Consider the following 70,047-nt stretch of genomic DNA (forward strand, 5'->3'; position numbering starts at 1 on the left):
TGCGTTTAAAGTTTAAAATTTTTCCTTTTAAGTCATTTATGCTGAGATATAATTTAGATATGGAGTAACTTACCCATTTTAGGTGGGAATTGGGTTGTTTTTTTATTTTTTTATTTTTATTTTTTAGCTTTACGATAGTGTTTACTTTCTCTGCTGTGCTCATGCACACTCATGTTCTCTTAACCGCCATGAAGGCTGGTACACCTAAAGTTTCAAGAGCTTTGGCAACTCTGTAATTCTGGAGCCCGTTGTAGCTTAATGACCTAAAACCAACACCTTTTAGATGAGGTTGATTTTTTTCTTTGAGAATCTTCTCTCAATTCTAGTCTCAATTCTAGTTTGGTTTGTAATAACCCAGACTTTGACGGGGGGGAAGGTGCATTTTCTTATGTATCTCCTGGGGAAAATAAATTAGTAAAATTGCTGTAAAAAAAACAGGTTCATAGAAAACAGGCACTATAGATGTCTAAAATGTACTTTAGAGTAACTTGTAGCTTATATATTTGCCAACTTACTTTTTCTGTTCTTTGTTCATTTCTCTCACTAGTACATGAACAATATGGGAAATCTTTACGATACACAAAATAAACTAGTCTAATGAACCCATCATATTTCTGATTGGTAGCTCATGGTCCACCTTATTTCATTTGTAGCATCGTCCATCTCCTGATTTCTAGACTATTTTGAAGTTACCTACTATGTAACATCTGAGCTGGATTTCATGTGCTTGAGGTACAGTTAGCTTCTTCAAGTTGAGAACAATTTCTTGTGGTTTATTAAAGTTCTGCTGTAGCACCCCCCAACATCTTCCAGAAGACCTAAATTCTTAGGCAAAGTCATGAAAAGATTTCCTTTATGTCTTTGCTCCTCTGTGTGTATTGTAAAGGGATCTCTAAAACTTGGGACTCGGGGTCATTACATATGTTATTTCATATTTTCAAGCTAACGATCTTAAGAAAATCTTATTTTGTAGTGTGTGTGTTAGGGGATGACATTGGTTTCTGGAGTCTATGCTTTCTCTCATATTTTGGTGCAAATAGCACATAGTCTTTGATGTCTATCGGGACAATTGTTCTTACTATTTATTTATTCATCTCAATGTCATTTTGATGACTTTTTAAGTCTATATTTGAGCTTTAGAATCAGTTTTTCAGTAATTGACAGAGCTGTGAGCTGTCCTTTCCTGAGTGTGATATACTTAGTGCTTATTCTTTTAATTTCTCCTCTGCTTCTTTTCCAGATCTTACACATTTTGCTAGGTTCTTTTTTTAAATTGTTGAATGGGTCTACTTTTCCTAGTACACTTTTTTGCTCATTGATGACCTACGTGTCAGACACTTTGGATATTTGGAACTACAGTTTTGTTTTTTGAGCCATTTTCCCAACTAAAGTGTGTGTTTTAGAATCCTTTGCACACAGGGTGGCTAGATGACACTGTTTGGGGTAACAAAATACCAGCAGAAGTTACTGTGTAGGGCTTCTGGAATGGCTGTTTTTAAAATGTAATTTATTTTTATTTTATGTACATTGGTGTTTTGCCTGCCTGTCTTTATGAGGGTGTCGGATCCCTGGAACAGGAGTTACAGACAGTTGTGAGCTTCCATGTGTGTGCTAGGAATTGAACTCAGATCCTTTGTAATAAAAGCCAGCGCTCTTAACCTTTGAGCCATCTCTCTAGCCCTGCAGGATGGCTTTTTCTACAAAAAGAGGGCAGACGCCACGTAGCAACACCTTCGCCTTTCTCACCCTCCCACTTCCGATGTAGAATACAGGTGACCAGCTGGAGAGAGTCTTGAGAGAAGGGTCAAGAGAATTCCAGAAAACTTTACCTTCAGGTTCCTGTTACAAACTTTCCCAGAAAGTCATTCATTTCTTCTCTTATGCTTTCACATCTTTTACACCCCCTGCTGAACCCCCTTATTTCTTCTTTGCTTGTTTGTTTGGTTTTATGACAAAAATATCTTGTAGACCAGACTGTCTTCAGACTTTTTTGTAGCCAAGGCTGGCCTTGAACTCCTAATCCTCCTGCCTCCACCTCCTAAAAGTGCCGGGATTATAGACAGATACCTGGCTTTGCTCCTTAATTGCTTCTAACTTTTTTATTATTATTATTTTCAGTGCATCCTGTACAAATAATCACAAATTTGTGTTTTCTTTCACTCTTAATTTATGTATTGTTTATCTTCCTCTTATTGCATTGTCTGTGACATTAAGGAAAAATTTGAGTATCATTAATGTATAGTATTGCAGTTTTATGGCATTATACTGTCTATACTTTAAACTTGTAACCTTTACTGTATGAGAGTCTCTTTATCTTGCTCTTGTCTTTATTTTTATAAAGTATTTTATTTTAAAAGTTTTATTTTTGATGGACGTAGTGATAGTTGTAAACTTTCATAGGAAGTAGTATGACATCTTGATACCTATATATTTTATGTATTGCATCTGAGGTCTTATACAGTATAATATTTGCTACATATTTTATGTTTAGTTGACTAACAGTTTTGAAAACAAAATGAATAAAATAATTCAATTTCTAGGTGTTTACTTAAGAAAACTCAATGCATTTAAAAAAAACATTTATTTTCTGTTAAATCAGGTTTGGTGTATGTGTCTGTATGTGCATGTAGTATGGTACCCAAAGAAGCCAGAAGAGGATGCTGGCTCCCCTGAGTTGTGCAATGTTGGTCCTGAAAGCCAAACTTAGATTCTCTTCGAGAGAACTACATGGCTTTAACCCCCAAGACATCTCTCTAGCCCTTGAATACAAATTATATGAAAGGGTGTGAGCGAAGTTCACAGAAACGCTATTTATCATGGCCAAAGTGGAAACGAGAAGATGTCCATCACCTAACAGGGGCCGAAGCAAGCTCTGGTATGTGTGGTCAATGGAATGCTCATTCTGTAGAAAGGGATGAAGTGCTGGTAGGTGCTGCGACGTAGACAAGCCTGGGGAGCTCAACCCTAAATGAATACAGCAGATCAAAAGGGCCCATAAATGATGGCTCTGTCTACATAAACTGTCACATATGAATGCAACCTTCTTTATGCTTTTTAAGAGACATTTTCATTTATATGCATCAGTGTGTCTGGTGAATGTGCAGTGAGTGCATGCCTATGGAGAGTAGGTGTTGATCCCCTGGAGCCAGAGCTGCAGGCGGCGGTGAGGCTGCCAGGGTGAGTTCTAGGAACTGAACCCAGGTCCCCTGGAAAAGCATGAAGTGGCCTTAGCGGCAGAGCCATCTCTTCAGCCCCTCTTTATTCTCTTGCCTCCAATTATTATTGTAAGAGTTTTCCATAAAATGCAGTTATATTTTGCTTTCGTTGCTCTACTGTATTATATGATAAATGTGGTTATTTATTCTTTCAACTGTAGATGAATTTTTGGGTATTACTGTTTTTTGTTAGAACTCTAATTTTATTTAATTTACTTGTATTTATTTTTATATGAAAAATTGTGATTGCCATTTGTGTAATATTTAGAATTAGTTGAGATCTACCGCTTAACTATCCTTGGTAAACTTTTACGTGCATTGAAAACGATCCATTGTAAGAATTCACTGAGTTTAGTAGACTTTCCCAATTGTATCCCTAGTTCTACCATGGACTTAGAGCCTGTCCTTTAGATGCTTGTAACAATAGTTTCAGATCTTCAACCCTTGATCAACTCTTCGTCTGTATAGTTTTGCCTTTTCTGGAAGTTTCATGTAAGTGGAATCCTGCGATGGAGTCATTTGTGTCTGGCTCTTCTGTCCACGGTCTTCCATGTATCCACAGAGCATCCCTCTTTGTTGGTGGGCAGTATGCCGTTGTATAGAAGAGCCACACCTTGCCCTCTGTGGGTTCTTCCCACCCTTGTGAATACAATGCAAGCTGCTGGGGTGGACGCACGTTCCCATTTCTCTTGGGTAGCTCTCTAGGAGCTGAATTTCTGAGTATTTAACTTTTTGGGAAACCGACTCACTCTTTCCCACAGTGGCCGTACCTTTGCCATTTCCACCAGCAATAGAGGACGGTTCTGATCTCACTGTCACGGGTACTTGTGCTGCGCCTCCTTTGATGGTGCCCAACCTAGTGGGTGTGAAGTGATCTCTCACTGTGGTTCAGATCTGCATTTCCACAATGCACAAGGAACGTCTTTGTCATCTGCCCATTTACCACTTACACATATGTAAGCCTTTGCAATCTTCAGCCTATTTTAAAACAACTTTGGTATTTTCTTCTTATTTTATTGGTTGCTAGTTCTTTGTATACATTTTATCTGTGAGTCATTAATCAGACAGATGGTTAACAGATATTCTCTTCCTGTCTGTGGAAATCTGTTAACTTCTAAATTAATTATTGAAGTTCAGTTTATCGATATTTTCTTTTATATACCGCATTTTTTGGAGTCAGATCTTCCTTTTTTTTTGTAATGTAAAGTCACAAAGGTCTTTCTTTTATTTTTTTCTTTTATCTATTTTATATTTATACTTCTTTCGTTTGTATCTGCATGCTCTTTGAAGTTAATTTCTCCTTATGGGCTGACAGCTAGATTTTTCTCACCGCTGGTATCCAGTGGTTGGTGCTGTTGGTTGACATGTCCATCCACCATCAACTTATGTGCCTTTGTGACTGCTGATGTGTTGGTGTGCATTTTCTTATTACAAGATGGGAATGATCTGCTTTTCTATTCTTTTAGAATTAATTTTGCTTAATTTTGTGTGTTTGTTAGTGTTTTGCCTGCATGTATGTCTGTGTACCATGTGTATGCCTGGTACCAAAGAAGATCAGAAAAGAGCATCCGATCCCGGATCTCTTGGAAATAGAGTTTCAGATGGTTCCCAACTACCACATGGGAGCTGGGAAATGAACAGGGTCCTCTGCTAGAAGAGGCAGTGCTCTGAAGCACAGAACCAACTCTCCAGCCCTAATGATCCACTTTTTATGTGAATACATGGATGTTTCAAAATCCCAGAAGCACAGAATCCACAGCAGATACTTGTTCTTTCCAGGTATCCAGTACTTAGAAGAATGGCTATGTACCAGACGTTGTGTCTTTTAAGAAGTGTTGTAGGTAAATAAACTACACACATAGTATTTCACCCCTGAATGTGAGTAATTCTGTGAGTGCTTTAGACTGATGCTTTAATTTTTTCATTAGTATCCACTGAGGAGGAAAAAAATGTAATTAACAACAAATAATTAAAATCTAATTAAGTTTAATTTCTGTCTACAAAAAAATGAAATACTAAGTATTAACATTTAATTATATTAATTTAAATTTAAATTATCTACATAGAGAGAAATTAAATGCTAACTAATAAAATGTTCTATGTAGTTGAGCTTTGGGAGTAGGGCAGAGCACCAATTATTATAATATCTGAGATTATTTTTATTCTTTCAAGAAGTGATTTCACATCCTTTCATGGGTCAGTAGCAATCCCAGTGAAACTATTTATGTTAGGTATATGTGAAGCACTTAATTTTGCTTATTAGTGTTATAACGCTTTATACTTACGCTTTGAAAAGATTTATTTTATTCATGGGTGTGCGAGAATGCCTGCACGAGCATGTAAAGGAACCCCTGGTGTTCGGCTCCCCCAGAGTTGCCATTCCAGGTGGGTGAAATCCAGCTGCCTGACATGAGTTCTGGGGATCTGAATTCTAGTCCTCTTTTACTTCTAGTCCTGCCTTTACTTTTATAACTGTTGCTTGTGTTACTGAAGTTATCTATTTCTTCACTTGTGGATAGTTGGTCTATTCTTTTCTAGCCATTATGAAGCTAAAATTCCTCCATATGTTGTTGACAGGGGCACTACATTGGTTTGTTTAGCTCAAAGATATTTGTAAACCCTGGGGAAATTTCTGCTTGTTATATCTTCATGGTAGATTGCAAATCAGGTATGGACTGTCCATGTTCTGCCTTGAATTCTATTTCCTCTGATGTCAATAATGGTTTCTTTGCCTTTACACTTTGGTAGCACATATACAAACTGTTTTCTCTCCTACCTGTATTTTCAACCTTCCTGAGTTACTTTATCTTGCATTTAACTTTTAGGAACCCAACTAGCTAGTATGGGTTCCTACCATGGCTGGATCATGGTCAAATGCCTAACTTTGTATAGCTGACATGTGCTAATAAAATTTTTTTTTAACTGCTAGATATGGTGGCACTTGCCTTTAATCTCAGCACCTGGGAGGCAGAGCCAGGTAGCTGTCTGTGAGTTCAAGGCCAGCTTGATCTATGTGGAGAGTTCCAAGTTATCCATGGCTATACAGTGAGACTCTGTCTCAAATACAAATACATAAGATAACCGAGTAGTGATTTGGAAACTCCATTATGAGTTCCACGCAGTAGGTAAGTTTTAGATACCAAACTGGCTTACACATCTTTGATGATTTGTCCAGTGGTTGGCTACAATATCAATGTAGCTGGCTAGGTGTCATTTTCTATTATTTTATTCAGGCCATCCAACCTCTCTAAACATGAGCCTACTTTTCTTTAAAGAAGGAATTATTTTGCCTTCTAGCCTCCTTTCAATATTAATTTATTAGGAATACATGTAATATTTTAAATAGTACTTGGCAGTGTTGAATATACTTCCTAAATAGTTGTTTAGACTCATGTAAAGGAGGGATTGTATCCTGTGGCTGAGGGATTCTCTCTGCCATGTTTTAAGTAAGCAACAAACCGTAAGATTTGTTTTAGGCACAATCGTACTAACAGCAGGGAAGGTGGATCAGAGGACTGGAATAGAGCTGTAGGGCCTGCTTAAGCCACTGTGCTATTTCAGGACAAGAACTGAGGACTCAAACTAGGACATCAAATTTTGGGTAAAAAGAGAGGGGTGTGATATTTAGGTTGTAGACTTTATTGACCTCAACTGCTGGAGAAACAAAAATAATTCTAAATGTTCAAAAACCACTTGAATTGGTTCTGCTTGAAGATAAGCAGAAATAAATGGGATTTCCTTGGGTTGAAAGAAATATTTCCCATGGAAAAAGAACAGACCTGAAAGTAATAAACAAAAAGCAGAAATTTTTCTGGATGGAAAATTGTAATAGTTAACTTTCCAAAAAGAAAGACTAAAGCTTCCAGGAATAAGATTTTGCTGTGTCAAGATAGATTTTTTTAAATATGGCGTTTAAACAGTGTGAAGTGTCTATGAAGGCAGGTTAATCTTTAGAACATGGGTTCTTGTAGCTGTGATAAGTTAGTGTGTGACGAAAGTGGCATTTTGTGTCACTAGTGGAAAGAAAGGACAATTTAGTGAGCAGGGTTAAGATTTACCACTTAGGAAAAAAATAGTTTCTTCCTTGCTATTTATGGAAATCAGTTATAAAGGGTTTGAACTCTTGACCTCAGGACAAAGATAAAAATGATAAGAGCAGATGAGAAAACATAGAATTTTTATGCCTTGAGAGGAGAGACACCTTTCCTTCAGGGCTAAGGATCAAGCAAGGTCTTTTCATGTGGCGGGCAAGCGTCACCACTGCGCTGCATACCCAGCTTAGGAGGTCCTTAGTGGGGCAAAGGTCCCTTCTGTTTATGAAATCGACACTCTCAGAAACTAAAAGTCTTCAGCGCACAACACAGTGGTCCATCAACAAACTGAAAGATAGGCAGCAGCCTGGGAAAATCTATGGGCACTGTTCAGTGAAAGCTGTGTGCATGAATATTCAGAAATGAATTCAGGAGAGAGGAACAAAGCAGAGGTATAGGATAGAAAAGATGGTTCTCTGAACAGGAGATGCTAATGACCGCTAAATTAAAAAATTCTCTACTTCAAGACATGCAAGATCGATGCTAGTGCACAAGAGTATTTTACCAATTAGGTTGACAAAAAAAAAAAAGTCAAAAATAGCAAATGTGGCGTGTGGAGGAGCAGAAGTTCTTATCCACTGGAAATAGGGTTGGGGCAAGCCTTCTGGGGCAATTGATTGCATCTTTGAAGTCAAAAGTTACAGTTTCACTTCTCATTCTCTCCCATGAAAGGGCATCATGATTCAGGCTGTGCCCTTAGCATTTCTTCTAAACATCAGACTTTGGGGGACGAATGTCTCTTCAGTGACTTTGTGTGTTTAATTAGATGAGCACCTGTCAAGTGACGGTGCTGATGATGCGGTCAGTGGTTGGAAACTGACACCATTTTAATCTGAGATTTGGACCGCCACAGCACATTTTCCACTGGTTCTCTGAGCTACGATATTGAAAACTAAAAGCTTTGTAAATGGCCATAAACCATGAAGGGGTTCTAATGGGTCTCTACAAGAAAACTAAATGCTGAAATGTTTCGTGACTGATTCATTATTGTTGTATTTCCAGCCCCTCTCCAGCACACAAATAACTTCTACATGGTCCTGGATGGCAGGCAGCTCTTTATTTTAAGTTGGAAACCCTTCCAAGGTCTGGCACAAATCCCTGTCCTTGCTATTCTTGCTGGTATCCACTTACAATTAAGCCCGGAGCAAGAATCGAGTTACTGTCTCTAATGATCCTGAAGCTTTGAGAGTAACTAACCAGACACCAGCTTGCAATTCCTCAGATTCCCTTTGCCCCAAGAGTCTTTCTGTTTTTCTCCATCCAGTGAGTGAAAAATAAAAAGCCAGTGGGTGGACTGCAACCACTTGAGACACCTGTGCTTGTCCTGAGGCGGAAGTGGGAAATTATCTTCAACCAAAGGGAACAACTCGCCTTTCAAATGCCTCGTTGGCATAGATGTGTTCCTTAGATTCCTCTGTGTTCTTGAATGTACCGTTAGTTTGTTTTGTTGGTGGTGAGTAGTGTTCCGTTGTGAGGGTATACGATATTCTGCCATCTCTCCAGCATCACTTTAGGTTTACTGCTTGATCGCTTTGTTTCAGTTGTGAAACAGTCTTACTGGGATAGTCTTGAGTTCAAAGCTTGTGGCTTAGCTGAGCTCAATCTCCCCAGTAGCTGGGGCTATATGCATGTGCCATCATGCTCAGCTTGGTTCATATATTCCCTTGTTGATGAATATTTTTATTGCCTTTCTGTGAATGCCTTTTATTTCTGTTGCTTAAATAGCAAGAAGTGGAATTTCTAGATAAAGAGCTAGAAGTATATTTATAAGAAATTAGCAAACTTTTTTCAAAAAAAAAAAAAAAGCTTTCTCTCCTCCTAGCAAGCAGTGTCTGAGGGCCAGTGGAAGCTCAGGAGCCTGCAGTGTCTGCCAATGTTCATCCTTGTAAATTAGTCATCCTTGCCACTTTGTGATGGACTCTCCTTGCGGTTTTACTTTGTTCCCTGGACCAATGATATTGAATGTCATTTAATGCAGTTATTAGAGCTTAAAATATCTTCTTCACAAACTGTCTCTTTTGTTCAGTTTTGTTGGGTTGTGTTCTTTGAATACAGAAGCGATGGGCTCAGTGTCGGCAAGTCATTTGCAGAGTATGTGTATGTAGCATATACTCTTTCCCAGCCTGCGGCCTGCAACAGTACTAGTCCCAACAGCTCCTTGATGACCCATTAAAAGAGCTTTAATTTTTTTTTTTAATGTGACCTGGGTCAAGTGCAGGACCCTGTAAATAGTAGGAAAGTGCTCTACCACGGAGGCCCAACCAAGCAGTAGCTTTAACCTGTCATGCTTTTATATTTCATATTTGTGTGTGTTGTGTTATTTTTTAGAGTTTTTACCTGTCATCACAGAGCTGTGCATCTGTGTTTCTTCTAGAAGGTTTGACTTTTTTAAGATTTGCACTCAGTCTATTATCTGTCTTGAAACTGTATTTATTTTCCAAATAGGTATATAATTCATTCAGCTTTTTTTCTTTTTCTTTTTTTTTCTTTTCTTTCTTTCTTTTTTTTTTTTTTTTTTTTGGTTCCAAAGGTTTTTCTTTCCAGAGTGAGTTGAATTAGCAATTTACTAAAACATCATTTGACTATATAAATTTTGGAAGTGTTTCCAAGCTCTCTGGTTTTTTTTCACTTAATTTTTTCTTAAATTTTAGTGTTTATTTCTATCAGTATGTGCCTTGATGTATAATGACAAATTTATCATGTTATTGCTACAAAATGTCTTTATTTCTTATAGCAGATGGGTTTTTAAAGGCTACTTTATCATCTATCCACATTTTTTTGTGGGTATTGTTTATAATATGTGTATTTCCCCATTCTTTTATGTTCAATTAGTTTGTATTTTGACTAATACAAATGACCTTTATTTGAATCACGTTTTTTAAAGCCAGCCAGACAACCTCTATCTTTACATTTAATTGTTTAATCAATTCACATTTAATGTTGTTATTTAAATACACATTCCTTAAGTGCTTCATGACATTCTTGTTTCCTGTTTTCTTTTGCTTTCTCTTGTACTGTTTTATAATATATTTTTTTGTGTGTGTGATGCTGTGGGTTAAATGAGGATCTTCTACATGGAGGCTAGCACTCAGTCACTGAGCTGTAACTACTGTCTGTCGTGTAATATTTTAACTTATTTAATAACTTTTTAATTCTGAGTTTTATGTTAATGACTGCTTTACAGTTTATCATATGTGCCTTAACTTGTCAGCTTTAACTTTTTATTGGATCAGTTCTTATAGTAATATTTAAGACTATTACTTTTATACTACTTTATTCATTTTCCTCTATTTTGTCATGTTGATTTTATGTGTAATACTTCTCTTACTGTTACAAATCAAAAGTACATTGTTAGAATTATTATCTCACTATCTGCATTCATTTTCTTGCTCAACACAGCTTTCATCCCATAAGCCTTCTTTGTGCGATGTTGCCAAGACTATAACATTTATTTATGTTGCATGTGTTTATGATACCCATTTGTGATTACAGGCCTAATAACACATGCAGTTGTAGTCTTTTATAGTCTTTTTTTAATTAGGTAAGAAAAAGGAAGCAAGCATCTATATAGTCTTTTAGTGTGTATGTAGGAGGGAATGTGGCAGAGGGGATAGTGACACCTGTGGAGGTCAGAGGAAAACACCCTGGTGTCCTGCTTTGTCACCCTCTATCTTATTCTTTTGAAGTAGAATATCTCACTAGATCTGAAGAAGGGTTGGGGCCAGGAAGTCCCAGTGATCTTGTCTCTGACCCACACAGGACAGGGCTTAAAGGTGCAAATGGCCATGCTTTTTACTTGAGAGCTGGGGATTTGAACTCACGCCCTCATCTTCTACAGCAAGCACTCATTGCCCCTGAGCTGTCTCTTTTAGCATTTCCAAGATCTTTGATTTTGCGAGTATGAATAGCCTTTTCTTTGTTCAGCATGACATTTTCCTGGTACGGTGATCGATTCCTGTTGAAACTCAGGATGTTTTCCATCGTGCTCTTGGGCTCTGGGGCTTATTTAAACTTTCAGCTAGATCTTCCCAGCATTGCTGTGGTGAGGGAAGAAGGGTAGAGCCACTGGCTGCTTCGAGGGCAGAGGTACAAGTCCTCGTTCCCTTCTGTTGACACCCGAGGGGGCCACCCCTTCCTTTTGCACAGGGCTAGTTTTGTTGCTGGGGGGCTAAGATGACAGTCATAATCTCTCTCTAGGTGTCTCCTGACAAAAGGGTAAGAAGTTCTTCATCCTCAGGTGATAGGTATGAAAGGTTACAATGTTATCTCTGCCTATGCCAAGCCACCTGATACTAACCAGCTGGCGGGAATCCCGTCTTCCAGGTTGGCCTCCTGTGACAGCACTCCATTAGTACTGAAGCACCTGATTCCAACTGCATGAAGGAGAAATAGCATTGAGCTTTTGCTGGGGATGGGTGAGGCTATGTGTCTGTGTCATTTGGTTTTCACAGAGCAGTTCTTGGCTAAAAGGTTTTTTTGTTTGTCTAGGCTGACCATTTCCTAATCCTCTACCTAGACTCTAGGTTCTGAGAGAAAAGTTTTGTTGGGGATTTATGCATCCCCTTTTTCTTTCTTTACCCACCTTTTTAGTGTCCATTCCGTATTCCTGTGTTGTCTGCTTCTTTAACGCGTCTAGACATATGATGGAACACAGAAGAGCCACAGACCTCACCACTGTGACCATCCTGGATCCTGAGGCCCTTCATGTCCTTCTCTCTGTCAAATTCTCCCATGTTAGCATGAGGCAGGCTATCTAGGGGTGTTAGTTGTATTTATTGGAAAAACGAACAGGTAAAGAAGCAACTATCCCACCTCCTTGGCAGGGAAAGTTTCCCTTACTAAATGTGTGAGAGACTCTGTTAAAATTTCCTCTGCTTGTAGATTCATTTTTAGACAGTGCACATGTAACAGCACTGTACGCTGCTTATAAGATTCTTACTAAACTTTCTTATTCAGTCTATAAACATTTCTTAACCATTTGTCGTGTGCTGGGCCATGCCTGAGGTCCCACAAACTCAACAGTAAGCCAAATGAGTTGTCTCCCATTGTCAAGCTTATATTTTAGCAGGAGGCAGGTTGGTAATTAATCTTGTAGCAGGACAGGAAAGAAGCAAATCAGGGAGATAAGAAGCTTGTACATCAAGGTAGAGGTTCCTGATGCTCCCGGAGTTGCAGGTCATTGTGAGCTGCCCAGCAGGAGTGCTAGGAACTGAACTGAGGTCCTCTGCAAGAGTTGTGCATACTCTGAGCATCTCTCCAGCCCCAGGATCATCCTAGTTGGTTACCCAGCCACTCCAGATGAAGTGTTTGTTGCTATTAGAATATCTGTATATATTGAAATATATACAAGCATGCTCTTTGCATGCAGCCTGCCTTGGTTCGGGGGGGGGTTGGGGGACTGATATTTCATAACACCTCAGAGCAATGAAGGAAAAGTAAAGGGCATCATGTGAGCCTTCTGAGATGACTATGTGTGGCTTTATTCTAATAGATACAGAATGGGGGCCGAGATCCACCTAATGTGTAAGGAAGACGAGGAAGCGTGTCAACCAGAATACCTCTGATCTCTAAGCTTCCTGCTTTAAGGGGAGGCAGAACAATTGGCTTACATATGATAGGATCCACTCTCAGCTCTGCTTAGGCAATCACGTAGTTGGGAGACAGAATAATACAGTGGTTGCCTAGTGCTTCTGGGGTCAATAGGTTAACTCTACAGAGCTTAATTAAATGTAATAATAAATGCTGACACTAAGCAGGATATTTCATTAGTCTTCATCATGGCTGAGGTGAGATATTCCTCATGATTATTTTCTAGGCTTTTACAATTCTCTTCTGCCAGGGCAAGCTGTTCATTACTAATTAGCTTTCCCACGCAGGGGAAGATGGTTTTCCAAAGTGGCCTCCTCATTAGAAAGGGGTGTCTATCTGCCACTGGAGAAGGAGAAATTGGGCTTCTCTTGTCTTATTTTTTCAACATCCTCCCAATGAACCCAAAATTTTAAGTTTCAAAAAAGTATTTAAAAAAATCACTCAAACAATGGCTATAATAAAATGTCAGTGATGTGTTTTTTTTTTTTTTTTGACACTAGGAAATGAATTTCATTTCTTTTTCCTCCTTAAAATGTGTAAGCTACTAAGGAAAGTCAAGTTCTGCAGAATGGAGGTCATCTAAACTGTTCTATCCATTCTTCGTGGAAGGCAAAAGGATTCCAAGGAAAAGGGTTTCTCCCAAAATGAAATAAAGTGAATAGCCACAAAGTAATCTGACATTATGAACACTGCAAAATTTCTTTGCTGCGTCCCCACTTCCTCTCTGCCAGCCTGGGAACCCAGCTTTCACTCTGCTTTCTTCTTCATTTTACCTCCATTGCCTGGAATAGGGACCACACTTCTCAAGCAGCCTTCACAGGCTGTGGTCTTTCCTACCCTACTCTTTCCTCCCTCTGTACCACTCCCAGAATGGGCCAACTGTCTTCATTGTGAAATCTGGCCAGTTGGACGCATGCCCTAATTCTTCAGAGCTGTATGAGGGGACCATACCCTTCCCTTCCCCTGTCTGGTCTCATCTGCTGCCCTTTGCTCACGACATCTATGCTGTGAAATGACTCATACTTGTTTTCTCTTACAGCGGCCATCTTCTTTTCCCTATCACAGATAACTGACTGACTGCTCATCTCTGAGAAAGGAGCTCCCAGTGTCCTTTGAGAAATCTCTCTGGACTCCCAGGTAGCACCTCATGTTCTGGCCATACATTATCTTCTGTCTGAGGAAGTATACCCTTTCACAGCTGTCCAGAGTGTGCCTCCCCCTCCCTGGCAGCTGAGTTTCTCAAAACAGGGATAACTCATTTCCCTGATGACCATTCTTGTACCAAACACCTACTCAATACTCAGTAAAGCTGGGTGAGTAATATCCATGTGCTTGGTCTTTACATGGCTCATTTCTCTGACATCTCTGCATGTAGTAAGTATTCAACAAAGGTTTAAGAAATAAATTTGTCCCCAAAGCATCATGGAGCTTATAATTAAAAGACAAAAGAGCTTCTACATTGCAAAATTATCTGCAGATTTTATTTCCTTGATATACAGGACAGTGACAAAGAACGTCACATTTTGTGATTTCTTCTGTCACCTTTCAACAGAAGAATGGATTACTCTTCACTTATGACTTTGGTGTGAACCTCGCGGCTCTTCACCCGCAGCTTGTTGACCTGGGACTCGGCGATGTCCGCGCGCTCCTCGGCTTCCTCCAGCTCGTGCTGGATCTTGCGGAACTTGGCCAGGTTGACATTGGATTGTTCCTCCTGTGAATGGGAACGATTGGAGAGAATAAGATACGGCATTTTCTGCTTGTCAATTGCCTTCGTTGCTAAGAAAGAAGCTACCGGATTTGCTGTGGGGAAGTAAAAGGCCCTGTCATCTGGTGGAGTCCTTATTTGCAGACAGAACAGCTCCTAGCGTTGACGACAGGAAGGGGTACACTTGCAACGCCCCCTCTTTAGTCTCTTTCACTAGACTATTTTCCTGGCACACTGAGGCTGCTAGATGACTGCATAGAGGTCGAAGAAGTGGGGATCTGCCTCAATCCGGTTTCTATAGAGCAAACTTCAAAAAGAACACACAGTGATGCTGGGTACAGAGAGCATTAAGTTTTTAAAAAGTTCAGAACTGGGCTTAACCGTAATGTTAAATGAGGCCTAGAATAATTCAGACCCTCATTCACATAGCCCTGTGAATGCTGGGAGTTTGTAATGTTCTAGATAGTAACTGTAGCGCAGTGGAGAAGCATGTCTGGGTTAGCTTGTCTGAAACACTACTTGAGGCAGTCTCAGAGAAATGAAGTAGACTGTCTGAAACTCCAATAACTTGTTGCAGCATTTTGGCTTTCCAAACAGATACTCATTTCCCTACCTAATTTTAGGCTCTCGGTTTGCTCACTGCCTTAGAAGAAAGCCCCTTGAGTTATGGCGACTCTGGTGCCTCACAGGAATGGGCATGCTCCTGGACCAGTCCCTGTTGCTATGGAGATACTCACAGCCTCCTCAGCTTGTCTCTTGTAGGCTTTCACTTTAGTCTGTAGCTTGTCCACCAGGTCCTGCAGCCGGAGCACATTCTTGCGGTCCTCCTCGGTCTGAAAGAGGCAGCAAACGGATGACGTCATGCCCCGACACTACCCCCCTAGTTTGATGTTCTCAAGAGCTGTAGGCCTGGCGGTGACGGAAAGGCCGGTCACCTGGTACGTGAGCTCCTTCACGCGCCTCTCGTGCTTGCGCAGACCCTTCACAGCTTCAATGTTGCGCTTCTGTTCATTTTCCACCTCGTTTTCAAGCTCCCTCACCTGGAAGAGAAAACACGGTCAACAGTTTGGCTGTGACTGTTCGCACACACGGGCTGGGAGCTGAGAAATGTGGGCACCCACCCTGGCCTCCAGTTTCTGGATCTGCTTCTTGCCGCCCTTCAGCGCCAGCTGCTCGGCCTCGTCCAGGCGGTGCTGCAGGTCCTTCACCGTCTGCTCCATGTTCTTCTTCATCCGCTCCAGGTGGGCGCTGGTGTCCTGCTCCTTCTTCAGCTCCTCCGCCATCATGGCGGCCTGGTGAGTCATAAAACAGCGGGTTAGGGGCTGCCTAGCCCCGGCACGATTCAGGTTCGCTACCTCCGTCTTGCCCTCTGCTCACGTCAGTGATGGCTTTCTTGGCCTTCTCTTCTGCATTGCGGGCTTCCTGGACGATGTCCTCCATCTCTCCCTGGATTTGGGAAATGTCTGTCTCCAGCTTCTTCTTGGTGTTGATGAGGCTGGTGTTCTGTTACAAATTACAAAAAGTCGGAAAACTACATTCAGTTACATTTATAACTCGTGTATTTAGCCCTAACTAGTTGATAATAACAAATATTCAAAAATAAAAACAAATCAGGAGTTAAGTCCAAGCTTGTGGCTTTGTCTACCAAAATCTCTGGTCATAAAACATAAGTGATTCGATGTAAACTTTACTCTGTAATGCCCCAGGTATTTACTTGTTCTCCATGGATGCCTGTACGCCCAAAGTGAAACTGCCCAGCGTCATACTGTTGTGTACCGCCCCGCTGATGAAAAGCAGCTTATTCCGGCTGTTTTTCCATACAGGTTGCCTCAATGTTATAAGTTCATAAGCAGCATATTTATTTATGCAAAAGATAACCAAGAATCCCCATGTTTTTGGAAAGTTAACAGTATTTGAGATAGTCAGTCAATCCTAGGTACTCATAATTAGTAAGAAAATTGTTACATAATAACTAATTTGGTTTTAAATATTCGAGTACTGATTTGAACATCTTCATAATTGTTGATTTTAGACATTACAATGCCCAAAAATATTCTCTTTAAGTTTATAATTTAAAGAGTTGAATATGCAAATCATCATGACAAAACTATTACGCCCTCAGTAACCAGAGACATTGATAACACTTTTGCTTATTTTTTTTTGAATGTTTCTTGTATTCCTTTTTTAAACAAAAAACAATGGGGGATCCCTCACCTTAATTTGCTTTGTTCTCTTTCTGCTTCCTGGCTGTGTTTCTGAGGCAGTGAATGTTCCCTGTGGTCCTTGCAAGAACTGCCCACCATTTATTTAACAAATGCACTACAGAGCACACGTGCTAACCAGCTCCATGGACTTGAACCCACGAGCTCTTTACATATACTGTGATGTTAACTTTAGGCACACGCATGATAATAAATATCATGGTGACTTACTGTGTTTATATTTGATTTGCTTATTCATTTCCTGCGTAGGGTTGGGAAGATAAGATGGTCACCAGTGTTGTCTGTATACCTGAATGTGGTCTTCAGTGCCTCTTTATATCTAAGCTTCCAGGTTGCTCAAGCCCACAACTATGCCGGCCCGTAAGTAGACCTGTCTATGTCTCAGTACATGCTTAGATGTCTCTGTGCACTTCAAAACCCTGGAGATGCATTCCTTGTGCATCCTCTGAACAAGCTCACCCCCTCAGACTGCCTTTAGCTTCAAAACGCGCATTTGATAACCGTGGCCCCGAGCCTCACCTGAGTGTGCAGGAGCTGTACACGCTCGCTGGCATCCAGAAGCTCTTGCTCGGCCACTCTCCTGCTCCTCTCCGTCTGTTCCAGAGATGCCCGCAGCTCCTCGATCTCAGCCTGCATCAGGTTGGCTCTGCGCTCCACCATAGCCAGCTGCTCCTTCAGGTCATCCTGGCCCCGGAGGGCATCATCCAGGTGCAGCTGGGTGTCCTGTGCACAGAGGAGAGACACGCATACTCACAGTCCAGTTAGAGTGGATTCAAATGTAGCGTCATGTTCACGCCTGGATCTTATTAGCTCAGAGTCTGATCACATAGAAACATCCATATAAGTACGATTAAAAATATCGTTGGAAGCCTGGTGCAATACTTCAATTCAAAAGCACATAATGTTTTACCTCAGATCCCAAATCATAAAAACAATTTTGGATAAATCTATGCGATTTTGGATCAGGAAAGTCTTTAAATTCAGCTACCCTGATTATGTTATTTTACCTCTTTAAAAGGGAAGTCCAGATCTGGGTTTGGTGGGTGAGATCTATAGTCCTAGCATTTGGAAGGCTGATCTGCTTCATCACACTGTCTCCACATTCTTTACCACTCATTTTGTCTCGGATGACAAAGCAAACTCTCTCTTGGGCCTTTCAGACAGAACTTAGCTCCTTCTCAACTGGGTGCATACATTTTTATTTTAATCTTGCTACTACATTGCTTTGATAATTTTTTATTATTTTATTGTAGTTACAGTGGTGTTCTGCCTTCATGTATGTCTATGTGAGGGTGTCAGATCCCCTGGAACTAGAATTACAGACAGTTGTGAGCTGCCATGTGGGTGCTAGGATTTGAACCCGGGCCCTTTGGAAGAGCAGGCAGTGCTCTCTACCACTGAGCCATCTCTCCGGCCCCCTTGATTGATAATTTATGCCCTGTATTTTTTCTAACGCTTTAAGATTTGAATCCCACAATAAACTCTGGCAGCACTGTGTGTCTTCACCCCAAGGTACCTTCAGCATTCCTTGAGTGTTCCGAAGATTCCTGATCGCCTCTGCAGCCTGCCGGTTGGCGTGGTTCAACTGGATCTCCATCTCATTGAGGTCACCCTCCATCTTCTTCTTAATCCTCAGGGCATCATTTCGGCTGCGGATCTCCGCATCCAGTGTGCTCTGCATGGACTCCACCACTCTGAGGTGGTTTCTCTTCAGCTGATCTATTTCTTCATCTTTTTCAGCAATTTTGCGGTCAATCTCAGATTTCACCTGGTTCAACTCGAGCTGGATGCGAAGGATTTTGCCTTCCTCGTGCTCAAGTGATGCCTTAATAGGAGCGACATTTTGGTGACTTCTCTATGGTGACTTCTCAAGGCACTTAACCCTCCTCCCCAAACTATCCCACATCTCAGCTTAGATTATTGACTCTGCGTTTGCAAGGTATGCATGTAAGGATTTTCCTTGACGGATTTTCCTTGGCACTGTCCCGCCAAAGCTTACACAGTTGTCAGTCTCAGTCACGATTCTTTTTTCGGTCTGTTTGTAGTGGATAGGCGAGCAAGCAAAGTGTGTACCTCTGCTTCCTCTAGAGACGCCTGCAGCTCGCTCTTTTCCTGATCGATTTGCTTCTTAATTTTCTCCAGCTCATGGATGTGCTTCCCTCCCTCTGCAATCTGTTCTGTCAGATCAGAAATCTCCTCTGTGGAAGAACAGGTGACAGGTAGCGGTTAGAACAACAGCATCATGGGAGGGTCCAGCCAGGACTGAGTAGGGTTGGGAAGGTCACCCCGACTCACGCTGCAGGTTCTTGTTTTCTCTCTTCAGCGTCTCGAGTTGATCCAGAGACTCCTCATAGGCGTTCTTCACCTTGAACAGCTCAGTGCTGAGAGAACGAGACTCCTTCTGGGAGGCTTCAAGCTCAGCCTGAGTTTCCTCATACTTCTGCTTCCATTCTGCCAGCACCTGGAAGCACACCGTTAGTTAAACTCTGAACCCAGGCCTGATGCCCCTGCCTCCCCGGAGTCAATCATGGGTCACGTGGGCCACCTTGTCGAAGTTCCTTTGCTTCTTGTCCAGCGCAGCGCAGGCAGCATTAGACCTTTCCACGTCAATCATGAGGTCCTCCACCTCGTTCTGCAGCCGCTGCTTCGTCTTCTCCAGGGACGCACACTTGGAGTTCACCGCCTCTACGTGCTCCTCGGCATCCTGCAGACGCTGAGCCAGCTTCTTCCTGAGGAGGTGGTCAGTGTGAGGGGCCAAGAGAAGAGTCAGAGCTGACACAGTGAGCTCTGCCTATCTGCAGATTGGGAGAGTGCATTCCCCCTCAGCGCTTCTATGTCTGTGAGCCCACAGGCTTTTCTAGAATCACTTCTTAGTGCCCATTTAGTCTCTCCCAGAATTCTGATTTCCCAGGTGAGCTCTTATCCACTTCAAGTGACAGAGTGATGAAACCAGACAGAAAGAAGAAAAGGGAGGACACTGAAGCTGAGTTCACCCTGACGACTCGGAAGAGGATACCTTTCCTCAATAGTATTAGGTGGAATGGGATCCTAGACTATGCTTATGCCGCTTTTAACTATACAGATATGGGAGCTAAGAAATTATTTGATGATCTTTAGGGCGCAAATATTCAATCCTATCTTCCTTCATTTTTCCTTTACTTTGGTTGCTTTCTGTCTAATTCTTGGAAACCCGTACTTAGCCTCCTCCAGCTCCTCCGTGCGCTGGATGGCATCCGTCTCGTATTTTGTCCTCCACTGGGCCACCTCACTGTTGGCCTTGGACATGGCCCTCTGCAGCTCGGCTTTGGCTTCCTGCTCTTCCTCATATTGTTCCCGCAGCAGGTCACAGTCATGGCGAGCTGACTGCAGGGCATGGGCCAGTGCGTTCTTGGCCTAAATAACCCGAAAATGAATGATGTGAGTTTGCATTCTAATCACTGAAGACCTCTCCTCGAAGCTCAGTGGTGTTTCAGGATGCCCCGTTCTGTGAATGAAAGTATCAACTGAAGGTTCTCACCTTTGACTCCTCTTCTAGCTGCCTCTTTAGTTCCTCAATCTGTTGTGTAAATGCTTGTTTGCCTCGGGACAGCTGAGAAACCATAGCATCTTTCTCATCCAGCTGTCGGGAAAACTCACCTGAGAGAGAAAACATGAATGGCTGAATTCAGTTGTCTTAGCAAAGAGTATAGTGGAATGTCATGCTGCCCTCCTTATTTGGTAGAAGGCAAAGAACAGCCTCCAGAATGTTAGCGTACTGCTTTCTTTGGTGTTTTAGGATTGGGGATGTTTGAGGGTTCCTGGGGTAATGGAACTCTCCGAAGCCCGAGAGTCTTTCACCCTCTAATTGTAGCTCAGAGTAAATTGATTTTGCAACCATCTAGCGCTCTAAAGATAAAAGAGTAAGGAGCGATAAATGTGCGTACACTGTGCAAGGCATGGCCTGGGCCCCCAGGATGGGGCTGGCCTTTCGTGCTTTGCTGCAGAGGTGGTGACGCTCACTGACTGACCTGACTCTGTGTGTAGGCGTGCCTTCTGGGTGGACAGCTCATTGATGAGCCGCTGCTGCTCCTCCTCCTTCGTCTTCACTTCACTCAGCTGGTCCTCCAGGGTGCGGCACATCTTCTCAAGGTTCCCCTGTGGTGGGAGGTGAAAAGCAGGGCAAGATGACCCTCTTCTACATGGAAGACTGAGGTTTAGAGGCCTGAAACTATTGATAACCGCCACCGGATGTTATTCATGTTGCTGTCAAAGCCTTGGACAGTGCTTGGGAAGCAGTGGAGGAGCGGAGGTGACTAAATGCATAGGTGATGGAAACTAGATCCCTTTTTCAGGGGAACATGAACATCGTTTATGGTCTACATCACGTAGAGGGGACTTTTCCTTGTCACTGCATTACTATTGTCGTGGCCATAGCAACAAAGCTTAAGGAGGTGATTTTGAAAAGTAAGACATGGAAACTTGAGGGCTTCCATTCAATACAGTGATGTTGACCAGGAAACCTGGGATGCCATGCAGTGTGGCTAGCTAGAGTCACTGCCAAGTATTTCAGATAAAGATGAAACAGGAAGTCAGGAAAAACCTTGGCTTTGGAGACAGTCTCCATGTTACTGGCGAGGTCATCAATCTCCATCTTGAGCTCGCTCTTCTCCTTCTCTAGCTTCTGCTTGACCCGCTGCAGGTTGTCAATCTGTTCCCCGAGCTCGGCCACACTGTCCGCGTGCTTCTTCCTCAGGGCGGCTGCTGTGGCCTCATGCTGCAGGGTGGCCTCTTCCAGGTCCCTGCGCATTTTCTGGAACTCAGCCTCTCTCTTCTTGTTCATCTCGATCTGGGCTGAAGTGGCCCCTCCAGCTTCTTCCAGCCTCTCGCTGATCTCCTCCAGTTCCCGGGAGAGGTCAGAGCGCTGCTTCTCTGCTTTGGCCCTGGAGGCCCTCTCTGCCTCAATCTCCTCCTCCAGCTCCTCGATGCGGGCCTGGGGGTGGTGGAAAGGACAGACTCAGCTTCCTGGGTCAGCCATTTTATCTCCTGATGAGTTAGACTGATGGAAGCCATTTTTTTACCTGCAACTCCTTGATCTTCTTCTGCAGCTGCATGCCAAGGGCCTGCTCGTCTTCAATCTTGCTCTGCAGATTGCTCATTTCAAACTCTTTCCTGGTTTAATAGCAACACAGTAGCTTATGGTCAGTTCTTTCCCCAGCCATATTTATAACTGAACTCTTTATACTGCTGGCCTTAAAGGAGAGACAAGTACATGTTTTACAAGGCCACCAAATGTCATTTTAATTAAATTAAAAAAAATCAAAGTTGTCATTGTTTATTTTACCCCACATTTCATGAAGCAATAACTTGGAAACATTTAAGCAGGTTTTATCTGCATCGACACAGCGAGAAGGTGGAGCTGAATTTTATCACACTTACTTTTTGAGTTTCTCATCAAGTTGCTGTTTATCATTTTCGATATCCATTGTGGATTCTTGGGCCAATTTCAGGTCCCCCTCCAGTTTCCTCTTTGCTCTTTCTAAGTCCATCCTGAGCTTCTTTTCCTGTTCCAGTGATCCTTCAAGCTAAATTATAAGGGATTTTGTTTCAGTTCTTAAGCACTGAACTACATAGTCAAGATATCCAAGAAAAAGCACATAGGACGACAACGCTAAGCCTGCATCTCAAGGCTTATGTACGTGGCTGATGGCTTCATCTCACAGTTGTTTATATCCTTCCTTATAAGGAAAAGCTTATTTTTCAGACTCACATCATCCACTTGCTGTTCAAGCTTGGTTTTGGCTTTGGTCAGCGTGTTGACCTTGTCCTCCTCTGCCTGCAGGTCATCCAGGGTCTGCTGGTGGGCCTCCTGGAGGGCCTTCTTCTCCTTGGTCAGCTTGGCAATATTTTCGTCCAGGCCTGCCATCTCTTCTGTGAGGTTTTTCACCTTTAGATTTGAACAGATGATCATTTAACTTCTTAGGACAACATTATCCTGACAGGGAACACAGTAGCCATAAACCAATTTAGGCCATGTGGCTGAATAAAATAGGAGATAAAGGTGGAAGTAAATAAATAAATAAATAAATAAATAAATAAATAAATAAAGGTGGCATGGTTGTAACTATTTTCCTTTCACGTTCAGTGATTCTAAGATTTAAGACTCCTTAGTAAATGAATACTTGTAAAGGGTTTAAGGGGAATAATAATTATACCTTGTTCTCCGTGGCATGCTTCTCCTTCTCAACCTTGGCAAGTGTCAGCTCAAGGTCATCAATGTCTTTCTTCAGCTCTGAGCACTCATCTTCCAGCTTCCTCTTCTTGGCCGTCAGCTCTGCATTGATCTCCTCCTCATCCTCAGCTCTCTCAGTTAGCTCCTTGATTTTGGCTTCAAGCTGTATTTTTGTTTTGATCAATTGATCACACCTTTCCTCAGCATCCGCCAAGCCATCTGCTTCCTAATGGGAGAAATAGTGCATTTTCATTTGTGTAGACTATATCTGCAAATACACAATAATGGATTAAAAGTTGGGAACAGATGACTACCAGTTGATCAATGAATAGGCCATTAAGTTGCCAACATTTTAAGAAATTAAATAGATAAGATGCAAAGATCTTAATCTGTTGATCAAGTAGATTAACGTATTTCCTCTAAATATCCATGTGCAAAAGGTAAAGTCAAGAGAAGGTAGCTTTGTTGCAAAAAATATATGACTTCCTAGCTCTCAATCCTTTTGGAATAGTCATTTACTAATTCTTGAATTCAGGCTTTTTTTGTTTTTGTTTTTTGTTTTTGTTTTCACAATCGGTTAAGGGCTTAAGTTGACCTTTTTTTTTCTACTCTGGTAAAAACAATGTACATTGTAGTTGGCATTCAACACTATTTACCAAAGAGAGCGTATTCTAATATAAGAGGATGTTCCATACAGAAAGGAAAATGCCTAGAGATGCTTTCATGCCTTTGTTCACTAGGAACGAGGCTGTGCAGGATGCACACATGGACATAAGCATCATGGGCGTGGCTTTGAGGCTGTTGTTTCTTTGGGTCTGAATATTAGTGGTTTTGAAAGGCTGCCAATCAGAGCAGATGCCTGGATATAAATCGTTTACTCTGAAGCCTAGAACTGCTTATAAACAGTCACATCATGATCAGGTAAACAGGAAAGGTCTGTGTGCAATGTGTGGTACTCACAGCTTGAACCTGGAGCTGCAGGTCATTTTTCTCTTGCATCAGAGCTACCATCTTTTCTTCCAGCTCTTTCCTTTTGGCCTCTGACTTAGCCAGCTCCTCCTTGGTCTTCTCAAAATCTTCCTTCATGTTGGCCATCTCCTTCTCTGTCTCTGCACTCTTCAGCAGGGGTTTGATCTTGAAATACAGCTTCATCCAGGGCCAGTGCTTGACATTCATGAAGGCACGGACATTGTACTGGATACAGAAGATGGACTCTCTGTGGAAGAAGAAAAATAAGTACAAATGGGCAAAGATGTGTAAAGTGACCATCACAATTGCACCGAATTCAGTGATAAAAGCAGTGGGAAGGGCAAACATGGTGTTCTCACCTCCTCTCCATCATCTTCTTGAACTCCACCCTCATCAAGTACCCTCTGCACATGGCTTGAGTGCGGGTGATGAGCTGAGCTAGCTTCTCATCTCGCATCTCCTCTAGAGTTCCCAGCAGCCCAGCTTTAAAGAAAACCTTGGGAAAGACAAGTCACATTTGTCATTTTCCCTTCAGGCAGAAATTCCTGAAGTGCTAAAATGATGTCAGCAATTTGGACGGTGGTACCTTAGTGTGACCGAATTTGTACTGGGTGTGGTCAATGTCAATAGAGCCTAGAAGCTTCTCAGAAGCCTTCTTGCTGTCAATGAATTGACCTTCAGGGATGGCACTGGCATTTAGAACTTTGTATCTGTTGAAATGGAAAGCATAACCGAGACATGACTTTTCTTCACTGAGAAGAACAATAGTAGCTACTGGTGAAAAGAGATGGATGGGTCACATGGTGGTGAGCCAACTGGTATTTAAAATTTAACACTGCTCTCGATAAAATATGAGAAGATGTGAGACAAACCTCTGCTTGAAGTCTGCGTAGAGGATCCTGCTGGGGAACCCCTTCCGGCAGATGCGGATGCCTTCCAGCACCCCGTTACACCTGAGCTGGTGCAGGACCAGTTCATGCTCCATGGCCCCTGAAAGGGGAAAACATGCTTGACAGCCATCCGAAGAGAGGCCACACTGAGGCTGCTCTGCTCACGAGAAGGGTCTTACCGGGAGTCTTGGTTTCATTGGGAATGAGGCAGCGGACAAAGTGTGGGTGGGTGCTCCTCAGGTTGGTCATCAGCTTATTTAAATTCTCCTATGAAGCCGTACGGAGAGGTTTAGAATGACTTACAGCTGGGGGGTTCATTTTTGTTCTATCATAGTCTAGTGAGCTGTCTTTATGATGACCAAGAGGACTAGCCTGTGTCTGGAGTGTGGATTTCTAGAATATTCCCGGTTGTACAGAAATAGTCCTCTTTGGTTTATTTTTCTCAAACACTGACAATCCAAAAAGTTTTGTATTGAGACTTTGATCATAGGGAGTAGATCTAATTTGAACCCAGTGGGTGGTTTTAAAAGAGGGCCTGATTTCACGTAAAATCTCTTTACTACCAGATCTCCTTCCTTTGAGGCCTGGGGCCATGCCTCATGTATAACAGGCTTTGCTGTGAAAGAGACACGGCATGGCTTTTTTTTTTCTTAAAAATTTCCTGAGATATTTTTCAGATTTTAAAAAATGTCTTGCTACCTTTCTTTTTTTTTTTCAATTTTATCATAAGCATCCTTTAAAAGCTCTCAGTAAAGACAGTTTAATTCTCTTCTAAGTGTAAGATTATACTGTACCCTGAAAAGAGCAGACACCGTCTGGAAAGATGAACCCTTCTTCTTGCCACCTTTCTTTCCACCACCACCCTCTGAAAAACAGAATGGAAAAAATGGAGATTATTTGCTACAGCCATTGATTCCTCTTTGTGCCTAGGCATCAGGATGGTTGCATTTCCTCAAGAGACTATCGCACTCACTCCCCTTCTTCCTTCCAGAGCTCATCTACCTCAATTCTGATGAAGACAGAGTAATCAGTGGCATGATTATAGACACCCAGGGAAGAAGAATTGTGCAAGAGATGGAAGAAAGGAGATGGACTCCCTGATTCACCCAGAGCAGCAGCGTCTACTCCCTAAAGTGTATTTTTGTGATGTGATTCTTGGAGCAAATTGATACTATAAAAAGTTACCTGCTTCAGCAGCTTGTCCCCCAGAGAACAGGAAAGCCAGAGTCTTCAACCCGGACTTCTGGTATAGCCCCACCACGGTCTCATTCAGGGGGTCCTTGTTCTTGTCCAGCCAGCCGATAATGTTGTAGTCCACGGTGCCTGCATAGTGCACCAGGGAGAAGTGGGCCTCGGCCTTGCCTTTGGCGGGCTTGGGTTTCTGGAAGTTGTTGGACTTTCCAAGATGCTGCTCATACAGCTTGTTCTTGAAGGAGGTGTCTGTTGCCTTGGGGAACATGCACTCCTCTTCCAGGATGGAGAAGATGCCCATTGGCTAGAATTTTAAAAGGAGAAGATAGTGAGGAGTCCCTTAGAAAACCATGCTTCAGTAGTTTGTATGACTGGTACAAACCTAAAAAGAGGGCATTCCACAGGAAAAACACAAAATTGTGCACCGAACAGATGAGAGTCTACCTTTTTACTCCCCTCTTCTAACAAAATGTGACAGCCATCATCTCGAGAACGCATAGGATGTATGTGGCTAAAAGACTTAGATTAAAAGCCCATCTGTACCATCTGGAAAATGTTGTTTTTAGTGTGGAAAATGGGATTCTAATGGGTTTTTATCCTACAAATGTTTACATACTCCCACACTCCTTTCTCACAGGGTAACATCTTTGACCACAACTCTAGACATAGAAAGGATCTGAAAAGCAGAGACTGTGTCTGGAGACCAGAAATGAAACCTCAACAAGAAGAAAGTGCACCTCCCATCGTCTCCTGAAAACTCTTTGTATTTTCAGCCCTTCCCCCATCTCTGTGGAGTTAGCACTGGTGAGCCATTGGGTTTTGTTCATGAAACAATTAGACTTTTCTGAGACTGAAGGCAAATTCAGCACTGATGACTATATAAATTCACAAATCCACTCTCAAAAATCATTTTGATAATTCAGAAGCTGAAATACTACTGAAAGAAATGAATACTTTTTCTGGGGACTGTATGGTTTTGCTGAGCAGTGAAACTATTACGTTACCAAATTAATATACTTTCCTAAGTTGTACGACCTAGATTTTTTTCCTATTTTTGTGAATTTAGATCTGAGTATTTGAAATTTTTCTAGCTGACAGTTGCATCTCATTTCTACTTTATCATTGCTCAGGAGATTGTACATAGGTTCTTTCTTGGTACCACTAGGTACATGACAAGATCCCAGTTGTGTGTGTGTGTGTGTGTGTGTGTGTGTGTGTGTGAGAGAGAGAGAGAGAGAGAGAGAGAGAGAGAGAGAGAGAGAAAGAGAGAGAATGCATCTGTGTGTATATGCCTGGAGGCTTGTGGAGGCCAGAAAAAGATTTCTGATCCCTCGGTGCTGGAGTTCAGGTGTCTGGGAGCCACTTGATGTGCGTGCTGGAATCAAAACTCCAGACCTCATGATACAGCAACAAGCACTCTACACCACTGAGACATCTCTCCAGTCTCATGATCTCAACAGTTATGAATATTAAAACTGCTTAATCATTTCTATCTAAATACGATACATCTGTTGATCCAACCTAATCTGACTGTTTTCCTTAGTTACTAACTCCCTTAATTACTAATGGGGAATTCAGGGCTCATTCCCCAGGTAAAGTCAAATGGACGTTTAGTCTATTTAATTGATAGTAATCATGAGTAAGGAGTAAGGGATGAATTGATAAATCCAACAACTAAGCTTAAGCATCTTACTACGCACTGCCTTGTTTTACGGTACACAAGGAAGGGATTCAGGTGCAGCTCAGCATCGTGGCCACACCGGGATTAATGGACTGTTCGAAGGTCTGGCTGTACTTTGATCCCTTTCTTCCGTACCTATGAAATCATGCAGGAATGAAAACGAGGAAGAAGGAAGCTGGTATGTGGTGGTATGTACCTTTAATCTTAGTGCTTGGGAGACAGAAGAAGGAGGATCCCTGTGAGTTCAAGGCTGCACTGGCTTTACGTAGTGAGTTCCAAGGCCAGTGAGGGTTACATAGGTAGACCCTAAGTCATAAAAAAGCTGAGGAGCCATGAAGTTATAAGAGTTGGAAATGCAAATCTGCGTGTTTTGTATGTGTAGCGTTACTCTTATTTTCTAGAAATTACTTCATTCATTAATATCAGATGAGCCATGGCTTGCCTGAGAACTGATCAGAGCACACAACTATGTCTTGAGATGTCACTGCTTACTCTTGAGAACGTGGGTTGTAAGTAAACATAGGAGGAGGGGCTGTTTGTTGTTCCTGTTTTGGACTTTGAGTAGTCTCACCAACCTTCTCAATGAGCTCGATGCAGGCAGCCAGGTCCATCCCAAAGTCGATGAACTCCCACTCGATGCCCTCCTTCTTGTACTCCTCCTGCTCCAGCACGAACATGTGGTGGTTGAAGAACTGCTGCAGCTTCTCGTTGGTGAAGTTGATGCACAGCTGCTCCAAGGTGTTGAACTACAGGAAGAGATAAATGTAAGCAAGTGGTCATAAAGTCCCTATTTGTATTTATAAGGCAGCTAATACATTTTCTTCAATTTTTGAGACATTTTGGGTTATTAGTTGGAGGTTTAGAATTTTAGAGTATCTCTTAAAGGGTGTTGTAATTCTCAATAAAGAGTTAAATCCTCAAGTGTTTCCCAGGGAGCTGTAACAACTCTTGCATATTGGGAAAACGCTGTTAAATGGGAACTCTGAAAGATTCGTTTAGGGTGACCAAAGAAAGTGTTTCTGTGCTAGTGTGCATGGATTCAAAATAGCTTTGAATAAGCCTTTATGGCTCTCTGTTGAGACTCTTGTCCTAAAAACTGTAGCAGTCTATTTTTTCCTATTCACACTCAATTCCTTGTGTTCAGATCTTTCCAGTGACCCAGTTCAGCGGGAATCTGTACTTTCTGTAAAGCATGTTTTGTACTTTGTGAAGGGCATTTCCAAGGCTCCAGCAAGATCAGCTAAGTGACTGCTAGTGTGCATTCACTAATCAGCTCAATACTCACGTCAAAGATCTCAAAGCCAGCGATGTCCAGGACCCCGATGAAGTACTGCCTGGGCTGCTTGGTGTCCAGCTGCTGGTTGATGCGGGTGACCATCCACAGGAACATCTTCTCATACATGGCCTTGGCCAGGGCACCCACAGAGTTGTACACCTTCAGGAGGAGTTTCAGTTAAGTTGTTTGATTGGAGCCAGTGATGAACCTCTGAGTCTCCAGTGGTTCAAGTGAATCAAGGGGCTTGATTCACACTTACCTGCTGCACCGTCTGGCCTTTGGTGACGTACTCATTGCCGACCTTGACCCTGGGGTAGCAGAGGGCTTTGAGCAGATCAGCTGAGTTCAGACTTGTCAGATAGGCGGCCTTGTCAGCAACTGCAGGAATGAAACAGGAACAGTGGGCCTTACAGTGACTTACACAAGCTCATTGCAAACGATGCTGTTGGTGACAATGGTTTTATACAAACAGGGAGGTACAAATGTCAGGAAGTCTGTCCATTTGCTTATGTCTAAAAAGCAGTGCCACTTCTCATGCCAACTTCAGTTGTTCGTAAGTTGGAGCTTGGGGAGCTCATGCTCTCTGTGATATTTAAAATACAGCAGAAGTGCACTGCAGATAATAATCTGGGTGGCAAGGAAATCCTGAATATTTCACTGGAGTAAAATGTGCTCCCATCAAGAAGTAAATATTGTAAAAAGTGAATGAAGAATGAAGAAGGCTTAAGATACAGTTCAGGATAATATTCGCATGCACACACACACACGAAAAACAGAACAGTGAAATGGGCAGAAATAATAAAACTCCTGTAAATGTGCTCACTGCTGGAAAATATCAATGTGCCAGTGTGAGGTCTCCTCACCCTAAACCCTCTGCCTTTCATTAGAAAGGTCAGACAGTACAACAGGTCCCTACCTCTCAAGGCTCATGTCACAGTTTTATCACGTGGAAGGTGACATCAGGGCTGTTACCTTCGGTGCCGTCTGGCTCAGCTTGCTCTTCCCTTTGCTTCTGCTTGAATTTCATGTTCCCATAGTGCATGACGGCGCCTGTGAGCTTGTAAATGGCCACCTTTTCATCTGCACTGAACCCCAGGATGTCCACAGCAGTCTGTTGGAAGAATTGAATCAGCTACAGTTACCACCATGCCCAGTTTTCTGGGGACTCTAGGAGCCTGGCTCCCCGCTTCCCCACCACACCTCACCTTAGGTCTCACTAATACTCTGATGGCTTACAAGTCAGTGTCTCCCCCCTTGACCCACATAGTAACACCAGGAAACAGAGATCAGCCTTTCCATTCGAGTAATGTGGATGCTAAAGACAGCATTGTGCTATTCACAACACTTTCTTGTCTTAGTCATTCGTGCTGAACGTCAGTGTGGTTTGTAGGTGGGAGAAGACAGCAGTAGATGTAAGGAAAGTGTCTCTCCTGAGACTTTCTCCTTCATTCTAGTCCTGGCTCACTGGGCTACCTCATCTTGAAACTGCACATTATTAACAAGATCCTGGAGTGAGTTTGCTTCACTTTTTTAGACCTTTCAGATTAGACTACGTAGCCTAATATTATAGCTTTTCCAAGATTCCTGGGTAAAGGAGCTGACATAAAGTAGAAAAGAAATCACTATATTTCCAGGGTGTAAATATTGAGCAAAGAGTGAGCAACACCATAAAGAGTGAAAAAGATGCAGCCAGGTGAAGGGTGTCAGGTACCTAACATGCACTGCGGATGTTTGAATCATAACACGTGTGGGATGGCATTTAAATAGTCTGTGATTTTTCTTTCCAAATGTAGAAAGCCTAAAAGGTGGTGCTGTGTGGCCCACTGTCTGTGATAGTCTGTTTCACTCTGGTAGAAGAAAGAGGGTTGTGTGTTGAAAGGGCCTTGCTGTCTCCTGCCTCTTCCCTATGACTTACATCTGTGGCTATCAGCTCTTCTTGGTCATCGATGCTGGGCACTGTGATTTCACCTTGGCTGACATAGGCGAAGTCATATGGGTTGGTGGTGATCAGAAGCATCTCTGCACACATGGGAAAGAGCATTCAGAGTCACCACATTTCAGAGGGGCGTCATAAGCATTGTCTTTACGGAAGTAAGTCAAGATGTCCCTTACCAATGAGCTCGGGCTTCTTGTTGGACATGATCTGGTAGAAGATGTGGTAACTTCTCTCAGCCTTCAGCTGGAAGGTGACCCGGGACTTCTCCAGCAGATCTGGAAAGGCAGATTAGGCACGTTTTTAAACAAAAAAGCCACAAGTGCAGGGAGTCTTATGGAAGAAGGGGTTGGGGAGTAGAAGGACCCAGAAGGGACAGGAGCTCCACAAGGAGACCAACAAAGCAAAAAAATATGGGCCCTGGGGGGACCTGCAGAGACTGATGCACCAAGGAAGGTCCATGCATGGAGAGGACCTAGTGCCCCTGCTCAGCTGTAACCGATAGGCAGCTCAGTTTCCACATGGGTCCCAGAGTAAGGGGAGCTGGGGCTATCTCTGTCATGAACTCTGTTGCCTGCTCTTGATCACTTCCTTCTGGTGATATGGGCTTGCTAGACCATAGAGGAAGAGGAACCAGGCAGTCCTGATGAGACTTATAAGCTATGGGTCAGATGGAAGGGGAGGAGGACTTCCCTTTTCAGTGGACTAGGGGAAAGGGATAAAGGGAGAGAGAAAGGGAGGGTGGGACCCAGTGGAGATGAGGGAGGGAGCTACAGTCTGGATATAAAATGAATAAATTGTTAAATAAATGAATAAATAAAATTTAAACAAATTAAAAAAAGAAAGAAAAAGCCAACAAGTGGAAAATTAAGCTTTGAAATTCACATAGGAGAAAAAAGAGCAAAGTTTTTCCAATAATGTGTGCCCCCAAAGAAAAGATTCTCAGTCAGCAGTGTTTGTTAACTCACAGGTTTCAATATCTGCAGAAGCCAGTTTGCCTGTGGCACCGAAATGGATCCTGATGAATTTACCCTTAAATAGGCAAAGGAACATTGATTAAAAGCTGGAAACCTTTTCATTAACTATAAACCAAGTAAGTAGAAAATACATTGACATGGTGTATATAAAAGTGTGGAGGTCATTGTCACATGAACGGAAGACCAAGAGACTCACAAAGCGAGAGGAGTTGTCATTCCTCACGGTCTTGGCATTGCCGAAGGCCTCCAGCAGGGGGTTGGCGCTGATGATTTGATCTTCAAGGGTCCCCTTGAGAGGAATGGGAAAGGACAGTAAAGCTTCAGTTATCTGGGTTGTATATACTAAAATAGCCTCTCATGTGTCCTCCTCCTTCCCTTGGTCCCGTCCCGTAGTTAGGCAAGGATTTAGAAAGAGGAAAGGCTCCTCAATTGGCGTGAAGGACATTCCTGTAACGTGGCTTGATTTCTGTGCCTCTCAGGCCACTTCTGCCTCTGAGAAATGGCTGTGGGAACTCAGGCCTGTAACTTCCTAACATATTACCCTGTTCATCTCAGTCTCACAAAGCCCTTCTAGGGTTTGTTTTCTGAACTCTGATAGCACCAGCGTCTGGTTGCTATGGTTTTGTCATGCCACCATCACGCTTTGAAAAGCTTGGTTTCTGTCCTTTCTCCCTCAGATGGACGTGCCCACCTGCATTTTACCAGAAGTTGCTTCCTCCTTCTTCTTGTCCCCAGTGACTGCAATTGTTGCAAAGTACTGGATGACACGCTTCGTGTTCACAGTCTTCCCGGCCCCGGATTCTCCGCTGTGGGGGACAGGATGAAAAGTCAGAATATAAGGCCAGAGGCTCTGCCATAGCAATCAAAAGTCAGCAGGAAGAAAGGTATGGTGTGTGCTTACGTGATCAGGATGGACTGGTTTTCACGATCTGTGAAGGGAAACCACAGACAACACCGTTAACTAAACAAAACCACAGATGTTACTAAGTGCGTGCTCTTATTTTCACAAGTCTTAAGAACTAATTGTGAAGGTGTGCCAATTGCCACACTGATGTCATCGTTACTGTAAGGATTGTGGGGTGTGCCAGTTCACTCTTCTAGAGTGAGAATCAGCCGAGTAGCAGGTGGCTTAACAGTAGCTTGTCCCCTTCTTTCACCTGGCCCATAGTTCAAAATCCTGTCCTGGCTGCATTTCCTATGGTGCTTATGAAATTTCAAAGCTTACATTTTAAACAAGGTAATTCGGTAGATGTAATTAAGCTGCCTTTGACATCTAATTTTGATTGAATCGAACTAAATCAGCATCAACAAATTTGAATTTTAGCATAGGGAAATTTGCTAAATTGGTGCATCATATTCTTAATAATTTTTTTTTTTACCTTTATCATTACTCTTATGACATGTGTGCCAAACAGTCCATTCTCAAGGTTCTGGCCATATGTTTTCTTGTGCTATGAGTTTACAGGTGTTTTTTAATGGCTTACAGAGGTTGTGGTCATGCAAGCACTCACCCGTCAGCATGAACTGGTAGGCGTTGTCAGAGATGGAGAAGATGTGGGGAGGGGCCTCCTGGCGCTTTTTGCCTCGGTAGGCGGCCACCACCTCGGGGTTGTACACCGGCAGCCACTTGTAGGGGTTGACAGTGACGCAGAAGAGGCCCGAGTAGGTCTGTGGACAAAGACAAGGCCAAGGATGCTCAATCAATCATCATCTCACTACCCCCCAGCTTGGAAATAATGCTGTGTGAGCAAGGGGAGAGGATCTAGGGAAGTGGGTCCTCAGGAGGATTCATGGTTTAGTTCATCGAGGCTTCCCCTGCTGTCGCTGCTGCACTAATGCTCCAGACAGCCGCTTATACAGTTAAGCAGAGAGCTTTCCGCACATGCGGTTTTCAGAGACCCATAATTTACCACACAGATGTAATGGGACATTTTCAACAATAGGAAGTAAGTACACAGACTTGATGGACTATGACAGGTGTCACTCACGTAGATCATCCAGGCTGCGTAACGCTCTTTGAGGTTGTACAGCACAGCGGGCTCATGCAGGTGGGTCATCATGGCCATGTCCTCGATCTTGTCGTACTTGGGCGGGTTCATGGAGAAGACTTGGTCTTCCTTGACGGTGACAGTCTGTTAAGAATGGAAGGATCCAGTTGGTGCCAACAAAGCAGCAGAAAAAGCTCATTCACGCTTCCCTACCTCTCACCCTTCTTGCTTTTACTCACAGCTCCGGCTTCTGTCTTGGCTGTCACCTTCCCCCCTTCCCTGCTCTGCACTGTTGCTTTCACATAGGACTCCTTGGCATCCACCACAAACACGGATGTCTTGGCATCGAAAGGCTTGTTCTGGGCCTCGATTCGCTCCTTTTCAGACTTCCGGAGGTAAGGAGCAGCCTCCCCGAAAACGGCCATCTCGGCATCGGAACTCATGGCTGCGGACTATTGGGGGCAGCTCAGGGCCAGGTGCACCTACAGGAAGACATGGATGTGAGTGATAACCCTGACCAGTGGGTTTCACTTTCGCGGGCTTTGTTTGCTCACTGTCTTCTGCCCGTTAGGGTTCCGCCTCTGGACTGTGCCAGGGAGCTAAGAGAAGACAAGACTTCCTAACAGCCCTGCGCTGACAGTTTAACTTTTTATGAGATTTTCCACTTTCTTTTTTCTTCTATGTGTATGTAAACCACAGTGGATGGGCACCATCCACCCACATTTCAGGCTACAAGTGTGTTCAGAATCTTTTTTTTTTTCTGTGTATTTTTTTTTAACCCCCTGTTCTTTTCCTACCCACATGTTCCATTTATTTGTTTGTTTTACATTGTGGTGATACAAAGAAATGGAAAATAATTTTTCTAACTTATTATCTTAGTGAATCTATTTCTTTAAAAAAAAAAACAACAACCAGATATTGCTTGGTATGATGGTGTACACCCTTAATCCCAGCACTTGGGCTGCAGAGGCAGGCAGATCTCTTTGAGTTTGAAAACAGCCTGGTCTTCATAGCTCCAGGACAGACAGAGCTATATAGTAAAGAGATCCTGTCTCCAAAAAAACTTTGGCCATTTTACCCATCACAAACTATTAAAATTGAGTCTGAAAATTGTTAACTTTGAATGTAAGAAGAAACATCTAACTTTAGGTTGAATATTTAATGCACATAAACTGCCAGTTAGCCATCAAGAATAAAGGAAAAAAAATCAACACGATGGATATTAATAAAATATTAGTATAAGAAACACTGTAAATAACAGCAAATCATCTTGTCCCAGGTCAAAATCAAGACCCTATTATTTTTTTTAAACTGTGTACAAATTGTCACTATTATCTAAACAAAAATAAGTTGAAAGTTATGTTTGTTGCTTTGAGTTACATGGGGAAATCGGGCACCTGCATTTTAATGAGTCTCCCAGTGGCTGCATACCACTGCATTTCCCTGAGTTTTCACTGGTTTCAGCATCCCATTTGTTTCTGCCTGGTCCTTACTACATCAGGCTTCTGACCTCCCTCTCTTCCTCCCACCCTCTCTTTTTGAAAACCATAAAATTTCTGATTTCTCTCCTGAAACTGATAGCCGGTATGAAGTTCCAAGCCAAAACCAATTCACAACTTTTTTTTTTTTCCCAACTGACAAATCCTGGTCAAATAAAACAGCTCCCTCTCTGGCCAGAGTAAGAAGAGCCAGTGACCTCCGGAGTGGAGTGGAGTGGAGGAAGGGATGTTACAGAGAGCAACATATTGGTTTCTAGTGACAGTGATGACAACAGCTTCAATCTTTCATAGACTTTCGAGAAAAAGTCTTGGCCTTTTGTTATAAACAGTGAACTTCTCAACTTAGACATGAAATTTCCCACATACTGTAGCTTATCATCAATAAAAGGCTTATGGGGAGACATGGAAATTGAGACATGTTTTCAGGGGATAGATATTGAAACACTCACTGGGTGTTAGTTGGCATTTTTCTCTTCAAATGCTATTCTATGACATTGTTTTTGTGATTTTACATGAAGCACTTTTAAATCAGCTACGCACTGTGCCCTAATGATTGCTGTTCTGTAGTGGATTCTGGGAACACAGAAAGGTCAGCAGCAGCAGTCCTTTGTCACCTTTGGGTCTTCAAGGACCCTCCACTTCCTTGTGTGGTGTTGGGATTTGTCCACACAGTAGTAATCACTTCCAACATCAGCAAGTAACATTCATTCCCTTTGGAAGCAATAGATTTCTCTACTTCTTTCTAAGTTGATATTACCTATGTATTATGACATTACCTATTGTGTATTAAGTATAAGTTCACTTAAACAAATTGCTTAATACTTAGTAGGTTTTCTTCATTTTCTGTGTTCTTCATATACATCTCCCCATGCTTACAAGGGGAGACCCACTGAGTGTTTTGATTTGGTGGAAGAGTCCTTGGCAAGCACTGGCTTAGATCCTAGATGGTAAGAGCCAGAGGGGCTTTAGCGGCAGACTTGAATCTGCCCTTCTGATTCTACTGATGAGGAAGCTAAGGTTGGGCAAGGTAAAGGGTCATCCAGGGTCACTGAAGTGCTAAGTGGCAGTGAAGAGCTATGAGCCCAGCTCTCTAAATCCATGTCTAGTGTTAATTCTCTTGCAACACAAGGGAATTTGAAGACATGTAAAAGCTAGCCGGCATGACCCACGGAGCAGGAATCAGTGAAAAGACTGGGTTGGCACTCAGAAATTTTGACTGCTGGATCAACACTTTATTATTTTACTATGTAGCCTCTTTCACTGTAATGTAAATTGCACAGCAGTTTGCATTAAATATTCATGAGGGTTGCCTTACTCATCAAGTTCTAACAGTGCAGGAGAGAAATTGCATAAAATCCTGTTTGATTAAAGGGCTTGAAAAGTCAGATTTCATGAGAAGCTGTTTTTAGAGACTGGTTGCTTCTATACCCAATAATAAACAAAAAAAATTAAATAGTTGCTCATTAAAACATAATAATAGAGAGAGCCCTTTGCTCTTTGGAAGGTAATAGTTAGTTTCTCTTACCTCTTATGTTACCAGATGGAGGAGGCAGGCTTGAGGCAGACAATACTGTTGAAAGAAAAAAACAGAGAAGCTGGGCTTTTTTTTTTTTTCACCATTTAATCACAAAACATTAGAACTCTACTGTACGCCATGCCTTTCTCGGGGATGTGAACAGTACTGAAAGTCTGGGAAGGAATAGCCATCTATCTCCCTTACAGGAAAACTCACTCACATCACACCAGGAGCGCCCAGGTAGCCAAGCGTGCTGCCACACATACATACCTTTAAGGATTTGAGGAAGGACGGGACCGAGGCACCCCAGCTCCACTTTTATAGAGGCTGTTCTGCAAACACAGCAGCCACCTCAGCTGTCCTAGCTGGGGACCTACTTGGCAAAACCATTTTTGGCAATCTCTTTGCACAATATTCACTGACTGTGGCTGTGAATGGATATAATTAGAAATATTTCTTGTCACCTATAAATAATTTGACAGAGGATGATCTAGGGTTCTTTATAGGCATTTGATAGGGATGGGGATCCAGGGTTTCAGAGGCTGTTTCTCCAGCATGTATGCTGTTTCCTTCATTGCGGAATTCAAAGCCAGGCTCCTACTTACTCTGTCACCTATAAAGCTGTTTCGACAGGATGAGCCTGTTGGAAGGGGATAGGACTAATTGATCTGTCGGTGCTTAAAGCCATTAAGGACTCTGGAATCAACTTTAGGTCTGACACTGGAAGCAGTGAGAGATGGATACTAGGATGAAATTCCTAGGCGAGGGTTAGGGTTTTAGAGAGACTGGTGATAGATTCTTTCGAAGTCGGAAGGTCTAAACATGAAGGAGAAGGTGAATTCTCAGATTAGGCAGTGGCAGCGGGGCAGTGAGTGAGGTGAGGGGGAGTCAGAAGAGACACAGACCCTTTCTGGAGGGCTTGCCGTGGACCTCCCACCCACGGTTCCACTGCAGGAGCAGCAGGCTGCTGTGTGATACCCCACGCATGTTGCTACTGCATCATGGAAGGAGATACGCTCATGAATCCCTAGGGCACGGGAAATGCGCCAGGCTAGCTGTAGCTCCAATGAGGTGGGTATTACAAGCTTTTACTTAAGGTGGGAGGAAAGGCGTGCTGTCCACAAAACTTTCCCCGTGGACAGAGAAAGTGGGTGCGTCGGCCCCCGTGCGTGCCCTTGAAAGGCAGACACTGGGTTTGGCTAACTTGATGCAGGCACAGCTGTTGCTGAATATGACAGGAAATCTACTCTAACTGTCCTTGTAATCTGGCGTGGTATTTTCAACCACGGCCTCCTGGCTTAAATTTCTAATTCAGTAGATGGCTGCTTTATAATCTTATTGTAGACAACTTATCTTTCACAGGCTGGCCGGTTAGATCTTTTATACTTTTAAATTGTCTTTGGATATAATGTGATAAAATACGTGATCGGGTTAATCTTTTTTCCTTTTTTTAACCTTCATGGCGGCAACCCACACAAGTTAGGCTCAAAGCCAGAAAGAAAATTGATCTGATCCTCTAAGCTTTTCACAACTCGTTTTTCACATCTTTGGGATTTATCATCACTGCTCTAGACATAATAACATTTTATTAACTATATTTGGAGATGAAAGGAGAAAGTGTGAATGAGACCAGGACAGAGAGCGTGCTTGCACAGTAGTAGCTAAAGGAGACTGACTGTGTGCCTAGTCATCAGGCCTTTAATCGGTTACAGTCCTGAGAACCCTGGAAACACAACAATGGCACAGTAGTGGCGGTCAGCAGAGCTCACAATAGTGTACACCAGAGAACACCACGGAGCGTGGACAGGAGGAGAAACGGTGCTGAAGGCGGGCGGAGACGACTCCGTGGGGCTTGCTTGTCTAAACAGAGAGCATGGGAAATTCATCTGAGCCTTGCACTCGTGTGTGTGTGTGTGTGTGTGTGTGTGTGTGTGTTTATGACTACATATATGTGGGAAGGACTGCCTTGTTACAAAGTGTATTTTGGATGCACTGTTCAACAGCCTGATAAACTTCTCTCTGTCATGGTTACCCCTATTGCCCTCACAGATGAGAAAATACAGGTTTCTAAGACTTTGTGATATTTTTTTTTAATCTATTGCAAACCAGTATGGGAGAAATTTAATACCATTGTAACCCTGCATGGTCATAAAAATTAATTATGAATGGTAAATTATTGTGTTAAATTATATCCTCTTGTGTGGATTGGTATATAGTCTCATTCCTGCACATACTTCCGTATAAAAGACTCAAGAGAGTGTCACTAGGGGGCGCTGCGGTACACGTTCCTCCATTAGGGATACCTGGTCACAACTGCACAGGGACTCTTGAATGCCCAAAGGAGTGAAAGTGATTGTAAAAGATTGTAGGTGCTTAGGAAATGATCAGTAAACAGCTTAATATATATGTATGTATGTATGTACACTTATGTATATGTATATGTATATGTGTGTGCGTGTGTGTGTGTGTGTGTGTGTATTTTATATGACAGAGTTGAAACCTGGACTAGAGATAATCATAGCCTAGTTTTGGAGGTGTCCAACCATGACAGCATATCAATAAAACTTCTTAAAACCCAGCAAGTGCAATTGGTATTTGTTCTCTTCTAAATTACCCTGAGACTCCCACATCATCACTACTGGGAAAAGTCATAGATTCATTCTCACGTCAGTCATTAATTGCAGTCTAGATATTTTTTCCAACATGTGGTGTCTTGCCTTCACTTTCAGTTTGCTTCCTCCTTCCCTGTTCTGCCACATTAGGTGTGTTCTCCTAGCATATATTTTTACCCTGAGTTACAAGATCATAGGTTCTCATTTATCTTCTTCCTACACACTTCATTTTGATGAACCCTTCCTCCAACTTTTCCCCCTTCCCCATCACTCAACTTTATATATTGCTACAATGTCCTATTGCACATACTTACCCACCAGAAGCTGACATTTCCAAAACCAGGAAGCTATGAATACCCTAAACCCCTAACACATCACACAGAACTATGGAAAATACATGAGTCTGAAAGACAAAAATATGTCAAGACTTGCATTCTTATGTTGCTGGATATAAATGGGAAAAGTCTACCTTGACGACGTATTCATCATTTGGGCCCAACATGTGTGGGAGATTTACTCACTCATCACTTTCCTTCCTTGCCTTTCTACACCTTTCTTCTTCCACTGTGCGAAGAGGGAGAAGCACCTGCTAGGTGTTATAATTAACTCAGGGGCACAGAGTCTTAGGAAAACAAGTCTCTGAATGTTTCAACTTTCAGTAACATGAGGTCTGTTTCATTCTTCAGGGCTGATTCCTGGTGCAGTATTTTGAAGTAGATTAATCTTGTTTCCTTCCTTATTGTCTGATATTTCAGACTTGGGGAGTCATAACGCTGTCCCCACCATTCAGGTAACATCAATAATTTGTGTTTGAGACTCTAACTTCCGGAGTATTGACAGACTGTAATGAAAATAAACCAGCAGATCATTTTAATTATAGCTCAAGTTTCCTTCAGTCCTCACCTGCTTCATCCCAGCTAGACAGCAAGGCTTGTTTTGTTGTTTTGCTCCAGAAAGAGGTCTTGGAGGTTAAAAGCCAAACTAACTTTTAGGACTTACTTTTCTCTTTGAGTTTTGAGTATGGCATTAGAAAACCTTTAACGTAGGAGAAGAGTACTGTGATGCCACTGCCACCACAGTTGGCAGCTGGCTTCCACCACAGAACGAGAAGGCGATGAAGGAGAAGACACTCTATTCCCCAGAGGCAGGACATCTGTGAGAGATGGCTGCAAAGAGATGAGATGTCATAGCGAGGAGGAATGAAGTCAATACTTTAGTTTTCATGATATTTCAGTTATCTGTAGTTACGTCAGGATTCTATAAATTTTACTGTGTTGCCAATTAGTTAAGTGTGTTCAAACTAAAAGAAATATTAAAGAAAAATGTGTTTTTCTTAAATATATTTTGCTGTTGGAGGAAATTCAGAAATAAAATGTGACTAAATACAGCTACTTATAACATCACCCTAAAATGTGGACTTGCCTGGAGTAACAGGTCTGAGATGACAGAGGCAGCAATGAAAGAGGAGAGGTAAGTTAGAATGGAAGGGAGAAGAAAAGACAAGATGTTATAACTGAATGAGAGAGAAGATATGGCAATTCAGGGAAGGGGAGAGAGAGACAGGTAGATGGACAAAAAGGAAGGGAGGGAAAGAGAATGGTTTAATAAATGGGAGTTAGAAATAAAACAGTGCAGGAAGTGAATAGGGGAGGACAGGATAAAAACAGAGATAAAAACAATGCAGTAACTGAGTACGTGAAAAAAAGACAAAAGTGAGCTGGAAGGGGAAAGAGGTAGAATAACTGAAGCAAAGTGCAAGACAGCAAGCATAGACAAGGAGGAGGGATAAGACAGCATGCAGTAACTGTACTGGAGGGATAAGCTACAGAGTGTGAGTGAATGAAGAGCCAGGACAGAAAAGACCTGAAGAGGAAAGATGAGATGGCTTAGAAAAGTGGACAGTGGAGATAAGACTGGATACAATAAATAAAACCAAGAGATAAGATAGGATGAACTGAAGGAACAGAAGAGACAAGAATGGATCTGTGGTTGAGACCACAGAAAATGAAAACTGGATCAAAGACAGTATCAGAATGGAGTAACTCAAACAGATGCGACTGGAATCAATAGCTGAACAGGAAAAGGTATCCAATAGTTGCCTCAAACCCCAAAGATAGAACAAGAAAAATCTCAAACCTCCACACATGAGGCTTACATTTTAATGGCAGAAATGTATTCTCTACAGTTGCAGTGAGTCCATGGTGGTGGAGTAAAGGAACAGCTGTTAGCTCACATCTTGATCCATAACCATGGCAGAGAACTGACTGGGAATGTCATTGACTGTTGAAACCTTGAAGGCCACCTCCGGTGACATACCTCCTCCAACAAGGCCACACCCCTTAACCCTTCCCATCTGGTGACTAAGCATTCAAATATATGGACCTGTGGGGTCCATTCTTATTGAAACCACCATCACTTGTCTCAAAACGTGAAGGTAAGAGGTGATAAAGGATCCTTGAAGCTGGAGAAACATGATGTGCCAAGACCCTAATTAATGACCTGAAAAGTTAGTTGCAGCTGAGTCATAAAAAGGGAAGTGGGTATTACCATTAGTGAGCCTTGCAAAGTAGTCAAGGGCCACCTTCAGGGTTTTGGCTTTTATGTGAAGAGCAAAGGGGTGGTTTTAAACTAAGAAGTGATGTCATCAGACTTCTCCTGCTGCAGTTGAGAATGTCTGGAACTTGAGATGGAAACATAGGTATGTGACAGAGTCGTGAGTAATTTGCCTGAAGAACGTGGCAGCAAAGAGAAGTGTTGATGATCTTCAAAGGTGTTTAGGAAAGAACCTGTGGTTTGAATGAGAAATGTTCCCCATAGGCTCATGTATTTGAGGATTTGGTCCCCAGCTAGTGGCATTTGTTTGAGAAATTTTGTGTGTGGAGACCTGCTAAGGAAGCAGATGGGCTTTGGGAGTTTGTAGTAGAGCCTCCCTTCCAATTCACTCTGATTCCTGATGTACTGACAAATGTGGTCAGCCATTTTCCTTCTCCTGCTTCCTGCTGTCACGTGGTCCTCACTATTCTGGACTCTTCACTCTCTGGAAGCATAAGTCAAAATACACCTCCTTTAAGTTGATTCTGGTCATGGTATTTTGTCACAACAACAGAAACTAACTACTATAGAACTTGATTTATTGGCAATGGGAAAAAAAATGGAAAATATAAAGATGTTAAGGCGGATCCCCAGATTTTGAGCATGAGCAACTATTGTCATCCACTGTGATAGGATACAGTATTAAATATAATAATGCTTTGAGGAAAACAGAGGTAGGGTATGGATTTATTTTTTCTATTTCAGGTTTGGAGTGACCTTTAGCAGAGATTGAGCCTGTAATTTGGGGAAAGAAAGAATTAGGTTTGGGATATAAATTCAGATATCATAGAGGATGGATGGTACTAGAAGCCAAGAGAACGGATGAAATCATATAGGAAGAAGATATAAAGTAAAAATGGAGGGGCCTTTGCAGTAGCAAATCTTTCCTGTATTTCTCTGACATAGTATGTGATACCCACTGAAAAACAATGAAATAATTTGATTGTGTATGGTGTTATAGTGCATTAGTATGTATGAGGCTAATGCCACAAATTGCTTTAAAATATAGAGACAGGATAAAGCTTTCTCAGAGCATACACTTGTAATTACTACCTAAAGGATATATTTTTGCCATGTGACTGTAGCAGCATTCAGAAAATACTCATACTGAGAAAACAAAGGCCAAATTTTATTTAGAGCAACCTGCAGGGGAAGGTGGATATTATCCAAAACACAGTCTATGTCTTTTTCCAATTTAATCTCACTATATTCACTCTTTTGAATGTCAGTAGAGTGAATGTGGACCCTAGAATCAGGACCTGTTTCAGACAGCTCAAATTCTTCATTTGCAAAATGGAAAAAAATACTACCACTTCACTGAGTTGTTGTAAGAAGTGAGCCTTGTATGAAGATAGAACTTGCAAAAGATGGCCTGTCGTTAGTAAGGCTGCAATCCACTGCATACTAATGAGCCTAACAGTCACACAATGTCAACCCGTTAACCCGTTAAATAATGTCATATTAATATAATAAAAATGAAAGAACCTAAAATGTGCCTTGAGTCCATTACACAGTGTTTCCAAAAGCATCTGGAGATTTGGCAAAGGAAGATAAAAAAACAAAAGAAGAGAGAAGAGATGGGCCGAGCCAGGAAGATCAGGGTCTTAGAAATCAGAGAACGAGAACATTCCAAACGGAAAAGATAGTCAGAGGCATTCTATCTGCGTGAGAAAAGTCAAGTTAACTAAGGACGCTGTGTGTTTGGTATGAAATCACTGAGGGTCCTAGAGACGTCATTGACAGGGAGCAGAGGGAACAAAACGTAATTAGCAGGAGTGGAAGAGTAGGAGGAGGTGAGGGAACAAAGACATCTATATCAAAAGGAAAGCTGAAAATAGCTGGAGGAAAGAAGAAATGGGGGAGAATATTAAAAACAAAAAAGAAAAGAAAATCAGTAGAATTGAAGAGATCTGGGAAGAAAAATGGAAGAGAAAGATACTTTTCTGACTAAACTTCCCAAGAAGGATGAGTTTAGTGTCAAGTAAAATCCTATATGAAGGAAGAATGTGGCAGGAGAAATGTGAGACAATTTCTACTTCCTGGCATTCATCTTTATCTGTCTGGACTTTAAAATGTTTTAATGATAACAGTTAGTGACATCCAAGGTTTACAGTCTGATGATCTTTTATATATAAAATGTATTATATCAATGCGTTGCTAGCGATCACCACAACCTATCAATATGTCTATCATGACACATGTTGCACATTCAGTCTTGAGAACAGAGTTATCTTGTAAAGGAGAGCTTTATGCCCTCTCACCAGCGTTTGCCCATTTCCCCCAGCTCTCAGCCCTTGGAGAGACTCCATGCTTCTGTGAGTCTGACTTTTTAGATTCTATAGAGAAGTGAGATCGTGCAATATGTGTCTAGCCTATTTAACTTAGCATAATGTTCTCAGTGTCCAACCATTGCAGTTGCGAATGGCAGGGCCTACTTTTTAATGACTTGGTAATATTGCATTGTATGCTCTAAGGCAGTGTTCCTGGAATTTTTTTTCCTTTTCCCCAATAAATTTTAATACAGGCCTAAATAACTAGGAACATAAGACAGGTATACAACTCGAGCATATACTGTGAATACATCTCATGCCATTGGTGCCACATCTTCATATGTTTCCATTGTGTGTCCATTAACAAGTCACGGAAGCTGTAGCTGTTTTAATCCTTTCATAGTTTAGTTTATTCTAGAATAGAAGTTACTCAACCACTACACTATGAGGTAGTCTTTTCAAGCCACGAGTGGCAGCTCACGCCTATAATCCCACAACTTGAGAGGCTGATTGCTATAAACAGGATTGCTATAAGCTTAGCTAGGCCTAGGCCAACCTAGGCTACAGTGTGAGACTCTATCTCGAACACAAACACAAACAATAATAGGGTGTTCTGAATTGACTATGTATTTACCCTAAGTGGCGAGTTTATAGTTTTACGTCTCCAGGTTGTGACTTAAAGTTCGTTAATTTTAATGTGAAGGACTCTCCATTGTTTCTTGTATGATAAGTCTTACACTGACTAGTTCTTTCAACTCTTGGCTACCTAGAAAAATCTTTAAAAAAAAGAAAAAAGAAAGAAAAGTTTTCCTTTCCATTCAGTTCTGAAGTTGGTGTTTCTGTGTACAGCATTCTTGCCTGGTTTCCTTTTAGAGCTCTGAGTACGTGGGTTTTCTGGTTTGTGGAGAAGTTCACTGTTAGCGTCCTACGGATTTCCTCCCACAAGTTCCCAAGAGAAAAGTCATTTTTCTCTTGCTGTTTTTGAAATTGTTGGCAATCTGATTATAATCTGTCTTAGCATCTCTTCTTTGGGTTATCCTTTTTTGGGATGCTTCCACTTTCATGATTGTAGATCTACATCCTTCTAAAGCTTTGGGAAATTTTATCCCCCACTTCTTTAAATTTATTTTGTCACCTTTGATCACTTTTATCTTTCTGGCACTCCCATGGCTCATGTATTTGTATACTTTCTGGTGTTTCAAAATCTTTTATGCTTTCTTCTTTCCTTTTCCCTTTTTTTCTGATATAATTGGAGACTTTTAAATGGTGTGTCTTGGAGTTCACGAGTTTTTCTCTTGTGTGACTGTGTTTGATGTTGGAACTGGGTCCTTCAGTTCTGTCTTTGCAATTTGCCGTTAAGTCTGCCAGAGAACACACATGAACTCTAATAAAGCTGAAATTAAAGTCTTTATCTCTGGTCCATGGCTGCACGCCCAAAGCATGCAGCCCCAACCCTCACAGTTCTTTGTATTTTGTGTACAAAAACCACATCCTAGACACACTTCAGTTAATAAAAATAGTTAAGAATCAAAACTACAAAAGCCAGAAGGCAAGGTTAGCACATTTAGGGACTTTCCTAGATTCTGGAACTATGGATAGGTCTTTGATGGATTAGGTCTTTGTTCCCTTTTTAAGAGGTATTGGGTCCTATGTGCTGGGTTTTAAGGTAAGATTAGTGCCTCTAACATGGTATCAGTTATGCTAAGATCTAGAGGCCTGCTACACTTGTATATTCAGCTCCTGGGTTTTTCTTTTGTTCTTTTTATTGTTCCTTTTTTATTAATCTTATTTTCTTTTTAAATTATTGTTCCAATTTTGTTCAGTTACCTATTTCTTGATTTTAAAATGTTCCATTTCATTAAACTTCTTTAAGATGAGTACTTGAATTCTTTTTCAGGGTGTTCATTGATCTCCATGTCTCTCTTTGCTTATTGGAGCTTTGCCTATTCTCTTTCTTAGTGCTGAACTTGCTCGATCATTGTCTGTGTAAACTGTACATTGGTGTCTATGTAAAAGGACAAATGGAAGTTTCAGTCTTTACACATGAGCAAGACCTTACCCAGCTGCTCACAGGATTGCCTTTGGATTTGTGGCTAAGCAGAGCTAGAGCTGGGTTCTGGGACTGCTTTTGGGTCTGTGAGGTGATCTGAAAGTTGGCATCTCTGTTAACAGGGTCTCAAGGAGAGGTGAGTGCTGTTTCTGGTTAGACTGACAAGACTCTGGGACCTTTGGTTAACAGGACTGATGCTTCAGAGTTCACAGATAGACTTGCTGGCTGATAGGTTTTGTGGGCTCCCTATAAAGGCTCTTCCGGGCCGCCGAGTAGTTAGTTCCCTGAGTATGCAATGCCAGCACCGACCTCAGCACGAAGGGCTGGAACTGAATCAGGGCTGCTTTGGGGTTCATAGGAAAAGATGGGATCTGAAAGGCTGCTTCTGCAGGCAAAGGAAGGCACATCTTTCTGTGGGTCACTGGTTAGCCTGTAACTCAGAGATGCTGGAGCTGAATGGCAGTGTTGTTTCAGCATCCACAGCCAGGACTTATATTAACGAGTCTGTCCTTCCTGTGTCCCTGGCTATAGCCCAGTTCAGAGGGGGCAGAGATGCGTCTGGCTCAGAGCTTATGGCAATGCTAGTGATTTTGCCACTGAATGTGCCTACCCTTTTGAAACAGCCCTCCTGGCTTTGGACTCTATCAGGGTTTCACTCCCTATCATTGCCCCTTAACTTCTCTAAAGCACATTAATCGCCGTGGGAAGACAAGACTGGAACACTTCTCTTTCACCCGTGGCCTGATCTATTTTTCCCCTTTTCCACAAACTATGAGATCATTTGTTGAGGCCAAAAAGAAAAACAGGGCTTTAAGAAGGCTGGGGAGTTTAGATATGGAGCAATTTTTAAAAGGGAGCAAACAAGGCCATGCCATGATGGAACACACCTTTAATCTCAGCACTCGGGAGGCAGAGGCAGGTGAATCTCGAGTTTGAGGCCAGCCTGGTCTTCAGAGTGAGTTCCAGGGCAGGCAGGACTATAGAGGCTGTCTCAAAATTGGGGGTTAGGGTCAAAGAGGTTTACTATATAACTGTAGCACTCCGGGGTGAGTGTGCATGGGTTTATAACGATTGAGGAAGGGGAAGGAGACTGCTGGGATCACCCCAGCATCTTTCTTTCTAGTTGGGTGTAGAGGGGAGGGGACAGAAGATGACAGAGGGTTTAGGGGAATGCCAACAAAGTGATCATAGAGCTGGATTATGGATTTTTGCTTACTTGGGAAGAGAAACAAAGATAGAGTAACATTTGATAGACAGGAGAGATGTGGGAAAATACAAACACAGAGAGGCCACTGGAGATGGATAACTGCTAGGCTTGGCCTGTCCAACCAGCAAACTATGAAGTCAGGAAGGCGAGGCCTCATTTTATGACTTCAGAGACTGAGAAGTTTTGATGGTATGTTCTAGAGTGAGACTGTGGAAGGGGAAGACTAGAAGAGAAGGAAACAGAGGCAGAAGTCAGTGTGTTGGGTGACTTACCCATCAGACACTGAAGTGCCCTGGGAACATGCTAAGACTTTAGCTGGTGCTAAAGTCTTTATTGAGCAAAAAGCCAGTGGATGGCAGCAATGAGGTTGCAGAACAGGTAAACAGCATGAGCCTCAAAGAAGGAAGAGCTAGAGGGTAAGCAGCACTGGAAAGTTTTGAGCACACTAGTCCTCAAAAACTAAGCGTAGCACTAGCAAAAAATAGAGGTATTATTTCTAGCCAAAGACAAAGAAGAAGATGACTGGGGGGAGGAGGAAAGGAGAGAAAGACATGGAGAGATGGGAGAGAGAGACAGGAGGTGGGAGAGATGGGGAGAGCGCACGTGCAGATTTCAACTTAAGCTTCTGGGATGGGTATTGACAACTGTATGGAGACATCTTGTGTTTTCCAGTACAGTCAGGATTAAGTGAAGATTCAGCTAGTATGTGCCAGCACAGCCAGGTCCTTTGCTTCCCTCCTGCCTCAATGCCAACATCTGTCTACTTATCTAGCTGGCTTTTCCCAATAAGTCAATAGCTAGACGGGATGGCAATGTGATTGTGGCATTATGTATTACCCTTTGGCAGAAAACTGGATAGGAAGGTCTGTTTAAACTTTCTAAACTATTTTTATGATTACCGCTTGGCTCCACATAAATACTGGTTCATTCTCAGATATGAGAATGATATGAATTCTCAGATATGAATTCTCAGAGAGAATCTTTTAGCAACCGGGGTCTGGAGGTGTTGCACGATCTAGCCTATTGGGTGATCAGGTTAAAAATGCTCCATTGTGTATTGTTCCTTTTTAGTAGGTTATATATTGTTCTCAAAAGACGTTTGTTATATTTCAAATAAATGCGTTTACTATTTCATTTACTCACTATCTTCGAAAATTGACCGAAATAGAATGCCCGCGCTTATCTCGGCTTGGGCAGTATTGTGGTAGTTACGGTAACGAGAACAGCAACCATTACAGCACCATAGGAAGCATTCCTTTTCTCTGAAATATTTAGGCAATCAACATTTCCAGCCAAAATTTCAATTATCTACTGTGAGTTTTACTTGTTGCAATACCTCAAATTTCAGAGGTACTTTGGGGCTCAAAGGCCAGGATTTCTAAGTCAGTATTCTGTGCCTTTGATATGATGAGCTATTAGTGGTGGATAAAGTGTTACATGTTAACTAGACTTTCCACAGCTGTGCAGTATTGTCTATATATTTTGTGGGATTGACGTTCTGGAAAGCAGAGTGTCAAGTATGCATTTAATGTGTACTTTTAAACGCACTTAGGGCAATTAAAATATTTGTAGTCAAAGGTATCACATCTCAATTCTTCGTAGAATTATTTTCAACTATGTCATCATTAAGATGCTTTGTAAAATGCTGACCGTAGCTGAAGAAACTAATAATCAGATAGATTTCTGTTAGAGAAGTGTGTGGGTGTGGGTCTGTGGGTGCACGTGGCTGTATGTGTACACATATTAGTGCGAGCAGAGAAGCGGCTTGCAGTAAAAATGTAACTGACATAAAAATACAACACATCTATGTAAATTGGCCTAGTGCTGTGAAAAACCAGGGGAAGACTAAGATTGGCAGTTTCCAAAGGATGGAAGAAAGGAGGGACATTCATTCTTAATTCTTCCTCGCCATTCTTAGGTGTCAAGCTGGGAGCAGACGCAAGCAACAGGCGTGCAAACATCTGGAGACAACAAAGTCTGCACATTTCTACACAGAGACCACTGTGAAGTGGGGACCCTGTTATTTCAAGGAATTCTAACCCCCCCCCCCTTACTGATTCATGCCGTTCTGGTGAAGGATTTGTGTATTAATATTTCTGACAGTAATTGAAGACTTTTTAAAAGATTTTTGCTCTGATTGTTTGCATGTAATTACCATTTTAATTTATCTTTACTCCCTCTTAGGATGAAGCAGTTCGTATCACTTCATAAAGATGATCAGTAACCTCATTATCTGATGAGAATCCAGCTGATGGACCAACCGGGGCTCCTTGTGCATGACATGGCATGCCCCTAGGCTTCACCCTCTTCCCACAAGCATGTGTGGTACTTTCTGGGCTTAACCTGGCTGCTCTATCGTGTTTAGCCTTTGCTTACATATATTTCTCTCTCTCTCTCCTTGATGTTCAATGAAGACAAATGACATGGAGAAGGGGAACAAGGAGACTCACGAATTCTTGGCAGATAAATTTTTTATCTCCAAAAGTCATAAATATAAAACAGAGTGACAAAGATCTTCACATTTTGCTCATCTCTTTGGTCACTTTCCTGCATTTGGATCAATTACTCTTCACTTATGATTTTGGTGTGAACCTCGCGGCTCTTCACCCGCAGCTTGTTGACCTGAGACTCGGCAATGTCTGCCCGCTCCTCGGCTTCCTCCAGCTCATGCTGGATCTTGCGGAACTTGGCCAGGTTGACATTGGATTGTTCTTCCTGTAAATGGAAACACATTTATAAGGAAAAAAAAAATGTTCACCATTTCTAGACTTTTAGATCAGTGCATCTTGAGTGCCCTTTTGATTAAAACCAATTTGCTCTAGTAAATTTTCAAAGAAGCCTAGAGAACTGTGTAAGTTTTTTGGCCCATTAACTCCCGTTTTGCTTCATGAACTCATTGATAAATACACACAATGCTGCTCTGAACTTTCAGAAGAGCTAACGCTACCATGACTATGTCAGGCTTCCAGGCATTGTTGTCATTGCTGTTGAGGTTCCTGAGGATAGAGGAGACTCACACAAGCAATCTCTATGACATCAAACTGAATGTAAATTATTGCCACTTAGGTCATAAATCATCCCCCACTTAATAAAGTTTTGAAATTAAACATGTTTATTATTCTGTAAAATAGCCCTAGTGATCTCCAATTGTGCTTGTAGATACAGCAATGAATTTGGAAAGGCCAGTCTTAATTTAGTCTCCAGTAATCATTCTTTTTTAAAACATCTCATTAAGAACCCTCGCAAAATGTGACATTCAGATTTAGAACATTTATGAAGCTTAGAGTCATTTTAAATGGGGTAGCTCAGAAAAGCCCTTACATCTCCCTCTCACGGTAGAAGAAAGCAAGAGCTGGAGTGGAGGGGGGAAAGCTGAATGGTTTGCCAGGGTGTGGGTGCGAGGCGCACATATGTGCACGTCTCTGTTCTTTCTTCTCCCTTTGCTGTTTTCCTCCCCCCTTTTGTGTCCCAGAGCTAAGAGGCCAGAGGATAAACAAAAGCCACTGATGGGCAGAGGACCTTATCTGCAATGTGGAGGTACATATATCCATAGAGAGGCAAGGGATACTTGACTCTGTAAGATGACTTGGAAAAGGGTCAATGTGATAATGTAGATCTGCAGCCACCTATTGATTAGAATATCACTGGACCCTCTGGCCTCCATAATGTGACACTTCAGTGGCCCAGTGGTTCTCTTCATTGTGTCCACAACAATGTCTTGCAGTGTAACTAGAATTCCTGGTTCCCTTGCACCCTCATCATCTGGCCCCCTTAGGTTTCCTTTTCAGTAATGCTTACGTCACCCACTTGGCTACTCACACCACAGTTTGGTGGATTACTCCTGCTTTGCTTCCATTTACTTCCAAGGGTAGCCTACCAGAGGTCTTAATGCTTTCGATCTCCAGGGTGAATCCTGAGTCTCATGAATTCCCTTTGTTTTATTCTTGCCCTAACGCAAGCCACAGACCCACCTGAAATTTTTCCCAACATACCTTCTTGCACTTACTTGGGTTATCCAACAATCTTTTCTCTACACTGTAGCAAGGACACTTTTAAAAAGGAAAAGCAGGTCATGTCTGGCCTGGATAGGAACATTGCCTTTGTTTCTGTGGTCTGACTGTATTTATATTAAGATGCAGGCTTCTTTCCAGAGCCCAGAAGACTTTGTGAGCTGCCTTTTGCCTGGTCCTCTAGCCTCAGGTACACTGCTCTCTTCCTCGGTCTTTCCGTTTCTTGAATAGGACTCCTAGCACTGATTCTCCCTCTCTCTAGAATGCTATAGAGACTGTGTTTCGGTTGGCTGGGTTAGATGCTTACAACAGGACTCAGGGCCTCGGAGATGGCAAGCCTACATCATCTCCCATCCTCATTCTCCCTAGGGCAGTGTCCTCTGTGACATGAAGTGGCCAGTTGCATCACATTCTCGGTAGGTCATTTTCCTTTGACCCTTCTTTGTTATCCTCATATTTTTATTTCATTCCTTTAACTGCTTTGGCCTCCTGGTGTCTGGGAGCTGGGGGCCACCAGTCATGTCAGGATGCCTGAACTCACCGCTTCCTCAGCTTGTCTCTTGTATGCTTTGACCTTTGATTGCAGTTTGTCCACGAGGTCTTGGAGCCTGAGGACATTCTTGCGGTCCTCTTCAGTCTGGAAGATGTGAAAGTGTGAGCTTCCAGGAGGCATAAATATCCCCTCACCTTTCTGTGCCTGCTGTTTTTAATGTCTTAAAGAAGCCCCTTTCTTTACCTGGTACGTGAGCTCCTTCACACGTCTCTCATGTTTTCGCAGACCCTTGATAGCTTCCACGTTGCGCTTCTGTTCATTTTCAACTTCTCCTTCAAGTTCCCGGACCTGTCAAAAAAAAAAAAAAGTTGATTTAAATTTTTTTAGATTTGTTTATTTTACTCTATGTGTGTGAGTGTTTGCTTGCATGTGCGCCACAGAGGTCAGAGGTGGGTATCGATCCTCTGGCATTGCAGTTACAGGCAGTTGTGAGCAACCGTGTGGGTGCCGGGAACTGAACCTGGGCGCCATGCATGAGCAGCAAGTGTCCTTATCCACTGAGCCATCTCTCAAGCACCTAAAGGCAGACTTTTAAAAATATTTGCTACCATCTAATCAGTCAATGAGTTTCTCCTTCTTCAAGTGCCCTGCTGTTTCATATGTAGATCCTGATGTCTTAGTCGTAGTGCCCAAACATAAGATGTCAGGCAAGAGAGGCTGCCAGCCTTTCATCTCAGGACACCCTACAATGTCTATCTGTCTTAGGTATTGGAAGTCATGTGCGAGAGTAGAAACAGAAGAATACAAGTTGACCAGGACACCTACCCTGGCCTCCAGTTTCTGAATCTGCTTCTTGCCGCCCTTCAGTGCCAGCTGCTCAGCCTCGTCCAGACGGTGCTGCAAGTCCTTCACTGTCTGCTCCAGGTTCTTCTTCATTCGCTCCAGATGGGCACTGGTGTCCTGCTCCTTCTTCAGCTCCTCTGCCATCATGGCAGCCTGATGAGTAAGTGATAAAACAGCGGGTTAAGGGCTGATGAGGCCCAGCAGGCTTCAGGTTCACTACCTCCATCTTGCCCTCTGCTCACGTCAGTAATGGCTTTCTTGGCCTTCTCTTCTGCATTGCGGGCTTCCTGGACGATGTCCTCCATCTCTCCCTGGATTTGGGAAATGTCTGTCTCCAACTTCTTCTTGGTGTTGATGAGGCTGGTGTTCTGGTTAAAAAACCAAACACAGAAGTATTAAATATAGAAGGACAAAGTTTGAATGCCAGATGTCCAAATGAGCTAGCAAACTAGTTATTATCTAGCATCTCTCAGGGGTTCCATAAATTATATGAGTTACAGCATATTTTTAAAGGACAATCAATTCTGGATGTCATAGATCAGATACACGAAAATGTTGTTACTCTTCTCCAGTTAAACATACTAAACTTACTTCTTCATAAAACATTACAGATACATTTCCAAACAATGCTAAGATATGAGCAAGACTTTATATTTATTTACCAACCTGGGTGTGGAGGAGCTGCACGCGCTCACTGGCATCCAGCAGCTCCTGCTCTGCGATCTTTCTGCTCCTCTCCGTCTGCTCCAGCGTGGCCCGCAGCTCCTCAATCTCAGCCTGCAGCAGGTTGGCTCTGCGCTCCACCATGGCCAGCTGCTCCTTCAGGTCCTCCTGGCCCCGGAGGGCATCATCCAGGTGCAGCTGGGTGTCCTGTGCAATGAACAATCATTGAGACACCGTGTCCTCAGGCCGAGTCAGCCCACTCACCTGGCACCACCTCTGGGTGCCCCCCACCTTGAGGATGCCTTGTGTGTTCCTGTAGTTCCTCAGGGCCTCGGCAGCCATGCGGTTGGAGTGGTTCAGCTGGATCTCCATCTCGTTGAGGTCTCCCTCCATCTTCTTCTTGATCCTGATGGCGTCATTCCTGCTCCTGATCTCTGCGTCCAGCGTGCTCTGCATGGACTCCACAACTCTAATGTGGTTTCTCTTCAGCTGGTCGATCTCCTCGTCCTTCTCTGCAATCTTCCTGTCGATCTCAGACTTGACTTGATTCAGCTCCAGCTGGATGCGCAGGATCTTTCCCTCCTCGTGCTCCAGAGATGCCTTGAGGATGGCAAGAGGTGACGTTAGCAGGAGAATGGAAGTGTGCCATATCCTAGGGAGGTTAAACTGACCTCTGACCTTCTTCATAAGTTTATATCTTTTTGCTACCCTCATCCATCCTTATATGCATCTTTACTGCATTGTTATAGAAATCTGATGTGCAAAATTGTTGGTGTTATGTGCTTCTGTCTCCTCAGCCAGATGAGTCCCCTTAAGGAAAGCCCTCCTTTTATTCATCTTTATTTGTTTTCTGTTTCTGCCACAGTTCTTAATATGTACTTATGGTACTTGTGTTCATGTTCGTTCTTTCTCTTTACCCTCAGTGGAGAGAATAAAGAATAATTTTTCAGCTCTTGCTTCACCAATCTTTGTACTCCACAGAGCTTAATTCCTTCAGTAATTGTTGTGAAACAAAAATAGAATGTCTACCTCTGCTTCCTCTAAAGCAGCCTGGAGCTCAGATTTTTCCTGATCAATTTGCTTCTTTATTTTTTCCAGTTCATGGATACGTTTCCCTCCTTCTGCAATCTGTTCAGTGAGGTCAGAAATCTCCTCTGTTAAGGAGGAAAACAACAGAAATGTGTATAGAGACAGGAAGTGTTCTTTCAAATCTCTTGTTAAAGAAATGTTAGATGCACTCACGTTGCAAATTCTTATTTTCCCGTTTCAAGGTTTCTAGCTGGTCTAAAGATTCCTCATAAGCATTCTTTATCTTGAACAGCTCTGTGCTGAGAGACCGGGACTCCTTCTGGGAGGCTTCAAGTTCAGCATGGGTTTCCTCATACTTCTGCTTCCATTCTGCCAAGATCTGAGTAGCGAAGGATGAGAAAAATATTGCAGATAAAGTTTGACTGGGTAGAAGTTGTGTGTTCTAGAAACTCTGAGTTTGATTTGCGTGATCTTGTATTGAAAAATAACTGTGAAGGAAAAGAACTAACAAAGCCGGAAGTACGCCCACCCCCTCACACAATCCCTGCCAATGGATGAGGGCAGCTGAGCTCAAGGCAGTGTTCCAGCCATTCGGAAGGCTGGTCACATTAAAGAAGGATCTGGAAGCGCACCTTGTCGAAGTTTCTCTGCTTCTTGTCCAGGGCGGCGCACGCTGCGTTGGTCCTCTCCACGTCAATCATGAGGTCCTCCACCTCGTTCTGCAGCCGCTGCTTCGTCTTCTCCAGGGACGCGCACTTGGCGTTCACGGCCTCCACGTGCTCCTCGGCATCCTGCAGACGCTGAGCCAGCTTCTTCCTGAGAAGAAAAGGAAAATGGATGGTATGGGAATGGCTATCAGTAGAACTGAATACGTCAAAATGGCTACAAGTGAACGTTTCCACAGCCAGACTTCCCCAGTCAGTGTTTATGCGGCTTGTTTGGTGCAGTGCCGCTAAATGCAACCAAATTTCAGCATCACTCGGTGGAGCCTGAGCCAGCTTGAGCCTCTTCCTTCCTTTGTAGACCTTACTGCCACTTGTGTCTGAGTCTGCACTCGGCTTTAGTGCTCAGAGGGTAGAGGATTGTTATGCTGCTAATCTTTGTGTCCGTAGAGGCTGGCACACATACAAAGCGCTCGAACGCTGACTATGTCAAATTCAGTTGCCTTTGTTTGCATAATCGTTTCTCTTTTTGTTAACTTCCAATTAAAAAAAAATTCCCAAATCAATAAAAATGAGAGTTTATGTCAAAATCACTCTTAAGCATCTACCAAAACATAAATGCCATCAGTATATAGGTTGTGCAAGATTGAATGCCTAATGGCACCTTCAGCTGACTGTTGAGCAAGGTGCTTTCCTACCTAGATTCTTTCTCACAGAAATTCGGCCTGGAACTCTCTGATTGCATTGAATGTTCATTCCCTTACAACACCGTGCTTTCTCCCTTCCCACAACCTCTCTGTACTCCACATTTGGTCTCGTCCACATTTCTGTATTTCCTCCTACAGTCATATTTTTGCATATAAAAAGAAAGAACTACTATTCAATACAGATTATTTTTCTCTTTGTGCTCGTACCCTTAGGCCAATTATTCCATTAGTGGTTGAGAGAGGGGGGGGGAGGAGAGAGAGATAGGGGGAGAGAGAGAGAGAGAGAGAGAGAGAGAGAGAGGGAAACACCTGAAAGTATATTATTAACTGAATTTGTTATTGTAATAATCCCATGTGCACCTGTGTAGACAGAATGAGGTCAAAAGTTACCCCTTTGAAAAATTACCATTTGCCTTCCTCTTGCCTTGTATCTTTTCTCTGTCAGCCATGGACTTCTACCATTTCTTTCCAGGGACTACCTAAGGTATTTTTATTTCCCATTTGGATTGATGTTCATATTTTCCCCAGCATCTTAGGCTTTGAGAAAGCAAGGACCCTTTTTGCCCACAGAGAATTCCTGGCCCAAGCACTTTGTTAGTAGATATACTACCATTCTACCCAAGTCAGGCACGTACTTGGCCTCCTCCAGCTCCTCCGTGCGCTGGATGGCATCCGTCTCATATTTCGTCCTCCATTGCGCCACCTCACTGTTGGCCTTGGACATGGCCCTCTGCAGCTCAGCCTTGGCTTCCTGCTCCTCCTCATACTGTTCCCGCAGCAGGTCACAGTCATGGCGGGAGGACTGAAGAGCATGAGCCAGGGCACTCTTGGCCTGAAAAGTAAGAGGTTAGTGATTTAATTGTATGCATTTAAACTGGTAATTATTCTCTAAGCTCTTAGAGGCCGCCAGCAAAGAGGGAAGGAAAATCTACACACAAGGTAAAAGTACACACTGGAAGACAAACAACTGCAAGAATGATGATAACCATGGCAACAGTGATAAGCTGGCTCACCTTTATCTCCTCTTCAAGCTGCCTCTTCAGCTCCTCAATCTGTTGAGTAAATGCCTGTTTGCCCCTAGAGAGCTGGGAAACTAATGAGTCCTTTTCATCTAGCTGACGTGAATATTCACCTGCAAAGACCAAGGTCCAGAAAACTCAGCCCTACTTTAGACATTAAAACTCTACAACAAAAACTGGAACAGAGAAAGGATGCCGAGCCTAAAACGAACGCTATACCAAACGTCCATCATCTACTTCACTACTGATGAACAAATCCATGTAACATGACAATATGGCGAACCTTGAGCCAAATTCTGCATATGATCAACCAAGGTTTTGGAAGATATTTAGGATGATCTGGTTGTAGTTGAAAGATGTGGTGGGGTATGTAGAAAATAATGTAGAGTGATCAGACAGAGCACATAGGTACTTTCTGGCTAACAAGGTACTATTTTAGTCATCTGAAACATTTTTTTTTTATGTGTGGGAAATTGGAATCTTCAAACAATCGACACCGTAAGTAGAACTGATGCTCAGAAGAAACTCTGGGAAGCATGCTCATTTTGGGAAAGCAAGCAATTTTCTTCCTGTCCCCAGAATAAGTTGGTTCTGAATAGTAAACACTCCCCAAACCAAATTGTGTTCAAATTTGTCTTCCATTCTTTAAGGAACATATTCAGAAAATACAAGGCAGGAAAGCTTTTCAGCACCCCTTGTGAAAATTAATTACAAGTCTTACCTGTTTTGAACTTTATTAAGAAGCACATGTTTAACTTTTCAAGATCACACCAGTGGTGGGAATAAAAGCACGTGCTGTAGAGGGGAAATGTCAGGGAGCAGCCTACCCTGAGAAGAGCTTTTTTTTTTCACTCTGAACGTCCTGCCCAGTGTAATAACAATGATACAGTCTCTTGAGCATCACGGGGCTCATAGCAGCATAGCGTTAGAATGAAGTTGCTCAGTCAGCAAGAGGCCTCCGTGCAGAGACTTCCCAGTCTGGCTGGTCGGACGCTTCACTGCACTTGCACTCCTGACTCTCTCCTTTCCGCACCGTGTGCATCCTAGCAGTGTGTACAAATGAACTCCACATTCCCAAGATGTGCCATCTTCAAACGGGGATAACATTAGACAGGCTCACGGGAAAAAGAAGTAACGGTTAGCTGGGACGGTATTTGAAAAAGTGAAGACTTACTGTGGGGGTACACTTTGTATAACCCTCTTTGATAATCCTGTTCATTTTGCTTTGAGATCAAGCCTTAATATGTAGCCTAGGCTGGCCTGAAGCTCACAGCGTAGGCCAGCTTGACCTTAAACTTAGCATCCTTCTACATCAAACTTCCTGGGAATACAACTATGGATATGTGCCTAATTGCCCAACTCATATTTGATAACTTTTTTTATTATAGCCAAATATGCTATATGATGTCCAAAGCAGAAAGTGACTGTATCAAACCACCTACCTACCTACTGAAGTACCTATCTTCTTCTGTTAAAAAAAGAAAAAGAAAAAAAGGAATCTTATGCCATTGCTCAATAATGAGATACCTCCAAGGAAGTTAATATAGGACCTCAAGTAAACCAGCAAACTTTTCAGCAAATTGAAAATCCATAGTTAAGTTTGTAGCTGCAGAGAATCAGCCTACCTGACTCTGTCTGTAGACGCCCTCTCTGTGCAGTCAGCTCATTGATGAGCCGCTGCTGTTCCTCCTCCTTTGTCTTCAGCTCGCTCACCTGGTCCTCCAGGGTGCGGCACATCTTCTCAAGGTTTCCCTGCATTCAAAGAGTTGTAGAAGCCATTCAAGCAAGTCCTTGCAACAAAGACCATTATAGTGACACCGGCATAGCTGCTGATTTGAGAATAAACTGTTGTGTACAGACAAAGATAACAATGAGTCTCAGACGTCATGGGAGGAAAAACATGTCTGAGCATACTGCTACCATGAAGTTTTATGGCTCCGGTGTCTTCTCTAGATATTCTTAGCTGTGGTATAAGTTAATGATACCTAACTGAGCTGATGGCATGTTTGTGAGAGGTAAATTTTGTTTGAGCATCAAAGAAAAATGAAAAGCTCCATGATTGACACAAAGCATTTTAAAACCTCAGAATATATAGCTGAATGGTATTTTTGTTTGTTTGTTTTCTGACAGAGTTCACACTTTCACATCTTTTGTTATTTGGGAATGGCTATTCTCACTTAGAGTGAGCACACCTAATGGCTTATTCCCCATTTCCCTAGTCCCAATTTGTGTTGCCCCTCCTCCTGATAGCTCCTGATGATATGTTAAGGTTCACACTTGTCTACAGAAATATCTCTGACATTTTATCATGTTTGTACCTTGGATTTGGAAATAACCTCCATGTTGCTAGCGAGGTCATCAATCTCCATCTTCATCTCACTCTTCTCCTTCTCCAGCTTCTGCTTGACCCGCTGCAGGTTGTCAATCTGTTCCCCGAGCTCGGCCACGCTGTCCGCGTGCTTCTTTCTCAGGGTGGCTGCTGTGGCCTCATGCTGCAGGGTGGCCTCCTCCAGGTCCCTGCGCATTTTCTGGAACTCAGCCTCTCTCTTCTTGTTCATCTCAATCTGGGCTGAAGTGGCCCCTCCAGCTTCTTCCAGCCTCTCGCTGATCTCCTCCAGTTCCCGGGAGAGGTCAGAGCGCTGCTTCTCTGCTTTGGCCCTGGAGGCCCTCTCTGCCTCAATCTCCTCCTCCAGCTCCTCGATGCGGGCCTGAGGGTGGTGGAAAGGACAGGCTCAGCTTCCTGGGTCAGCCATTTTATCTCCTGATGAGTTAGACTGATGGAAGCCATTTTCTTACCTGCAACTCCTTGATCTTCTTCTGCAGCTGCATGCCAAGGGCCTGCTCGTCTTCAATCTTGCTCTGCAGATTGCTCATTTCAAACTCTTTCCTGTAGGGAAAACCCTTGTGTCAGACACAGAGCCATTGACAGTCATCCTCCCTGAAGCCTGTATCTTCACTGCTTACTTTTTAAGCTTTTCATCAAGCTGCTGCTTGTCATTTTCTACATCCATTGTGGACTCTTGGGCCAATTTGAGGTCCCCCTCCAGTTTCCTCTTTGCCCTTTCAAGATCCATCCGGATTTTCTTTTCTTGTTCCAGAGAGCCTTCAAGCTAAAAGTTAACATCTCATGAATGTAGTCCTTACAATAGCACAACATTTACCCCAGGTTAAACTCGGTGACAGTAATTCATAGTGAATCAGCATGCTCCCTGGGTATTTGGGGAATTAGGAAGATATGCCTCATCAGGCCTGACTTTGCACTGTTTGCTTAGACTAAAACATCAGTGTTTAAAATATAAAGTATGCTAAAATGTGCCAGGACTACTAGTGAGGTATCATGGCTCCTACACCTCCCACTGTGGGCAGTGTTTCCTAGACTTGATGGACAGTGCAGGGATGTTTCCACACCATGACCTCGGCTAATACACACTTCTAATAGGTTGTCTGTTAGCTACCAGAGCACGTGTACAACCCACTGGTCTTCTTATCTGGTGTCCCCTTGTCCCACTGAGCATGCGGTTGTGCTTCCTGCTTAGAACATGTGCCTTCACCCTTGTGTTCTTGACATCACCAGTGTTTCTAGTTCAGCTGAAGACTGTTTTGCTCACACACATCTTGGTGAGCAAACCCTCATTGCCTTTCATTCTTTTCACTCATATCTTCTGTTATTCACAGCTACTTGTCTTTATTGACTATCTTGATCTTCATGTCGGCAGTTATATTCTAAAGTTCATGTGTGGGGGAAACGCTTTGTTGATGCTCATTGTATCATGAGGAGATAAGCTCATGCTTGTTTAATTATAAAATACTTTAAATATGTTTTCATGGTTTCAGACTCACATCATCCACTTGCTGCTCAAGCTTGATTTTGGCTTTGGTCAGCGTGTTGACCTTGTCTTCCTCTGCCTGCAGGTCATCCAGGGTCTGCTGGTGAGCCTCCTGGAGGGCCTTCTTCTCCTTGGTCAGCTTGGCGATGGTTTCGTCCAGGCCTGCCATCTCTTCCGTGAGGTTTTTCACCTTAGGAAGCAAACAGGCTTTGTATTACCTGTTATGTTTGAACAGTTTGGGCTTTGTGTTTTACTTCATAATTAAAACAAGTCATGAGCTTCCATGGTGATATCTCACACCTTGTTCTCCGTGGCATGCTTCTCCTTCTCGACCTTGGCCAGTGTCAGCTCAAGGTCATCGATGTCTTTCTTCAGCTCTGAGCACTCATCCTCCAGCTTCCTCTTCTTGGCAGTCAGCTCAGCGTTGATCTCCTCCTCATCCTCAGCTCTCTCTGTCACCTCTTTGATTTTGGCCTCCAGCTGGATTTTGGTTTTGATCAGCTGGTCGCATCGTTCTTCTGCATCAGCCAAGCTGTCTGCTTCCTGTGGAGAGATAATAGACATTTTCAGATTTCAGTTTCCTGGATCTTTTAGATTTTATTAATGTTTTGAAGGCAAACAAGCAAATTATGGTTGAAAGTATTGGGTTTCTTTTAATCAGCTTCCTGCCACTGAGAAAAATTGTCAGATCACTGACTATGAACTTGAATATTTAAAAGAAATATACAGTTTGGTTCCTGGTAAAACTATGATATTATTTTGCTATAATGTTGAAATATTTATGTTACACTGTGTCAGTGTATAATTTCAAATGAGCTTTCTTTGTTTAGTGTTTACTTACATTAAAGTTTAGTGTACAAAAAAAACAATTAAAATAAAGACCTGAGTACCAGGATTTTGCTAAGAGGATAGCAAACATCAAAAAATGTCTTAAAAGAAAGCATCCTCCAATGACAGTGTAGCGTGGAATTAGAAGAATAGTGGAAGAACCAAGGAGAATGGGTCATGGGGACAGGTAGTACTTAGATAAGAATTAACCTTGTTTCTCATGAAGAACTAGGATTTGGAATATAAACTCCATGACAACATGGCTGATTCCCTAGGTTCTGGAACTCAGGAAATAGTTACTAAGTAAATAGATGAAATGCTGTTAATACACACACAAACACACACACAGACACACACATGGATGATATAGTTGGATCAAGCTTCCCACCCTCTTTAGTATTCTCTTGCTAATTGGTGGTGTGATGAACTTCTCCTCATTTTGGAAAACCTCAATCTATATGAACTACGGTAAAGATACAAGTGAAGATACAAATGAATTGGTGTTTGCAGTTCATTTTGTTATGTATTCAGAATATATCAGACCCAGAGGGACTAATTGCTTCCCCTGCTGAACTCAGAAAATTAAAAGCTAACAATTCATGTTTCTGTGCTTGATTATGACAGTATTTTGGGAAAAACAAAATAGATTAGATGGTAGCCCCTGGCCCCATATAATTTTCCAAGTTTCTGGATATTTATTGGTCATCAGAGTGACGTTACTAACCCAATCCCTTGTGCTATAAACAAAAATTGACACTATCTATAGAAAGCCTTGCCATGATCCAGTTCTTTCTGGTAGTCTAAAGTTTCTAAAACAAAATTAAGTAGAAAGTTTTTAGGAGAGAGTAGGATAAAAATTTGGAATATTGATTTGAGGTTGATATGTTTCTATGACATGGTCTCCTCCCTGTTCACCAATAATGTTGTTCTTTTGGCATTTGTCAATAGCTAGAATTGTGGGAAAGAAAATATTTCCCTATTTCCCATCCTCAGTGTACCAGAAAAAGCAACTAAAAGAGAGAGAGAGAGAGAGAGAGAGAGAGAGAGAGAGAGAGAGAGAAAATGTTTTGTTTTTCCTTCCAGGCAACTATGAATCCTACTGTACTGACTTAGAGTAATGTTGTGGAATGTTATAGAACATGCAAATGAATTGTTCATTTAAAAGATCGGTAAGCAGCCAGTCACTTGATTTTGTGGAGTCGTGGCATTTTTTGGTCATCACTGATCAGAGATTTTAGCTTCAGAGTGGGCTTTGAGACTCACAGCTTGAACCTGGAGTTGCAGGTCATTTTTCTCTTGCATCAGAGCTACCATCTTCTCTTCCAGCTCCTTCCTTTTGGCCTCAGCCTTTGCAAGATTTTCTTTGGTTTTTTCAAATTCTTCCTTCATGTTGGCCATCTCCTTCTCTGTCTCTGCACTCTTCAGCAGGGGTTTGATCTTGAAATACAACTTCATCCAAGGCCAGTGCTTGACATTCATGAAGGCACGGACGTTGTACTGGATGCAGAAGATGGACTCCCTGTGATAGGAACAGAAATGTTCAAAGTCAGATTCTAAAGCAAATCAGGACTGAAGGGACTAGAACCATGAACTTAATATGTTGTCTTTATTCATACCTCCTCTCCACCATCTTCTGGTACTCCACTCTCGCCAAGAACCCTCTGCACATGGCCTGGGTTCGGGTGATCAGCTGGGCCAACTTGTCATCTCTCATCTCCTCTAGGAGCCCCAGAAGACCAGCTTTGAAAAAGACCTGTGTGGAGGTAATGTTGCAGATGAGAAACCTCACACAAAGTTCAAAGGGGCAAGAAGACACGAGGCTGGATGTCAAGAGGATTACCTTGGTGTGCCCAAACTTATACTGAGTGTGGTCAATGTCGATGGAGCCAAGGAGCTTCTCAGAAGCCTTCTTGCTATCGATGAATTGTCCCTCAGGGATGGCACTTGCATTTAACACCTTGTATCTGTTTAAACCAACCAAATAAATGACACAGCTGTTGTCACCAAACGAAATCTCCCTACTGTAGAAACACCATTGAAGAAACCATATCATCCTTCTATCTATTCTTTGTGTAGTCAAAGGACTTTACAGTGTGTCCCCCAAGTCACTTGAATGTGTTGCTTTTCTAACTGATTTTTTTAAAAAAGCAATAGCAAAAGGCTTTAAAACAATCCTCAGTGAAAATATACAACCTCTGCTTGAAGTCCGCATAGAGGATCCTGCTGGGGAACCCCTTCCGGCAGATGCGGATGCCTTCCAGCACCCCGTTACACCTGAGCTGGTGCAGGACCAGTTCGTGCTCCATGGCCCCTGAAAGAACACACATGTTCTAGACTCTGCAGCAAACACGCTGGGGCCTGCCCGGATAGATACCAGGAGTGTCTTACCAGGAGTCTTAGTTTCATTGGGGATGATGCACCGTACAAAGTGGGGGTGAGTGCTCCTCAGGTTGGTCATCAGCTTATTCAGATTCTCCTGTGGAGCCATGGAATAACTTGCTTAACATATGCTGTCATATACACCCATATTTACATCATGATCGTGAGCCACTGCTTTGGTTCGATTCTACTGAATAGTGTCCAGTTTTGAATTTTCCAGAGTCATGTCTGGAATTTCTAAGTTCTTGACATGCTTCCTAGTATATGCTTGCGTGTTCTCCTGTTAGCCGTTGAGGTGGCTGCTCAATGCTGATGAATTTCCTGCCATAGGTAATATATTCATCACGGCATTGCAAACATACGAAGGTACTCCTTCCATACCTGGAGATATTTGGTCTGGTTTAGCTTCTAACCCCGCATTGCCTTCAGACATTCCATTTATTACTTTAATTTCACAAGCTCTTTTCTTGTTCTAGACTCACAGCTGTGTCATCCTCCATAGAAAGTGACTGCTTTTTAATGCCTCCTTCTCCTTCTTGGAATTGACAAAAACTAACAGCCATGTTATCGAGTATCCAAAGTTTACCATCTTTCAGAGAAAGTCTTTGACAATAACAAAAACATCCAGTTTTCAAGATGTGCTTAGCAGCTGAGATGACCAAGAAAAAAACAAGGTCTTCCTTGAAGACCTCCTTTTTAAAATCATAACTTGTTTTTTATATTTCCTTCTTTTGACTCCCTCTCCCATGCCTGCCACTATTCACCAGTCCTCTGCTTTCAAATCTACTTATTTGAGTTCTCTATTAGTTTATCCATATATATATATACTAGTATATATATGGGAACCAAATCACTTGGAAGCTCCCAGAAGTTCAAGAAAATCTCATTATATATGCTATCCCTTCCTACTGGAGATTTTTTTTAATGCCAAATGACCTCATTGCCAAAATTTCAAATTGTGTTTTCCATTTGATGCTTCTGTAATTAGCTCCTGACCCTTATTTTATTTATTGTGGTAGTTCCTCAAAGCCATTCTGACTCTCTCAAAATTTCAGGTCTACCACGCTGAGTTGACCCACCCAACCCTACCTGGGTCGTGTCCAGTTCAAGAGCCTTTGAGACAATATCCACTCCACCCTACACCTCACACCCTTTATACATAACATCCTAAATCTGTTTAGACCGAAAATGAAGTTTTTACCCTGAAAAGAGCTGACACGGTCTGGAAAGACGAACCCTTCTTCTTAGCCCCTTTCTTTCCACCGCCGCCTCCAGACTCTGAGGGAACAGAGAAAGCACAGTCAGAAGCTAGGGGTCTCTGCTTAACATTTCCACATTAAATAAATATCACTGATTGAAAATCACCTGCTTCAGCTGCTGCTGCTGCCCCAGAGAAGAGGTAAGCCAGAGTTTTCATTGACGACTTCTGGTACAGCCCCACCACGGTCTCGTTCAGGGGGTCCTTGTTCTTGTCCAGCCAGCCTGCGATGTTGTAGTCCACGGTGCCTGCATAGTGCACCAGGGAGAAGTGGGCCTCAACCTTGCCTTTGGCGGGTTTGGGCTTCTGGAAGTTGTTGGACTTTCCAAGATGCTGCTCATACAGCTTGTTCTTGAAGGAGGTGTCTGTCGCCTTGGGGAACATGCACTCCTCTTCCAGGATGGAGAAGATGCCCATCGGCTAGAGGAATAAATACAGAAACAAATGCCACATGAAATCCGTCTGCTTATAGAAAGTGACAGATGACACGGATGGCTGCATTCAGTGTTCTGTTCCACAGAGCTAATGAAAACTCATTTATTTGAGCAGAAGCCACTGATTTAACGAGACTCTTAGCTATAACAAAGTAAGATGAATGAGGGCTATGCTTTTCTAGAGTTATAGCTTTAACCCAAAAGTCTTCGAGCAGAGTGTCTCCAAGGATTGCTTCCGAATTAGCTACACTAGAGTCACTTGATAAAAACGCAGACTCCAAGGCTTACTTAACATTTGCAGTCAGTACTCACGGGAGTGAGAGCAGTTGCCCTGCTTGGTGTTAACTGTTTGGGGTAAATTTAGCACAGATGGTGTTTGAAAGCCTCTGTCTACAGCCTTAGAAATTCATATTTCAGTGGTCAATAGCAGCGAATCTAAGGATGCCATAGAAGTAAGTAAAAGCATTCTAATAAGTGCTAAATTTTTCTAAGGAGAGATAGCTTTCAATGCAAGGCTTTGATTGTAAACTCTGGGTAGGCATACTGTTCTGGGCTATACAGAACATATTCTGTCTCAAAAGAGTGGACAGGAAAAAATGCAGGAGCTGGAAGACGGAGGGTGGGTGCTCTGAAACAGCATCCCCTGGATGTGAAAAAGCTGGCCTCTGTACTCATGAACTCAGTAGCTGTGGCTACCTGCCCAAAGGCCATACAGAATGGAGCCTGTTAGCCTCCCTTTGTGGATGGGAGGGCTCGCAGGTCCCAACTTTCCCTGAGGACCTACAAGCATTAGGGGCAGCTGGGGAAAGAGCGGGTCCTTTCTTCTGCGGGGTAGCCGCTGGTAAGTTGCCCATGGTCTGGCAAGCCAACCCCTCCACCATGTACATGCACACTCATAAAAACTCAGTGGTGGTGGTGGGGAAGCAGGAAGGAGACTTGGAGAAGAAGCCCTGAATTGGTGGGGGTGGAGGAAAAGATGGTATTGTGGGGTGGGAATAATCAAAATATATTACATATAATACCTACTGTATATGTGTGTGCAGACTTGTCAAGGAATGAGCATGTTTTAAAAGAAAACATCTTGTCTTCTTTTACCAACTTGCTTCCCTCATCTTGCTTATAGGTGGCAATCTCCTGCCATCGCACATAACATGATTTTATTGTTTTTTCGTTTACACACCATCCAACTGCGGTCTGAAGAGCACACACTAACCTTCTCGATGAGCTCGATGCAGGCGGCCAGATCCATCCCAAAGTCGATGAACTCCCACTCGATGCCCTCCTTCTTGTACTCCTCCTGCTCCAGCACGAACATGTGGTGGTTGAAGAACTGCTGCAGCTTCTCGTTGGTGAAGTTGATGCACAGTTGCTCCAGGCTGTTGAACTAAATAAGTGGAGAAGGAAATTAGCATCCAGCTTCTAACGAAAGGGTCTCTGGGCTTTTCTCAGCTGGGCAGGCTAACTGCTCTCTCAGCATGGTGGGGTTTTTTGTCCCAGTTGTAGCAAACCTCCTTTTAACCCATTCATCAACTTGCTCTTAGAAAAAAAAAGTTCGCAAATATGACTTCAGAATGAGGCCAATTAGAAATTCTACTGGTAAGCAGAGAGCGCATCTGACTGGATTGTACTTTTACTGACTGGATTGTAGAGCATTCTTTTTTAGGCAGACATACTTGGATTTATTTATTTGCCATTTCCATCCACTACGCCTGATCACTGAAAAACTTACCTTGGTGTCAAAGCTTACTTCATCTCCCTAATTAAGTAGATAGGAATCTCAAAGTCTGGGTTAATTGGCCCTCCTCCTTCCTGGTGCCATTTTGATGCTATTACTTTTTACCATCTTCTCCACCTGATACTATACTAAGGGGACTATACTAAGTGCAGCAGCCTATAACTGACAAAAGATCATCAAGGGGTGTAACATAGATTGTTAGGTCCTCATTGAAATCGTGAAAAGACCAGGCACACACCTCCCCCACTGCCACACAGTTAGAAAATGGCAGAGCTGGAGTTTAACTCCAAAGTTCATACCCTTTTCCAGATTTTAGTAGTTTTGCATGAATCGGTTTATAATGCGGCTATTTTCCATAGACATTCCTTGGTGACTACCAGAACAAGATTTTCAACCTTTTCAGCCACAAAGTTTCTGTTAACTTACATCAAAGATCTCAAAGCCAGCGATGTCCAGGACCCCGATGAAGTACTGCCTGGGCTGCTTGGTGTCCAGCTGCTGGTTGATGCGGGTGACCATCCACAGGAACATCTTCTCGTAGACGGCCTTGGCCAGGGCGCCCACTGCGTTGTACACCTACAAAGACAGGGTAGTTCTTGTTGGCATCATTAATGATGTCAAGGAGGTCTCAGATAGGTGTGTGTTTCATGGAGGGCATGCACTTACCTGCTGCACCGTCTGGCCTTTGGTGACGTACTCATTGCCGACCTTGACCCTAGGGTAGCAGAGGGCTTTGAGCAGGTCGGCAGAGTTCAGATTCTGGAGATAGGCAGCCTTGTCAGCAACTGCAGAAACAATTCAGGTTCCCAACATTACCTCCTCCAGGCCCCGTAACACACAGAGGCGGAATGTTGAGATTGCTTCATATATTCTGTCTGAGGATAAATTTGCATGCGCCCACTAGAAGCTCTGGTATGAAGGAGACACGAGTTTGGACTGTAATTTCTCTGTAAATCCATATAAAGAGTTTTGTTTGAGTTTAGGTTTGATACCTTCAGTGCCATCTGGCTCAGCTTGCTCCTCACGCTGCTTCTGCTTGAACTTCATGTTCCCATAATGCATCACGGCCCCCGTGAGCTTGTAGATGGAGACTCTTTCATCAGAAGTGAAGCCCAGAATATCAATGGCACTCTAGAGGGGTCACAAGAGGGTAAGTGTAAGGACAGAAGACAGTACTTAGCAGAATTTATAGTTTACTGTAACTAGGCCATTGCTGTCATGCTCACACATAATATTATGACTTACATCCGTGGCCATCAACTCCTCTTGGTCATCAATGCTGGGCACTGTGATCTCCCCTTGACTGACAAAGGCGTAATCATATGGGTTGGTGGTGATCAGGAGCATTTCTAAGCACATGGAATTAAGGGTATGTGTTTAGCATTAGAATTGGTTAATAAAAAAGACTAATTTCCACCTATGAATGTAAAGTTCTTACCAATGAGATCTGGCTTCTTGTTAGACATGATCTGATAAAAAATGTGGTAGCTTCTTTCCGCTTTTAGCTGGAAAGTGACTCTAGACTTCTCCAAAAGATCTGGAATGGATAACCAACATCAGATAGGAGGGGAATTCTCTTACAGTGATTTTTTTAGAACTTGGGGTCATCAGCTAAGTCTTATGACACCTTGAGATCATAGCTTGGTATTCATAAGGTGCCATGTGCTGCGACGTCTCTACATACAGAGTTTCCTCTGACCACTTCTAGAATGAATGTAAAATGCATGTGGATGAAGGAATACTTACTTCTCAGAGAGAAAAACCTTGAAATTTGGAATATTATCTAGTCTTGAAACTGCAGCTTCCTGGAGCCTCCTGGAATCTGATAGAGGGGCTGCTAAATAGTTGCCAGGGCTCAGAGAAGGAAGAATCACATGCTTTTAACCCACAGGCAGCTCAAACACCCCCATGTTACTTTGGTTTTTTGCTTTTTGTTTTTTTTTGTTGTTGTTGTTGTTTTTGGGTTTTTTTTTTGTTTGTTTGTTTTGTTTTTTTAACATTTTGGAAGTATTCTAAACCAGAATACTTCAAATGAGTCCAAGAATGCCTGGCAGGTCCTACAGAGCCATTAGCTCATGCCTTGATGGGTAGAGCATACTGTGGGCTTCGCGTAGGGTTGGCACCCACGGCAAGCCTGTTTGGCAGCAGAAGTGTTTTCTAGGCTCCATGCTGAGCAGGAGCTGCAGCGTGTTCCTCCAAACCCTCATTTGTTATTCTTGGATTCTAGTTAGAAGGTCCAGTTACTCACATGTCTCAATATCAGCAGAAGCCAGTTTCCCTGTGGTACCAAAGTGGATCCTGATGAATTTGCCCTTGGAAGGGAAAAAGAAGATGTTAGCTTCAATGCTCGAAGCACACAGAGAGGAGAGGTGCTTCTGATACGGCTTCAACCGAAGGCCGAGAAGACCAAGAGACTCACAAAGCGGGAGGAGTTGTCGTTCCTCACGGTCTTGGCATTGCCGAAGGCCTCCAGCAG

At 42.7% G+C, this 70,047-nt stretch overlaps 2 protein-coding genes across 5 annotated transcripts in view; both read right to left on the reverse strand.

The window, feature by feature from the left end:
* Positions 1-14,387: 14,387 nt before the first annotated feature.
* On the reverse strand, positions 14,388-34,381 carry LOC129666828 (myosin-4). Of its 2 annotated transcripts, XM_055594121.1 has the most exons (39): positions 34,178-34,381; positions 33,939-34,082; positions 33,462-33,618; positions 32,852-32,879; positions 32,642-32,756; positions 32,147-32,239; positions 31,942-32,005; positions 31,153-31,251; positions 30,956-31,059; positions 30,013-30,151; positions 29,300-29,418; positions 29,050-29,199; positions 28,340-28,510; positions 26,078-26,387; positions 25,866-25,885; positions 25,687-25,740; positions 25,072-25,159; positions 24,875-24,992; positions 24,589-24,712; positions 24,362-24,498; positions 23,994-24,249; positions 23,017-23,259; positions 22,572-22,748; positions 22,241-22,386; positions 21,883-21,973; positions 21,405-21,794; positions 20,833-20,959; positions 20,343-20,461; positions 20,022-20,218; positions 19,371-19,554; positions 19,121-19,286; positions 18,899-19,023; positions 18,342-18,650; positions 17,345-17,548; positions 15,981-16,106; positions 15,725-15,895; positions 15,539-15,643; positions 15,341-15,436; positions 14,388-14,609 (listed from the first exon to the last, which is right to left on the reverse strand). In XM_055594121.1, exons 1-39 carry the CDS (start codon positions 34,379-34,381, stop codon positions 14,457-14,459), a joined length of 5,823 nt encoding a protein of 1,940 aa, XP_055450096.1. In that variant the 3' UTR covers positions 14,388-14,456. The 2 variants fall into 2 exon arrangements, with proteins under 2 accessions (XP_055450096.1, XP_055450095.1); XM_055594120.1 differs by lacking the exon at positions 25,866-25,885 and having other exon boundaries at positions 25,687-25,757.
* Positions 34,382-50,246: 15,865 nt separating this feature from the next.
* The window catches only part of LOC129666777 (myosin-1), a 22,782-nt gene continuing 2,981 nt past the window's right edge, over positions 50,247-70,047 (reverse strand). The window contains exons 6-38 of one of the 3 annotated variants that reach the window (XM_055594026.1): positions 69,991-70,047; positions 69,820-69,883; positions 69,010-69,108; positions 68,817-68,920; positions 68,564-68,702; positions 68,238-68,356; positions 67,998-68,147; positions 67,050-67,220; positions 65,510-65,822; positions 65,346-65,413; positions 64,154-64,241; positions 63,959-64,076; positions 63,606-63,729; positions 63,382-63,518; positions 63,029-63,284; positions 61,238-61,480; positions 60,951-61,127; positions 60,075-60,220; positions 59,907-59,997; positions 59,429-59,818; positions 58,736-58,862; positions 57,105-57,223; positions 56,727-56,923; positions 55,355-55,538; positions 54,936-55,101; positions 54,723-54,847; positions 53,985-54,293; positions 53,697-53,900; positions 53,273-53,398; positions 53,013-53,183; positions 52,431-52,535; positions 52,236-52,331; positions 50,247-50,399 (exon numbers count right to left, since the gene is read on the reverse strand). The exon at positions 69,991-70,047 is cut by the window's right edge and continues 36 nt beyond it. In XM_055594026.1, coding sequence (XP_055450001.1) covers positions 50,247-50,399; positions 52,236-52,331; positions 52,431-52,535; positions 53,013-53,183; positions 53,273-53,398; positions 53,697-53,900; positions 53,985-54,293; positions 54,723-54,847; positions 54,936-55,101; positions 55,355-55,538; positions 56,727-56,923; positions 57,105-57,223; positions 58,736-58,862; positions 59,429-59,818; positions 59,907-59,997; positions 60,075-60,220; positions 60,951-61,127; positions 61,238-61,480; positions 63,029-63,284; positions 63,382-63,518; positions 63,606-63,729; positions 63,959-64,076; positions 64,154-64,241; positions 65,346-65,413; positions 65,510-65,822; positions 67,050-67,220; positions 67,998-68,147; positions 68,238-68,356; positions 68,564-68,702; positions 68,817-68,920; positions 69,010-69,108; positions 69,820-69,883; positions 69,991-70,047 — 5,136 coding nt within the window. Of the gene's footprint in view, positions 50,400-52,235; positions 52,332-52,430; positions 52,536-53,012; positions 53,184-53,272; positions 53,399-53,696; positions 53,901-53,984; positions 54,294-54,722; positions 54,848-54,935; positions 55,102-55,354; positions 55,539-56,726; positions 56,924-57,104; positions 57,224-58,735; positions 58,863-59,428; positions 59,819-59,906; positions 59,998-60,074; positions 60,221-60,950; positions 61,128-61,237; positions 61,481-63,028; positions 63,285-63,381; positions 63,519-63,605; positions 63,730-63,958; positions 64,077-64,153; positions 64,242-65,345; positions 65,423-65,495; positions 65,823-67,049; positions 67,221-67,997; positions 68,148-68,237; positions 68,357-68,563; positions 68,703-68,816; positions 68,921-69,009; positions 69,109-69,819; positions 69,884-69,990 lie in introns of all 3 variants that reach the window. The other 2 variants (XM_055594025.1, XM_055594027.1) reach the window with 2 other exon arrangements.

Source organism: Psammomys obesus, unplaced genomic scaffold, assembly GCF_907164565.1.
Source record: "Psammomys obesus unplaced genomic scaffold, mPsaObe1.curated_primary_1811, whole genome shotgun sequence".
Lineage (NCBI taxonomy): Eukaryota > Metazoa > Chordata > Mammalia > Rodentia > Muridae > Psammomys > Psammomys obesus.

Excerpts from the sequence above, each read along its gene's own strand:
- LOC129666828 (XM_055594121.1), bottom strand. The coding sequence starts at position 34,381 with ATGAGTTCCGATGCCGAGATGGCCGTTTTCGGGGAGGCTGCTCCTTAC. Across the intron at positions 24,250-24,361 it reads AAGAAGATGATGGAGAGGAG|AGAGTCCATCTTCTGTATCC; the intron begins GTGAGAACACCA and ends CTTCTTCCACAG. Across the intron at positions 22,749-23,016 it reads AGCATGCCACGGAGAACAAG|GTGAAAAACCTCACAGAAGA; the intron begins GTATAATTATTA and ends TCAAATCTAAAG.